The following is a 72,089-nucleotide window of genomic DNA, read 5'->3' on the forward strand; positions in this document are numbered from 1 at the left end:
TGGCTGAAACCTTGTGTTGGGTCTGGCTGAGATAATTTAACTATGTGGAGTTAATTTTCCCCATAGCATTCATCATTCCCCACAACGCTGTGCTTTGAATTGGTTGTTAGAAAGGTGTTGGTAACATATTTTGCCTACTGCTGAACGGTGTTGGCACAGCATGAAGCCACGTCTCCAACTTTCCCCCCTCATCAGTACCCTTGGACTGAGCAGGTTCTTGGAAGGAGGCATAAGCAGGACAGCTGAACCAAAGTGACCAAAGAGATATCCCATATCATATGGTGTCTCACAAAAATAAAAGATGAGTGTTGGTGAGTGTTGCTGTACAGAATAGGTAGCTGTAGTGGTTTAGATTTGCCAATTTCATTTCCCAGCCAATGCACCAAATAAATGATGTGGTTTTAAAGCAGTAACTAAAAAAATCACTAGAAAACTTACTTATTTCTTGCTTTGAGATATGGATTAGAACAAGAGCAAAACAGGCTTAAAACTTAAAAGGAATAAAGAAAGTTTATTAACAAAAACTGTAAGAATAAGAAAAACAGAATAAAACCTCCAGAAAACCCTTTTCTCCCCTACTACCCAACTATTTCCTTTTTCACATGACAACATAAAGACAAAAAAAACTTTGGTATTTAAAACAGTCCCAATTCTTGCTAGAGTCTTTTCATCAGTCTTTGTAGAGTTGCAGAAGTCTTCTTGTGCTAATCTATGGAGTTTTTCACAAGAAAACTAATTTTCTTCATAGCTTTTATTTCTCTGATGCCAACTGCCCGAAAAATCTGCCATCATTTCTCTCCTCCCATTTCACATCTCTCTGAGGTGTGTGTGGGTCATCAGTCTAGGGATGTCATTTTTAAGGATGAGTTATTCAAAGGCAAAAGTTCTCTTCATCTGTCTCTGTGAGCCTCCCTGGAAGCAGAAGTTTTCTCTTTGTTTCTTAAAGGCCACAAACCTTCAACTATTACTTCTCCCGCTCTGTTCCAGTATCTCACTGTATCACAACCACTTCACCATTTTGCTCAAAATCCACACTTTGTAACACTCTACTCCTCCCAATATACTCTGTCATGAATTAAAGGATTTTTTTTTCAGAACACTATTGTCCATCTCCATAGCTTTAACAGAAAAATATATCAGCTTATTAAAGCATCTCCTTATTCTCTATCCCTTCAGAGGCTTAATTCCTTTCTTCACTGTCTTTGATACTTTATAGGGTCTCTTTACATGTTGATTACTCTCTCTTTCTCTCTCTGGAAAAAAGGATTAATCTGCAAGTCTCATCTGGATAATGAAAAGGTTAAAATCTTGTCCAGGCCTTGTAGCTGGTTCTGTTATCTCTGCTGGAGTGGTGGCTGGAGCTGTCTGTGATGACTTCTCTCTTTATTCGGCAGTCTCTGATAAACCCAGCCAGCGGCAGAAACTGCAGCTGAGCTGGGGGAACCGGCCTGACCTGGCCTGGGCCAGCTCGCCTTCCCCCCCCACACCCCACGGCCTTGTCCGGCCTGGTGAGGGGGGGAAGGAGGCTGAACCGGAGCCTGCTACCTCTTCAAGAACCGGAAACTAAAGAGAGCAAGAAATTCCCGGATTTACATCTTAAGTTAGGTGTTCCCAGGTTGATCTCACTTCTCAATGGTTAAAACCGCCGCCAATTCTCAGAAATGGCCAGTCATTGGTCAAGAGAAAAAACTCCCATCAGATTCCAGCAGTTTCAACTTCCCTAGCTCCCAAAGCTATCTTAAAGGTAAAGTCACCCCAGGACAGTAGCATTAGTTAATGTGTTGTTTATCTTCCAGAGCAACTGCTTCTTGTACTGAAGTGCTATTTCCTGGGAAGCAGATGGACATCACCTGCTTATGGGAGGTAGAGAATAAATCTAGAGAATAAATGTATTGCTTTCCTTTGCTTCTGCACTTGGTGTTTGGTTTTGCTTTATTAAAGTGCCTTTACCTTAACTCACAAGTTTTTTTCCACTTTATTTTCTTCCCCTATCCTGCTGAGAAGGATAGTGATAGACCAGACAAGGTCAACCCATCACAAATATTTTGTTAGTATTACAATAAACTCCAATGTGTCACTTTTCTATACTTGAAGAAATAAGAAACAGAACTGTAATTTTATTTTGGTTTCCTTCAAATTATGGGTGTTTCAATTTCAGTAGTGACTTCAGCTGTTCACAGAAAGCACTATAAAATCTTTAGGCCTAGATTTTCAAACACAGATTAAAAGGTCAAGAACATTTTATGCACAAAACAAATGTCAAAAAACATGGATTTCAAAATGGACCAGGCATTCTATTTGTTTAAATCTGATTCCAGATCAATGAAAAATTTCCTGGATGGCCATTTCAGAAGACCTGCTGTTAATTGCTTGATGTCTAGATTGAACTCCAGCATTGAGTGGTGTCTCTCAATGTTCCATACTGAGACCGAGGCTATTAAATATTTTCATCAGTGACATAGGCAGTGGGGCCAAGTATGTGCTCAGGTCTGTAGACAGCAACAAACTGAGTGGTACAGTTAGTATGTTTGAGGGAAGAGATGCCATGTGGAGGAACCTTGACAGGCTAGAGAAGTAGGTTCATGCGAATGTCATGAAATTCAACAAGACCAAGTAGAAGGAATATCCTATGAGGAGCAGCTAAGGACATTGAATTTGTCTAGCATGGATAGAAGGGTTGCTCTTTGCAGCCTTCTGAGAAGGAGATGCCATGAGAGAGGTGCTCTCCCTATACTCCGCCCTTGAGTGACACCACTGGAAGCACTGCATCCAGCTCCATGGCCCCCAGTACAAGAATGACATGGACCTGTTAAAGGAGATCCAGAGGAGAACCATGAAAATGACCAGAGGTCTGTAACATCTGTCTAACAGAGAAAAGCTGAGAGAGTTGTGGTAGTTCGTCTTGAGGAAGAGAAAGACTTCAGACTTTCTTTCATACTTTCAGTACTTAAAGGAAGAAATGTCTAAGAAATTCAGAAAATTTTTATAAAGGTCTGTAATGAAAACACAGCGTAGTGGTTTTTAACTAAAAGAGGGCAAGTTTCGTTTGAACATAAGGAATTTTTTTTTTTTTACAGCAGGAGTGCTAAGACAGTGGAATAGGCTGTCTAGAATAATTGTGGATGACCCATCATTTAAAAGTATTCAAAGTCACACTGGATAGTGCTTTGAGCAACCTGAGCTACTGGAAGGTGTACTCCTGCCCAAGACAGAGTCATCAGATTAGACAATTTTTAAAGGTCCCTTGCAACCCAAACCATTCTGATTCTATAAATGTATGATTAGATGACACCATGACCTTTGCTGGCTGCCAGATGCTCACCAAGTCACTTTCTCACTCCCTTCTCTCAATAGAATGATTGAAGGAGAAAGTTTTAGGTCAAGATATACAATGAGAGACCACTCACTAATTAGTGTTACAGGAAAAAGACACTCAACATGCATAAGTTAATTTAGTTTTTTCCATTGAAATAGATTTGGATAATGAAGACTAAATTAGAAGAACATCTCTAACTACCTGATTCTTCCTGTGCTCAGCTTTACTCCTTCACCCTAGACTCTTTTACCTACCTTCTCCTGAGAGGGGCAGGATAAATGAGAATATGATTTAAGGTTAGTCCCTAAAAGTTCCTCTCTGGTGCTCCTTCCTCCTTATATTTTTCATCTGCTCCAGTGTAGGTTCTTACCACTAGCTGAAACACTTGGGAAAAAAATATGCTCAAACATTGATCCAGTGTGGGCCATAGTTCCTGTCAGAATAATTTGATTCAGTATAGCCTTTCTTTGGGTCACACTTCCTTGAGGAAATACTCTCCACAGGCTGCAGGGAAATACCCACTCCGATGACTGAAATATCCACCCTTCCCTCCTTCCCTGCCAAGGGGCAGAGGAGGTACTTCAGCATTGTGATAAAAATTAGGAGCCTCAGCAAGGTCTTATCTTTATTTTCTTTGGGAGCTCTTTCTGAGTAAAGCCTGTCACCCTCAGCCCTTGCCTGAGCTACAGCTCAAATATGTTGTAATCATGTATGTGTCTGTCCATGCACTCCATTGATCTGCACCCCTGACAGGTGCGATTGGCTTCTCACTACAAAAATGCCACATACTCTTGGAGAGGCTTGGAGCTTCTCCCAGCTGCCTTCTTGTGCCTGCCATGCCCCCTTGGCAGGAGCACCTTCTCTGCTGAACCAAGCATCCATGGCAGGCAGTACCTGGCCCCCAGGGAGCAGCCAGTCTACATGACACACAATTATATGTTTGCATATAATTGTTGAGTACTTATAAAAAAATTCATTTAACCCGCAAACTGAATTTTTTATTCTGACAAAGATACTGATGCAACAGACATCCTAAAAGAAAAGATAAATGCGATGCTAGACTGCTGTGTGTAGTTTTTGGAGGTAGCTGTTTCAGAGCAGCTGCATTTTCCCCTAACATTTTCTGAGCAATCAGAGTTCCATAAGGGCTGAATTACCTATCACCTTTGTGTGTTCCTGTGTACCTTTAGGCAAGTCCATTTAGACTGACTCAAAGACTCATCATTGATTATGCTGGGAAAGTCAAATGACATTCAAATGACAGTGTTAGGATGGGCAAAAAATGATATGAAATCCAACAAGGCAATCACACTGATTGCTTGAGTATAAGAAGCTCACATTTTTTATGATTTTATGTTTTTCTGTAAGTAGAATAAAATTTCATATCTACATGCTTTCCTTGCTCTAAAAAAGGTTCACTTTCAGTGATGGGTATGGGCAGGAAGTCCACAGCCTGAGGTGGATAATTTTAAGGCATTTAAAATGTCAGTTTTACTATTGATAATGCTATTTCTTTGGAATAGAATTATCTGATGGTCTATGAATGTTTTCATATACCATCAGAATGTCTAAGATATTTTTTATTTCTTGGATACCTTCAAGGATCAGACAAAATATGTCTGTGTTTGCCACAGTAAAAAAAAAGGGGGACATGTCCTCTTGCTTTTAGACTTGTGTCTAGCTAGAGTTACGTGAAAATAATCTCAGGATGAAACCCTCAGTACTACATCTTTACTCTGGTGTGGCAGATAAACTTGAATGGTTTTAGCCTTTTGGCGGGTCAGTCCCCAAGAGTTGTCAAAAATTGGCTGGCTTTATAGCATTACCTTTGACAGCAATTTCTACATGTTAAGCTAATGAAATTTCTTTATACTCAACTGCAGAAAAAAAGGTTTTACATTTGAAAGTGTAAGATATAGCTCATTTCAGCCTCCAATGCTCTTGGGAAAAAAGAATTCTATTGCTCCTTCTTATGTCCTTCCTACACCTATTACTACCAAGTGTAATCAATTCCAATCTTTTCATTCAGTCTGTTCATTATCATACTGCAACCTATTACTCTTGCCTTGGGATGAGGAAACTGAGAAGAAACTGCGGCTCTGCTTCACACCTATCCAGAGCTCTTCTAGGCCAAGTGAGAACACATTTTAATTTTCTTTGCATGAAATGATACCAAAAAAAAGGGAAAGCTATACAGTATTTATCTGAGTTCCCTAGCATTGGTTTTGGTATTTGTATTTTCACGAGGTGAAAATTATGTTTACAGCCTTTTGAAGCCTTAAAAATTCTTAAGATAGGTCTGATTTGATTTGCAGCTACTTGTTTTATTAATCTGAGCTTTTTTGGCTTTGGTTTCTGTACATTATCTAAGGTTTGCACAGCCAGCTGGCCTAAGGAATAGAGCAAAACTCATTAGAACATGCAAAGTATATGTCTGGCATCACCATTTCAATTCCTGCATGATCAGCTCACAATCTACAAAGAAATTTCAGAAGGACTTCATTGCCAGGACACCACAGGAGATGGGAACTGTGCCGCAAGAGGTCAAAGACAATCTAGCTAAGGGTCAGTTTCCTGGGTACAAATTTGCTGTTCTTACTAAATATCTACCAAGTGATATGGTAAAGCCTTAACCATCAAACCATTGCCTTTGAAGCACTGCTTTTAGCAGAGTTGCTTTTTAGCAGACTAATTCTGAAATGTGGATGGGGAGAATATAACTATTTTTCTGGGTATTAAGCAGAAAATGATCAGGTTGATTCAGGTTGTCACTTTATTCCTGGCAACTGAATCAAGACAAAACAATATAAAGGATAATTTCTGATTGTCTTGGAAACTTTTCTGGGAAAAAATGCATCTTAAAAATAAACCAAAAAATTATTTTCCTACTCACTCCTACCAAGCCTCAACAATTTTCACGGACACTGAATTAAGTTCTAAGCCTTGGGAATAATTTTGTTTAAATTGGACTTTTAAAGTTTTGGAAATATAGGCTGTCTTTATTCAGCTGCTGTTAAGAGATGCTGTGACTATCTAGTTCAACGCAGCAGCAAGCAGACATTTTTCTGGGCGCCTATGTTAACATTTTTTATTAATTTCAACATCTTTCATTGTGTCTATACTACTAAAAATGGAGTTACTCCTGGATACTAGAATACTCTGGTTTATACTGCTTATTTATGGAACAGGAATATTTTATCTGTTTCTGGCATGGAATTTCACAGGGAAGTTCAGTCTTCTTCCAAGCATTTTCCAGACATGATAGGGAGGGAACTGGCACTGGTCAGGATAATTTCTCAAACTAACTTTAGAAGGAGTCTATTTTGGATGCAAAGGAAGAAGTATAAGCTGTTTGTAAATATAATTTTGCCATGTTTGCTTGTATCCAAGGCAATGGTTTATATTAGGGTTTGAGCCTTTATCGTTCTCTGTATAATTCACTTTGCAGTCATTAAAAAAATGCTGCATCCCTGAATGTTGTTATTCACATCCCCAGAGCTTGGCCACCTGTCCGAGACTCTTAGTGTTAGTAGTTATACAGATACACATCCTTCAATTCCATTAGGAAATGTTACAGATGTTGGGGATTTTTTTTTCCCAATATACCAAGAGAGTAGGCAGATGAATTGTTGGGGTTTTTTTTTATTATTAGTGTACTAGAAATATAATTAGAATTTTAGGTGAAAAAAATAGCAAAACAGAACACAAGAAAAACAAATCCCAAAATCTGAAAACCACAGCTTTCTTTAAGTGGTAGATGGGTGAATTCCAATATGAAATTGGAATTTCAGTTATCAACCCTGTTTTCAACACAATTTTTGCAAAACCCCCTTCCTGTATCTTTCCTTAGGACTGCCTCAGTCCAAGTGTTGACCATAGACAAGGCATTATATTAAGACCACAGTTTTATAAATGAAATTACTCCTAGAAATATATTGCTTTAAAATTTCTTTAAATTTGAATTAATTTTTTTTTACACTTATTGTATTGGAAGATTGCGTTTATTTCTTCTGCACCTCATATTTTGGAGATGGTACTTTACACATTTCCACAGCAATCCCTTTCATTCTCAGAAAATGAGAGGGGGCTTTGATGTGGGATATCGTTTATGCTCATTTTAAAATTTAAACCTATTTATCTAAATTTAAAATAATAATAATAAAGAAGTAATCCAACAAAGATGGATTGTTATCTTTATCTAGCTCATTAGCCATTTGCTTTCTTCTCTTTCTTTCTTTCTATTCAAATGGCATGAAGGCAATGGGGTAGTTACCTCCTGGTAACTCAGCAGCTATGCAGGAACATCAGTCAGGATTTCTTTAGGTTGCATTGAAAACAGGCAATCTATTTCTTCCTTTCTCCTTCACCTCTCAAAATCATGAGATTTCCCCTGTTATTACATTAATTTTAAAAAATTGCAATTGTTTTAAAAGCTGTTCTTAAATATCCAGATGGTTTTATTGGATGGGAAGATACTAAAAGGGCATTGCCATATGTTTCCACTTTCTACTTAAACACTCCTTAAAGTTATGTCTGTGTCTATACATAAAATAAAGCCATGTAATATCAGATCCTTATTTATATAACTGTCACACATATCATAACCTGACCAGGACCATGACCATATGTCACTCTGAAAACAATTATACACTAGTCTTGTGTAAGCAAAATGAAATTAGGAAGGGTGCTGGAAGCATTCATAAATTCTTCATTCTATGTCCTTCATCTCTTCCAAATTTTCAGGCCATTGGGCGGACTAAACACTTATCTTCATGCCATGGCTTAACCCAGCCACGAACTAAGCACCAGGTAGTTGCTTGCTCATTCTCTCCCGGCTGCTCACTCACTCTTCCTGGGATAGGGAAAAGAATCAGAGAAAGAAAAATGAGGAAACTCTTAGGTTAAGATAAAGATAGTTTAACAGGTAAAGCAAAAGTTATGTGCATAAGCAAAGCAAAATAAGGAATTCATTCACCACTTCCCTAGGGCAGACAAGTGTTCAGCCCTCTCCAGGAAAACAGGGCTGCATCACACGTAATGGTGACTTGGGAAGGCAAACACCATCACTCTGAATTCCCTCCCCTGCCACCTTCCTTCTTTCTCCTTCCCCTAAGGTTATATGCTGAGCATGATGCCATATGCTATAGAATATCCCGTTGGTTGGTTTGGGTCAGCTGTCCCAGCTATGTCCCCTCCCAGCTCCATGTGCACCCCTCACCTTCTCACTGGTGAAGTGGTGTGGGAGGCAGAAAAAGGTCTTGTCTGTGTTTAAGCCCTGCTCAGCAATAGCTAAAACATTCCTGTAGTGTCAACTCTGTTAGCAGCATAAATCCAAAATACAGCCCCTTAGCAGTTTCTATGAAGAAAATTAACTCTACCCCAGGCAAAACTAGGACACTTCAGATGATAACTTCAGAAAAGATAAATCCTAGTGTTAAACTCTTGCACCAGGACATATGTATATACAGACTACTTAGGTATATATACAAGAATACTAAAGATGACTATGTCTGCCTTTCTGGAAGAATAAAAAGATAGTCCAGAGTATTCAGTGTTGCCATCCAAACTGTGATGATGGGAGGAAATCAGAACACATGAATTGACCAATATTTTGAGGTCAGAAGGAAAAGAAGCACAGAACTTGACATAGTTCAGAAGTTTTTATTAGAGAATGAAATAAGGCATATTCTTTTTTTCCTTTTCCCCATATTAGTGATTGAACCCCCAATAATATTAACTGTGAGACTTCGGCATCCTCCTTTTCTCTTCTGTCTCTATCAAAATCATAAGGAAATATTCCTCCTCACTGCAGAGACAGTAATTCAAACAATGTATCAGACAGCAGTGAAAAAGACTGAGAAATATAGCACATATAAACTTTATTTACAGACATGGGAATGCATATAAAAATATTAGGTTCAAAAAATAATATTTGCATAATTATATTTCAAGGCTGAAGTTTTTGAAGAATAAATTTTGTGCCACTGACTTATCTTCACAGGAATTTTTATATACCATTTTCTACAAGTGCACCTCAGACTAAAGCTGATAGAGACTCCTTTGAGAGAAAAGTTCTCTGTCAGGATGATATGTGTTTTTCTGAAAGATTTAGCAAAGTTTACTAACTTTACTGACAGGGTTAAGGAGAAGTGGTCAGTTCTTGGATAGCCTGGGACTTCAGCAAGCCAAAAGAGGGATAAGAACAAATGTGTACCCTGTAAGAAAAAAGCCTGAGTGAAATAGAAGGAAAGCTCTTTTATAGTAATCATTCCTCAGGCTGCTAAGCAGAAAATGGTTTTTTTTGAGACCTCAGTCTAAGAGATGCACAAAGAACTTCACAGCATGCATACAGGATTATATACAAGAGTTGTTTAAGTCTATCTGCATTTTTATATTCAGCCTGTGAGGTGATCTGACACCCCATCCCACATAGCAATAAACCCCTACAGATTGCATAGCAAGTACCAAACAGAAAAAAAAGTAAAGTAGTGGTCTTGGTACTACCATCACTTACAGCTGTTGCAGGAAGACAACTGAAAGCCAAAGAAAAAAGTGAGACAGAGGTGACTATTCTTATAAGTAATGCTGTGGCAGACACTGCCAAAAATTTATTGTTTTTTCACCTTTTCCTCCCCTAAAGTTAATATCTAAGAAGTACCATTGTCTTTTCTACTTCTATTATCTCTTCTGTGTAAATAGATATTGCAGTGTCAGATGGATAAAGTAACCTTTTATCTATTAAAATACTCAATATAATAAAATAAACTGCTGGTCAAAACTACCTTTTTGACTTCAAAAATAATGTTGGTATACTGTAAATCAGTGAATCAAAATTCACTTTGCATCCATTTAAGTTTTCAAAATAAGTTTCTTCTGTAGCTGCTTTATAGATTTAAGGGGAGAGAGAATAATAGTATAACCTTGCATGTATTTTTCAGAGACAAATCAATATTGTGGAATGACATTTATTTTGCAATTTAAAAAAAGATACCTGGGAAGTTTTATACCATTCTTTTGTTTTAAGGATTGACTGACTATATGAAATACCTAGCCAAGGTTGTCTGTCTTCTTTCAAGTAAACACACCTTGAAAAAAAAAAGAAAATATTGGTGTCTCTGCCTTGAATATGGATGATTAACCAGAAAATACTTAACATGTTATATTTGAATGAAACTGTCAGAATAGAATGCTAGATGAAACAAAGGCACAGGATTATTTCTATTTAGGTACTTGAATATTTTACAAAACCAAGCCATACAAGATGTTTATTAGCAGAATGGTTTCTGGCACTCAATAAAGTATAAAGATCTGCCCCAAAAACAGTCTTCAGAAGGCATCAGTTTGGTTTTTTTCACAATGAATCTAATTAAATAAAGCTAATGACCACAAAACATGCAACTGAAGATATGATTAAATGTATATAAATTATACTAGGGTACATCAAAGTCTAAAATTCTCATTGGCTACGTTTTGTAAATGTGCTGAGTTATGATGTCCTTGTAGCAATCTCCAGTACTCAGCTTTCAGAGCCTGGCTAATATCTGTTGTCAGAAAAATCAGGTGACCACTCCGCAAAATCCTAGGAAAGACTTGTAGCTGCACTGGTGGGAGTTGTTGCACATGCAGTGTAGAAGACTCTATCCACATCTGTTTAAAGTCAGTAAAAAGAAATAAAAAATTTAAGGATGCAAATTAGCAGAGTTATTTTAGACATCTGCTTTAGGCCAAGGTGATTGATGACCTCAAGAAGTCTATCTATCCCTATTCCTTTTAAGTAGAGGTCAACATAGACCACTTAAAGGTCTGGTTTCATAGTCCTCTTACTTCAAATGTATGAAACAGCATCTTCACAAATTCCATACCTATTCATTATAAAATTCAGACATTCCCCATCCCTGCCCTTTCTGGTAATCTTGGCAATTTGGAGGTAGACTTAGAAACTTGCCAGATCTTCACAATTGGACGCATCATCAGGAGACGTACTTAATTGTCCAAGAAAGTGCATAGAAATTCAGAAATATTGAATTTTATTTTCAGAAGTACTCAGCGTGAGTATGAATTTTCTGACTGAAAATAGGGTGAGTGTGGTAATTCCAGCAAGCTGTGAGAGCTAGCATTCTGAATTTATGAACACAAACTCCTCATTGGGACTGCAAGCAGGCAAGCAGCCAGTTCAACTAGAAGTTTACAGCTAGACACCAGTGGTGAGATAATTCAGAACTGGCATGGAAACCTGGATCCAGTTCATGCTCCTTTGAGAGCCTGTGGCAGTCAGAAGTCTGCCATCTAAAATTATTTTTATAGCTGAATGGTAATTGTCAGGGAAAACGTCAGGTCAGATCCTTCACAAACTCACATGGGATTCTGTAAAAAGGTTGTTAGATGTTAACAGGCTATTTATGGTTAGCACCTTGCTCTACCTTTACAGACACCAGAAGGAAAGTGGCAGATTTTATTCTCTAAACACTCCTTCTCAATTACATCTCTGTGCTTGGCCAGGGCATAGCTTTTGATAAATTCACTCTTTCACTTTTCAGGCAAAATGCCAATATAAGCACAAATGTTCTTACCTTTTCTTGGAACTCAAGGTGTCTTTGTAGCACCTTTAATTTTGTTTTTTTTGTGACTAGTGACAAATTCTGGACTGCATTTTGAAAATTAATATAAATTCCTAATACAAATATGAATCCCTTATACCATAGGGGTTGGACATCACCGTAGGGAAGACTGATTACTTATCAAAAGTTCTTTCTGGAATCTACATCAATCAGAGTTGTTGCAGCACAAATATCTGACACAAAAATGAATAAACCTTGGGAGATGTTAGAGGAAACTTCTGACTACCAAGAAACTAAATGATGCAAAGGAAACACCAGTCAAATTAATTGATTGCAGCTCCTAGTGTTTGTCTGCAGGTTTGATCCACAAACAGTCCTGTTTGGTAGAATTAAAGAATATTTTGCTTTTTCAGTGCCAGTGAAATGTATACAATAGGGCCTTTCAAGTGTATCAAATGTGAGAAGCTTATATACAGCAGGTTTAAATATATATATTTTTTTTTTTTATTAATAACAGTTTTTAATAAGGCAGCTTAAGCTTCAATCGGGAGCTGAGAGAGTTCAAACACAAATGCCCTGTCCCAAGAAACATTCAAGGTTAGGATGGAATGGACTCTAAACAATCTGATCTAGTTCAAGATGCCTCTGATCACAGCAGGTGAGGTTGGAATATATGAACTTTAAAGGTCCCTTTTGATCTTGTTGTGTCCCAAACCATTCTGTGAGTCAAAGATAAAATAATTAGGAAAATAGAAACTATCAAGGAATACTTAAAATAACACATGCTTTCTCGTTCTATTGTACCTATTTTTTTTTCTTTCCTTGTCTTTTTATTCTTCATTTATAAATTTATGATTGATAAGTGCTGCAGGCCTCTCCTTTTGCTCAGCATTGCCAGAACTGCCCACCACATGAGGCTGCTATAGGAAGGGCCATGCTGCGGAAGGAGCATGAGCTGGTTGCTGTTTTCATTTGTGCTGGGTACACGTGCTCAGTGGACCATTAACGTGGACCAGCTCCTCTCAGCTCTCCTCTGGCAGCAGCGTGCCCACAAGGGAACACAATGGAACAACTCCTCTGTGCTGGATCAGCAGCTGAAGTGTCCTGAAGAGAAAATGTTTGTGCTTGGACCTGACACAGCAACCATTTGGCTCACAGTAAGAATTTGAGCAGAAAGCTCAGAAAAATGCTGAGGCAGATAGGAGATGAGCCAAATGGTTCAGCTTCCCCACAGTCTGATTGTTTGAAACAATCCCATTTCAGCATACAAAAACACACACTATGGAGGTTTGAGTTTCCCTATATAAAGTACATTCATTGCTTATGCTGTCAGGTTGTCTATGTGAGCCAAATGCCAAATTCTGTGAAAAATGCAGTGACTTAAAACTGGATTTTAATTAAATAGGAAGTCAGTATTGTATTACGAAAAAAATCAAATCTCTTTGGAAATAGGACAAAAATTTCCATAAGCATCTCTAAAATCTGGCTTTTAGGTCACAGTTAGGTTTCTTTGGTTGGTTAGGTTTTTCTCTTCAGATAGTATTTAATGAAATACAGTTCTTATGGGATTTTTTTTCCACAGAATATATTTTTTTAACCTTCATTAAATATATTTTTTTCAGTAACACTCATTAGAAACATTTTTTAAAAGTCTAGAACTCTGAGAACTTTTCAACCCAAACATTTTCCACAATTCTTTGCTTTTCTCTTCACCTAAGAAAAAAAAGAAGACATCAGAATGAGGGTGAAAATTTAGGTTCTAAAGTTCACAATCAACTTTCTTGCAATCAGCTCACTTGCAATCAACTCAAACTTTATGTCCAATCTTTGTATGATTAATAAATACCTAAATGCTTTCAGGTTCTGTGTTGATCCAACAGATTTAACAATGTAGGTTACACAAGATCTTTGTGTGTCTTTTCTTGGATCAGAAAAATGTCTTGGATTTGAAAAATGTCCAACATAAGGATCCCATGAACTCTGGAGCTTAGTGCTATAGAAATAACCTGTATTAGTAGCTGAATTTCTAGGATCAGGATTTATATCACATTAGTGATAAAATTACAATGCTTGTTGCTTCAATGAAAGCAGCTCCCTCCAGATACAGTTGAAGCCTCACAGCATAGGCAACTGTATAATCAGACAAAACCTTTGAAAATCTTGGACTTAATCCTGTACTTGTTAGCCTTAATTAAATCATTCTAGTTGTGAAAGGTGCTGTCAGCATTCTGAGCCTCAAAATCATACAGTTTTTAATCACAACCATCCAGTTAGGAGCATCTAGTGTGGACTTTAAACTTTACAATCAGGGGGAATAGCTATACTGATATGTAAACAACTAACATGTAATTACAGATATAATATCTTAATAGTTATTAAGATCCTAATAGGAACTATCTTAAAATTTGGTTCTAAAGGCAATGTTTCAATATAAGTATGGCAAGTATTTCACTTCCGAAAATAAAAACCTAGTTTTGAAACTCAGGCATCTAAAAACTAAAATAATTTAACATATAACATATTTTAAAACATTAGCTGTCTGATCTGCCAAGTGAAACTACCTGAAACACAGAGAATATTTGAATCAAAAATTTAGTTAAATGCATTATCAACAGGGGAAAATTGTAATTATCCATGAAAGTTGTTATGTATATTTAAAATTCTGAACCTGAATACTCCTTCAAAATAGCCATCTAAACTAAATACCTCAATTTGATTTTAATATTCCCTACCTAGGAGAAAATAATATGAGTTCAACTGTTCTGTGAAAAGTTTGTCTTTTCTCATTAACTACAGAGGAAGCAGTGTTTTTTTTAATTTCTCAGGATAACAAATTAATTTTAAATTTTCAGGATGAATTAAAGGTCTAGGAGTGTGAAAATGTAGTTATATGCAAAGCCAGAAAGGTTTTGATTTTGACAGAGATGGACAGCTGCATTTTGTCTCACAACCAGCCCTGTTTGTGGTTAAGAAACCATGCATTGTTGCTAGTAAGTATATATTTCTGTACAGTCCCAAAGTATCAACTACATATCTGCACTAAAATTATTCCTCAAAATGTGAGCTCATCCTTTTCCACATAAACTGAGGCGTTGAATGGCCTTTTCTGGATGTGTTCCAATGTATCTGGTAAAGTCAAGAAATATATTTCTGCTGGACAATTCTATCCCTTTGATATGCACAAAAAATATGCTGAAGATACCTAGTAGTTGTGAAGCTGGAGAAGTTGACACATTGGAATCTGCAGAAATATATAAAGAAATAAATTATATCTGCACTATAGTAATTATAGGCATAGAAAATAAATCAGCATCTATTAAGTGTCCTGGAAACAGTGACTGAAAATCAGAACCTGCTCTCTTGATGCTCCTAGGCTTCATTCCTGAATTCCAGAGACAACTGCTTTTCTCTGTCATCTGTCTTTTGCCATGAGGTATTTTGAATTTATTTTTCAATGTTTCATAGGTGCAATAGAAAGGTAGAGTGACATAATGACAGAGAAGTTTGCAGGCTGATGATTCTAGAATGTCGTCATGAAAATTTGGTCTCTTACAGGTCTCTCACTCTCTAAGCGGATATTTGGTCCATCAAGATATTCCATATAAAGGAGCTGTCAGCAGCTTTTTAAACAGCAAGATAACTATAACTATGGTTTGTCATAATTCTTCTTGGTGTGTGTATATACTGGGAGATCAACTCAATGTTGGATTTCTGAAGCTAAGTATAACTGAAGGGGAAAAAGAAATATTCAAAATACCAAAGTTTTGCACAGGCACAGAAGAATAAGTCTTGATCCCAGAGGACTTCAAAGTCAAACAAGTGCTGCTTATTATCACACAGTTTTTCTGGAACCTAAATCTGCATTTACAAACCTAAATTCCACCTAATATATTGTAGCTATGCCAGAAGAAATGTAAAGACGAAAACGAAACTTTCAACAAGATAAGAAATTTTTTTTCAAAACAGATTTTTGCTTCTTTTCTAATAGTATACAGATTCTATTTTATCCTGCTTATAATTTATAGAACTATTCATAATGGTCACAAAGTGGTTCATGTACCTTTAATTTAACTTTATATACATGTAAATAAAACATTTTTGTACCTTTGGGAAATTTTCTTTGTGTAGGTTTTTTTTTTCATTATGTTTAAATATTTGTTTTACATGTGATGCAAGGATCTGTTAAGTTAAATATAAATCATTAATAATACAGTTACAATATTAAATATTGCATCATTTCACTGACATATTTTCAAATTATTAATATAAGCCTGTTGTATTTTTACCTTGAATACAACCTTAAGCTGTAATGGATGATACATGACTGAATAAATAATCTTCTAGGAGAGAAAAAAATCCTATGAGCTTAAAATATTTTAAAATATTTTAAATACTTCTTGGCAAACAGTGGTATGACTTTAGGACTACTTAAATAGGCTTACAAACATAAATTTAAATTGTTTTTATTATTCCCAGCTTAGTATAAATTTATATAACGTGGTACAAGAGAACCTGAAAGAATGAAAAGGAGTGTACTTCTATTCAAGATTCTTGAGGTATGACATGCTTATAGCCCTGAATGTCAACACCCCAATAATCTTACCTTTTTCATCAATACTATAAAGCAGGCATTCTCATGTTGTTTCTCTAAACCTGAATATAGGACTGCAGTAAGGGAATTGCTCTAATGGGTGAAGGATCAACAAAGGTATTTATTTATTAATTTTATTTTTTCGTCTGAATTGATTGAGTAACACTGGCATGCGTTGCAGTCCTCATTGCTGTGAATGATTAGTAATAAAGTAAAAGTGCACTACGTCATCTGTTGCTCACTGGTTTTCAGAACTGTACATTTTTCATTTTCTTAAGTACCTAAGTTTTTTGATAAAAATGAAAACCCTAAAAAGGTATGATCTTGACTTGAAATGTAATTCAAAATAGTGCTTAAAATATTATCTACTTTTGTTGCAAAAGATCACATGATGGGGAAACTACATAGCATATATAAACAACTGACCTTGCAGCTCAAGTAATGTCCTAGTAGGCTGTACTTTGAGAATTATGTGAAGATTTGCCTTAACACCACTATGCTTTTAAAATTTTAACACAAAAAAAAGTATGAAACCTGAAAGCCATTGTTAAAATCTGTTAAATATTAGTTCTAATAATAAACATAAATACATCAACAGAGGAAAAATGCACAGTGGCATGCTTCAGATATGCTAAAATATGATTTATGTGATTAAAGCTGAGAATAAACTATTTTCTTTCCTGAAAATTTTGTTGATAAATATTATGGTTACAACTTGGCATCATGAAGTTTTTTAAACAAATTGTTATTTCTAGGACATATTTTGTGTTCCAGCTAACATAAAGCCAGCAGATGGATTGCTTCAGTTTATACTATCTTTTGGCGTTTTGAGTGAAATGACACTGACAAGCCTTTGCAGCAAAACTCTGACCTCATCCTAAGGAACATGAACCAAAGGTAAGAAAAAGTGATCTTTCAGTGATCTTTTAAATTTTCTGTTGAAATCAAGGTATTTCTCCAAAACTACATGCCAATATTTTTTTAAAAAAACAATGAAGTCTGGGAGCTGCGTGTAAACATGAGTTATATCGAAAAAGGCTAGTAGAGCCAAATGACAAATAGATGCCTTCATCTGAAAACTATTATGCATCTTCAGAAGACTGTGAATTTCTTAATTAAAAATTATTGCCTTTACTGTGAAATATCTCACAAGAATAAAACATACAAATCTGTGTTACTGAAGAGCAATTTTGTAGGTGTCAAGTATTCACTGAGTTACACATTTCTATATCAGTCACACAGTCACACAGTAGATGTCACTTTTCGTAAAGATAGGTATCCCCTTGTCCAAGATGTTCAGTGTTTCTCTCCCCAATGTCCCAGATGCTCTGTTACTTCTATGTGTGAAATCAGATACAGCAATGAAGTAGGACTGAGAGAAGAAAATTTACCAGCAAAAAAATAATGCAAATGCAGATGAATGGTTTATAAATAAAATACCATTCCAAGACAACACTGAAAGGGGGAATAAATTCCAAGATGGAAATCTCTGCAACAGCATTATGAAATGAGACTTGTATTTTCCTCTCTTAGATATACAATGCATTTTATGAACTTCTATTTTTTAATTTTTTTTTCCCTACTTACACTGACAGTCTGACATCTCTGCCCTTGTAAGACTTAAAACTCTATGTACTGAAATAATCTAAATTTTAATGCCATTATTATTTTTAATGCAGTGAATAAAGAAAATGTACTTCTGCATAGAACCTCCAATGTTTTCTGAAAAATTCACTTTAGAAGCTAAGCTACCACCCTGTACACCTTTAAAGTTTACTAGTATGTTCCCATCTGCTCTTCTAGTGAAAAATTAATCTCTTTAATGTTTTGATTTTCAGACCTCAATAGAAATCTTCCCATGTTCTCCACATTTTGGATATATTCCTCCTGTTCCTCTACTCATTAGCAGAACCAGATTTTATTCACCAAGGAGATTCAGCTTGGCATTTCTCATGCATACATATACATAAATACATATGTGTACATAAGTATACATATACTCCCACATATTAAAACAGTGAGAAGGACTCACAACTTTTGTATGTAAAGTGAAGATTGAAAAATTTGGTCTCTTTTCAGCTAAAGAACAGTTAGAGTGCATTTTATTTTTAAGTTTAAAAATTCACCATTTTTCAGGATATCTAATTTTCCATTAAATTAATTTATTTTTCACATTTCCTCCTTTCTTCTCTTCTTAACAAGGAGATTTGAGTGACTCTGAAAGAAGTTACAGTGGTGAGAGTACATGAAAGTGAGAGTGCACACTACTAACAGAGCAATAAGCCTCAAGAGCTAATAGAGACTGACTCTACAAACTAGAGTAGAATTTAGGGTGCAAAGAACAGATTCAGGGTTTTAACCTAACCTGAGATCACTGGAATTTAACCATTTAAATCTTAACAAAGCTGAACTTTTAGATATTATTAAATTCATTAAAATAGATTCAGTCTATCTAGATGCTACCAAAACTAAGGACTAGAAAATAAGAATGCACCGTCAGCTTGATTGCAAAAACTCTTTTATGTCTTTATTCCTGAATAGCCATAACAGATTCCTTAACCTATTAGGAACATCACCTCCAGATCTCAAATTCAGTGGGCATACAAACTGAAGTTCTCAAGTCTTCAGAAACCCTTGTTCTGAGATTATGATGACCATCTACCTGCTGCCAACAGCTCCACTGTGATAAGCATTAGGATGAATTTAGGTTGTCCTAAAATCTTCTGAGATACCAATACCGTTCCCAGTGTTAATAAAGAGTGAAATAATTTGAAGAGTCCATGCACAATAAATTGCACAGGAAATTAGCAATTACATTTCCCTGAGGAGCAAGTGACACAGGTAGCAGACTCCTTGAATTAAACTGTGCATTAACCCCTGCATAATGCCATTCTCCACCCTTTTATTTGAACTGTGTGTGGTGCAGGGAGGCAGAAAGAGGACACAGAAATTAGAAGTGCATTATTCAATTAGGGTGAGCTCTGGAAATTTAGAATCACCTTTCTCTCTGCAGTGATGGTCTGGGGATATTTCCGAGTCATCTCTGAACAATGAATTATATCCCCATTAGAATCTAAGGTAGATATTTAAGTCATTATATCAAACAGTGTCTTTCTTTAAAATAAATTTTCTCCTTTAAACCTTGGCTTCTGTTTGACCAATATTGCAAGTATTAGTGTTCACATTGTATTTTGAAAAATACCTAATGCCTGGTGTATCCTAATAAACTTTCTTTTCTGTCTAAACAAGGACTCTGTGATTCATCAAAATATATATAGATCTAAGGACAAAGTATTAAATAGATATTTATCTTCTTATGGTCACACTTGTATTCAATCTCAAACACGATTTCCCTTAGAGATTTTGGAGTTAGCTTCCTTGGAGATATTTCAATCTGACTGGACATGGACCTGATCATCCACATTGAGTTGGCCCTACAGAGCAAGAGATCAGACAACATGACGTCTGGATATCCCCTGCAATATCCATGGTTCTGTGGTTTCATTTGTTTGACTTTCTGGCCAAATAATAAAAGTACACTTTGCAAAATTCAGAAAATCACAGGTAGGTCTTTAAAAAGCATCATGTGATAATGTAGCTCATCCCTCTGGTTCAAATCTAGAGCTATTTCTTATACCTCACTTTGGTTAGACAGCTATCAGATTTTAAATTTACCTTGTACTGAAGATTCCTGCTTTGTAAAGTTTCTTATTTTTATAAATTCTTGTGATAACATCTGTCTAGTTAAAAAATTATGAACCAAGAGCAGATATGTCTAAATCAGACATTGGATTTCATCTTATTTGCTTCTGACATGGCAAAGAAATGCAGCTAATTTGAATACATCAGGTTTGATTGTTTTGAATTCAACTATCTAAACTTCAGGTATTTTATCTACTCTTGTTCTCCAATAGTCAGTACAAGGAAATGGGACATTAGCCTATCATCAAGGCACATTTATCTCGCATGCATCAAGGGGATCCTCCAAATGACTTCAGAAATCAAAAACTAAGGAACATATTTGGAACATAATTGATGACGACAAGAGGCTGTGTCACTTATTTCTATACCTTAATAATTTCTCTTTCATTCTGTCTTACATCTCTCCTTCCTCTATCCATCCACAGAATCACAGAAATGTTGATGGTAGAAGGGTTGCAAACTGTGTATGTGGATTTGCAACTATTATACATACACCCTAGATCCTCTCAGTAGTGTCAAACAAATACCCTCAAAAAACTTATGTCAAGATCTTATTATCACCTTTACTTTGGATTTTCCCACTCACCACAGGGGACCTGATGTGGTCCACATAACAGAAGATGAGGCCAAGGTGTTAAAGCTCAGTAATGTGGACCTACATAATATAAGCAAAGTGAAGAAGAAAAAAATTATAACGCCCTTAGGCATTAATTTTTCACTTTCACAGAATAAAGTTTATTGAATTATTTTTAATATCACTGTATTTATTTGCTCAGTGTTATTTAATTCCTATGTAGTCAGTGCTGTACAAAAGCAAGTAACTCTCAAGTGCAGTAGTACTGCTTTTACATTTATGGTACCATAAAGTGTAAGAGCTACTTAGTGTTGATATATATTCTCAGATACCCTTGCAGACTTTTATATGCTAGAAAGATTGCATGTCTAGTAAAACCAGACTTAGTGAATATAAAAATGCCACCCTGTCTTATAAGTTTGCCATTTGCAGTGTATTTTACACATACTTCTCATAATGTTACTTATAAAAACCTTCTTTGTGTATTATGGGCTTGTCAGGTTCTAAAGAAGAAAGAAGAAAACAGGTAAATTTTCTTTCAGCATTTCAAAATCTGATTGCTAAATACTAAGAAAATAACAACAATCCAAATTTTATGAATTATGTAAAATTTTATCCTTTCTGCTGAAACGATTGAATAAGATACATTACTACAAGTATCTGTCATTATTCTTGCAAATTTTTCAAAAGAGCAATATGCTGAGCATTATCAAAGGTAGTTCTTTTTTCTCATGTAGTCCAATCTGTCAATTAAAAACCTCTTAGAGTAAACTTCACACAGATCAGACTAATAAAAAATCAACATCTTTGTTCTGTAAGCAGTGCTAAAACAATCCTTTTGAATACACCCGGGTAGTGGAGGACAAGGGGAAGTAGTGGTAGATAACTGGGAGAGCTTACTAAGGAATTAGAGGTGTTCCATGTGTTGTGTATATTTTCTGCCCTTCCCAGTATGCCAGCCTGCATTCAGTCAAGTGCACAGCTGTTAACATCATAACTGGCTGATGCTACATTAACTTTTTACTTCCAGGGAAAATGAGGATCAGGAAGACCTCTCCTGGTAAGCACTTCTGACTGTGCTAGCCAGCTTCCCCATAGCTCTTCTAAATCACTAGTGATCAAATTATCTGCCTTGGGTACTAATTGCTTAGGAGGTACTTTAGATGTTCCAATGTGGCCAATAGAAACAAAGAGGTAAATAGAAGAGAAAGACAAAACTCAGTGGGAAAATCAGCAACCTGAGTTCTATGAACAGAGTGTAATGATTGAAAATGCGCTATGGACCTACTATAGCACGACTATAGCACTACTGAGAGACTATATAATTATTTGACTCATATGTACATTGAAAACTATGAAGTTTTACTGATTATTAATTCTGACATATTATTCGATATCTACAACACCACAGCAAGAAGACAGATTTTAAACAAGAGACAAAAACACTGAATTTAAAAAAAATTAAAACCCACAAACAAGACAAAAAAAAAGTTTTCTTTGCAAAGGCAGCTGTTTAAAACTGTGTAGGAAGTAAAAAAATACGGAAAATTGTTCATAGTGGGTAGGAAAATGAGAAGTATATTAAGGCTATTTTTAACAAATTGTGGTTGCTTATATTTAAGGGTCAAAGGTGAAGTGTAGGAGATCTAGAATGATGGAGATGTTGGCATGGGGGAAAAGGAAACCTGTATTTGCTGCCAAAAAGGGAAAAGAATTAGGAATGAAAATCAGTTGATTGAGATAAAAGGGAGGGAGAGGAGGAGGAAATTTGGCTATGAAGTTTAGACAGATTGGAGAAGTGGGAAGTAAAGTATTAAAAGAGAGCTGGTGTTTACATTTGCACCTATAATTGCAGATGTTGGGTGATAACCTCCTATTAAATAGTCTTAGTTGTAAGAGCAAAAGCTAAGTAAGCAAAGGATAGGAACTTTCAGTGAGATTGTGGAAAAGAAAGGGACATGATTCTATTGGTTCAACCACTTTTTTTTGTTTGTTTGTTTGTTGGTTTGTTGGGATTTTTTTTGTCTGTGTTTTTTTTTGTTGTTGCTGCAAAGAAATTGTGACTATGACTATACAGTCACTTCTTATGAACATAGCCCTTAATATACTGATTCAGAAATTCTTTTGTTACTTGATGGTATCCATGCGACTGACTCCAAGACAACAACCTTTACAATTGTGACATAAATGCAGATAAATCTGGAAATCATTACCCACAGTAGGTCAAGACTAAAATGGGTTTGGATCTTGAAAGAACCTTCATAGTCACAAGAGGTAAGATTTATAAGTAAATGTGATCTAGAATTAGACACCAACATTTTTCGAACTAAGAACCGCATACAAAATCTGGCCAGAAGTAATACAATGGCATTCTGAGTTTGTATCTTCCTGAAGAATGTGATGCTAGACAATACTAAGTCATTACTAATGTAAACATTTTAATACAAGCAGTAAAATTCTAGAAGATATCTGCTACCTGAGTAGCAATTCTGAAAATGTTCTAAATAACGGTCAGAAGCTTGGCTTGCCTGTAACATAAGGGAAGTTCCCTCACGTGAAACTACAACTTAATGCTTTTCATTACCCTAATTTTGGCCATGCTGTGTTAATGTTATTACAATTCCTTTATCTTAAGACTAGCTTGAGTGTTGTTCATATATCCAAAAGGTGTGAAATAAACTGTGAAATTTTATTAATCAGAATGGATTTGAGGAGGTAGAAGGACTATAAACAATACAATCTAGTTGGCAGATTAATGATGCAAAAGAGAGCTGGAGAGTGTTCTTGCCCTTTATGCAAGCAGGAAAAAAATGCACTGCCAATATTGGAAATCAAAGTGAAAAAGGACACAATGTTGGCAGAAGTTTGGTTTTGATTTTGGTTGCATTGCCTGCTTTGTTTGTTCTGTAAGCCTCATAGTGACCTCCAAGACTCTCCCACATGTCTTACAAGTGTCTTAGAGGTGGCCTGTAGGGCTGAATTTCCTCCTTTTCCAAGCAGATGCTTGGATTTTTTTTTATTCATTTGTTTTCATGTTTTTAATTTAGTTGTGAGAAAATTATTAAACAGATGGGCTTTGCATTTTGGCCACATAAGACTTAATTCAAATGGATTATAGTCTAAAGTGGTTAGTACATTGCACCTACCATGTGGTCATATTATCACTTTGGTCTAGATTATAGTGCACAATATTAAATAGAACCACGTTTTGGACAGAGACATGGATTTGGAATAAAAATTCTTTCTGAAATCTGGAGTGTTATTTACAACTACTTTAAGAGTGATCCTTTCAATCCCTTTATGCTCTTTTCCTGGGTTCCGTCTAGTTAAATAGCAGTAGCACAGATGGGGCTGGAGAAGAGAGTCATCACTGAATCCAAGTGCACATGTCAATTCTGGGTAAACTTATACTTTGCATTAAAAGGTACTGGTCAACAGTGTCAGACTGTCAATAGAGCCCATGTCATAAAGTGTTGTGGTTAGACATAAACAAACAAGTTACTGTGATGATTACCCAATCCTGACCTTCCAAATTTTGTTCCAATAACTGACTTTTTTGTGGAGCATTTATCAGATCACAGCTGGTTCCGGGTATATTTGTTATCGCTCCGGGAAAATCTGTCTGGTCCAGTGGTGAAGATTTCTTCACTGCATACAGATGCAATCCAGAATATCACTGAAGTTACTCTGCAGTTTATTTTTCTACATAAACAGCTGCTGTAGTTGCCATAACAGTGGTTGTATGAATGCCTGAGGAGGCAACATAAAACAATGTTTTGTAAGTGGCATATTCTGTTAGTAAAAGAGGTCATGCGAGTGATGAACACAAATCTAATTCTTTCCAAAGAAAGTGAGAGATAAAGTGCTTTCTTTGGAGTAAGAGTCCACAATTTATATAGTAAATAGCATGCAAGTGGCCCAGATTGGATAAATTCACCACTTCCCCAGAACAAATTACCTGTATTAAAGCACCTAAAACAACTTCATCGCTCAACAACAGCAGCAGCAGTAATAATGGTAGTAGTTGTAGTATTAGCAGTTTTTGTATTTCCACCAACAGTCTAGCTCCACCTGCTGAAATGTTTTACTTGACTAAGATCATGACATTAAATTTTGAAGAATTTTCCTTAATGCTTTGAGGCAGTTTATATTCTTGATTCAGGGTGACTCTATTATGGTGTCATACATTTGATGTACAAGGCCACTGACTGGATTAAAATGCTTTTTGTTCTTCATGCTTTTCAAGGAGTCTGACTATCAAGCAAGAACTGTAATGAAAGTTCTTAGTATACTGCTTTAAGTCATTTATATTAATTCTGTTATTTTCATACATTTCTCCTAAGTCCTAAAATATTTTAATTCAAAAGATACAAATAAAAAATGTTAATACAATAGAAATAGAAAATATTTTTATGTAATGATATTTCTTTTATTTTGAAGGGGAAGAGAGTTTAGAAACATCTTTTATCCTTTTGCCATAAAACAGATATGCAGCAAGAAAATCAAGGACAAACCAGTCTCTTTATACTATATTAATGATACTGTATTTCAATATCAAGTATGATAGCTCATACACAAAAATGAATTTATAAAATACCCTAGTCATTTAATCAGACTGAAAAGAAAATAGTTCAGCACTATAGAAAGCAAAAATAGTTTAGCATAAGTTAAAAAAGGACATCATCAATACAGTTTGACAGCACACAAGGGCATAATTTATACCAAAATGCCATGAAGCCATTATTTAAAAATTTCGTCAGGTGAAGGTAGTGTCTGTGGAAGTGTTTGCTTCTCTTCACATTTAAGCTTGCAAGCAACACTTTGAGATATTTCTGTATACTTTGTTGAAATTGTCTAATAAATCTTGACTTACTGAGCTGCTTCTGAAACGGGTCATTCAAACAATGTGGTTAAGTAAGCACAATGTCCTAAGAGCTATGTTAACTTTGTAAGCCTTGGACTCAATGTCAGATTAGCTAAAGCAGCCAATGCAGTCATGTCATTTTAGCTACTGCAATCCCTTCATTAAAGTTAATTTAGCAGTGGTTTGTTTTTTTTTTATGGAAAATAATTACATATGTTTAGCTAGGAGATTTATGGAAGCATATTCGATTTAAATATGTTTTTAGATGCTGATTATTTTTTAGATTGTGCATTGATTAGTTATTCTAACAGCTCTGTCTGTTTGCAAAGACCTGTGCAGACTTTGCCACCAGTATTTGGAAAACCTTTGGTTTGCATCACATATGGATTTCATGCTGATTCTTAAATGAATATCTAGACAGAAGTAATTTTACATGATACACAACTCCAATGACAAGAAAGTACAACAGGTTTAAAGATATTATCTTCCTTTTAATTCTTTGGGTGAAGACTTAATTCTTTCCTATGCAAACAAATCTGAAACTCTGAGTGTACTCCAATTCTTTATCAAGTAAAACTTAATCTAATGCATCCAAAATACTTTCAACAAGGATTTTAAAATAGCTTTTAATGAAATTATAATACTTACACAATTATTTTTTAATTTTTGTAATGCCAAGGTACCTAATCAGAATCAGATCTCCATTGCATCAATTCTAAAATTAAATAGCTCCATCACTGATAAAGTGCAGCAACTGCTACAGTCCTCACTAGAGTGAGACATGCAAGTGCCTTCCTGGAAGAAAAGAGGTCTTGGAATAAAGCTGTTTTTCTCAAAATTTTCTACAGCTTTTCTGATTTTTAGGAGTCAATTCTTAAGCACCTGAAGAAATCAGGTACTTAACTTGAGGTTGCCTTTTTCAGAAGGAGAAGAATGGTAGCAATTACATTACAACTGTATGACCTTTTGAACACAGCCTTTGACGACTGAGTAATATTTGATATGAAATCTATGCCAAAACTAGAAGTAATAACCCAGTTTTCTAAGGCTCAATCCGGAATGCTAGTCACAGATATTTCCCTTGCATTATTTTATTGTTCTGTGTGTGTCTAACTCCACATTTTTTAAAAATAATGCTGCTTATTTGAAGATGTCACTGTGAAAAGTGAAAAGGCATTGGTGTTCCTGTATCATTCCTACCCATGAGACATATAAAAGGGTGAAATCCTAATCTTGTAGGGGTCATATTAACATTTTTACGTTGAGTTCATAAAGAAGCCTACAAGAAAGATAGAGACTATTTACAAGAGTATGTAGAAACAGGACAGAGTGGAATGGCTTTTAAGTGAAAAAGTAGTTTTAGATTAGATATTAGGAAACTCTTCTTTATTGTGATGATGGTGAGACATTGGAACTGGTCACCCAAAGAAAGTTGTGGATGCCCCATTTCTCAAAGTGTGTAAAACCAGGCTGGATGAATTTCTGAGCAATCTAGTCTTGTGGAAAGTATCCTGCTCCTGTCAGGGAGGTTGGATTTAGGTGATCTTTAAGGTCTTTTCCAACCCAAGTCATTCTATGATTCTATGATTTTTATGTCAGCCATTGTAGTTTTTATATATATTTTTTTAAATACAGCCTTGCTTGAATATATATTTTTTTAATATAAATTGAAGGTCAAAACAACTTAAATTTTTTCCATGAATGAAAAAGGAAAAAAAAAAAATAGTCACAAAATCTGTCTTATTCATTCTTTTTCCATCAGGAAGGAACAAAATCATATTTAATTTTTATATTAATTTAGGTAGCTATAGAAAATATATTTTTATTTTTGATAGGAGAGGAGAGAATAGAGAAAAATGTTATTAAATTTTCTAAGCTTCATTTTAGAGCATAATCTCTTGCAATCTATGTTTTTCACATAGGTATTACTCCCTAGTCCGTCCCAGTCAAGTCCCAAGGTTTCTTTGATAAATTTTTTTTCATTTATAAAGATTAAATGCTTCCATCAGAGAATAAAGACAATATTATATGAAAGGTGACCATTTAAATAGTCCCAACAGCAAACCATTGACATTAAACACATCCAGTGACTAGTCACAGACTAGACATTATTTTCCCAAATTAGTTCTTGAATAACTGCAAGTAGATTTCAAATTCTGAGAACTATTTCATGCCCTTGAGCATTAACCTTTCTAATCACAATCCAGTCTCTCACATTTCAAGACATAATTTACATTTGTAGACAATATGCAAAAAAGAAAAAGCTAAATTAATTTAATAAGGTTTTTTTCACTGTTTTTTTCAGCTGAAGTCTCTGGCAACTTAAATGAAGATGATTTCTAGATCTAAATAGTTAGTGCCACAGTAGCTAGGAATAAAGAAAAAGGTACTTTTATTTTCACCCAATTTTTTATTTTTACTAAAGCAAGTTAAACATCATCTGCCTGCTATTGCCTGCTATTTACAGAGAAAATTGCCTGATGATTATTGAACTGAAGTTGGTAACAGGCAATTTTTCTTAAGGTCTGAAATGAAATCAGGAATATACTTCAAGCAATTTCTTTTCAGTTCTTGTTTTTGGAATAAAAAAGCTGAAGTGTTGGGAGGGGCTGGTTCTGTATAGAACTGTTTCAATTTTTTGTGGTTTTAGCTGAAATGCCCCTTTAGAACTGGACAAAAAAATCTGTTAAAACTTGTATGATCAGGAAAAGTTCTACTTTCATAGAGAAAGCCAGGACACTCCAATTTCAGCCCAGCAATGCAGCTCCCACATGGGGCACCAGGAGCAGCCTGCACCTGACAGGCATCCAGCAGCGTAGGGGCAGCCCGCAGGGACCCCAAACAGGGTGTGGAGACACCTTTTGGGGCACATCCTCAGTGTGGGTGTGTTAGCACAGGATCAGAAGCACCTGGAGGTACACAAAGGTGGAGTGGCCATGTCTTCTGTAGGAGGAATCTCCCAAGGCTGGGGAAGAGGGTGTGTGTTTGTGTGGGTGGGGTATGTGCACATCAGAACTTTTTGGGTTTATTATTTTACTCTCAGTATAATCTTTATGGATGAACAGCAAACACTCCTTACATATAAAGAAAGCTCTCACTCTTAACATTGCCAGCGAGGGAGGTGATTGTCCCACTCTTCACTCACTGGTGTAGCCTCGCCTTGAGTCCAGTGTGCAGTTTTGGGTGCGACAATATAAGAAAGACATAAAGCTTTTAGAGACCATCCAAAAGAGGTCTGTGAAGATGGTATGGGGTCTAGAAAGGGCCCATATGAGGAACAGCTGAGGTCACTTGTCTTGTTCAGCCTGGAGAAGAGGAGACTGGGAAGGTAACTTAACAGGCAGTAGTGGTGAGATGTCAAAATGGGTGCCTATGAAGAGGGACTCTGGATGTTGGTTGTTACTGGGTTTTATATTCTCTATAGGTCACCTGATTTCCTGAAGGCACTACTGCTCATCCAATCATCTTTGCATACTCTGGGGCCTTCTCTTCTGATTTGCTTTCACAGCCTCCAGGCATCACTTTCGTTTTGTACAGAATATCCCATAGCTGAAGTTTAACTTATGCATCTTTACCTACAGTTCACATTTTCTTAAATAAAAACCAAGCCCAAAAGAAAATCCAAATGGCCCAAGTCTCACTTATTTTAGTCATTAGTGTGAAATGCTGGCCCATTTTCTCCTTTCTGTACAAAAACATGGTTTTAGCCCTCAGTTATATGGAAAACAAATTAGTCACAAACACATGATCAGAAAAAAAAAAAAAGGGTTGTAGTTAAACTTAGTTAAACTTTTACTTAGTTAAGCTAAGTAAAACAAAGCAGCAGTCAGGTAAAAAAAAGTGAACACAGATTCCACATAGCCATTTTCAGCCCTGAGAGGTTCAAAACGAGTGCCAAGTCTATGATCAGTTACTAGCCACAGTGGTACTGTATACTGGAACTCATTTGTTTTGTGCAGTTTAAAAGAAATCAGAACTCAAACGATGATTTTAGATATCCTTTATAGATATCACAGAAGTCCTGCAACACCTTCACAAAGAAGTATATTCCCCCACATGACACATACCTGAAGCAATATCTGGGCTCTTGCATTTTAAGTGACCCACTGATGCTTTCACTTCTGGGTATTTTCATCTCTAGGTACCCATCTCAGTTTATCTTTCAGATCAGACTATTTTACCACTGAACATTTTGCAACTAATAAATGATTTCTCTCAGGAAAAAAAGGCAATATTATAATTTTCCCCTAAAATTTCAGCACTCCATAGAACTCTCCAATGTATAACAAAAGTTTATAACAGATATTGCATACTAAATGTATGCCTGTAACAAAGAGATTATTTGGAAGTAATCTTTTATGTAATATAAAACAGTATGATTGCAATGCAACAGGGACATTTATTGCCACATATTTCAATTAATAAGCCGTGCTTTAAGAGATTTCTCAATTGTTCCCAAATTGCTTTGTTAATAAGGGAGGCAGTGTGTTGTGGATAAAGTCATCAGATTCTCAACATCTAAGAAGTGATATTTCATGTCAGCCTCTATTTTTATATTTTTGAAAAAGGGTATATTCATATGCATTTGGCAATACTTACCATTATTTTAGGGATAGAAATAATCCATTAGAGTGCATTTGTACAGCAAATATCATGAGAAGATGACAACTTTGGGTATTTAAATAGCTCAGGCTGAACAATTATGATATCAATCAGAATTTGATTTTTATTTAAGGTATTCCTTAGCTTTAAATTATATTGACGTTTTCAATATGGTATGCAAATAATTTTGGGATTTTTTTTTAAAAGAAGCTAAATGCCTCATAATGCTGCAGTCTTATGAACCACAGTTTTGCACATTACTAAGAAATACCTCCTTAATAAAGCATAATAGAATTTTAGACATAGTAGAAATTATTTCTGTAATTGAGAGTATGATTCATAACATTTAAACATTTAAATCTGCTCTTGATTTAGTCCCTTTAGATTTATGAAAAGAAAAAAAAAATCTAGAAAAAGGAACAGAATTATCTGAAAACAAAATCCCAACATTAGAAAGATTACAAAGCCTTCTAAACATCCTAACCAAAATTTCTAAAGTTGCGTCTTTTTTTCTGCTACAAATAATACTCTTTTGTCAGCATTAATATAAATATGCTAATAGTAAGTATATTATATAATATTTTTTTAAAAAAATAATTATCTTCCCAAGTTTTTATTGATGTCTTTTAAATATGAAATTAAAACTTCTTGGACAGCTATCATACTAGATTATTTTAATTTTAAAAAAATAATATTGGCCATGTTTTATTCCTTTATATCTGTTACTATGAGATAAAATTATGGATTCAAACTTGTGTGCATGGCACTTCCTGATCTTCAGTTTTATCTATTATCCACAAAAATGCTTCATTGCTTAGAATGTTATACCACTTTCTTTTTTTGTTGTTGTTTCTCTGAGGAAATGAAGCAATTTGGAATTTTATAAGCCCTAACAGAAACATTTTACTGCTGAATGATTTTGGCAATCCTACTTGATGTTCACAAGCTGTTTTAAAGAAATAGTGGTTAGGACTTGGTCGATGTCATCACTCTTCATAAGCATCTGGAATGCATTCTATTTATTGTTTGCAGTATTTGACATTCAGCTATAAATGTTTGCTTTGCTATAGATCTTTAGAAAAGCTCATCTTCAGTGAGTAGACATTAGTTTAAACTTTGTCAAAATCAGAGCTATCCTGTAATGCCCTGCAAGTTTCAGAGGATGAGAAAAAAGAACACAAACTAAGCATTGCTTTGAACCAGATCTGCATTTGCTATGTTCACTGACAAATTTTATTTTGCTCTAGTTTTCAGCACATCCAATGCTGAAACTAGTAGGTGGAGATTTACATGTGTCCATTTTCGCATTGACAACAAGAATATTTTTTTAATTTTCCTATTAACTTAAGGAAATTAGTGAGATACACACACCCTAGACTGTGGTAACGTATAACTGGTGGTATAACTGCAAATACAACTACTAACATCTGAGTGTCTAGAGTTCAATGACATTGATGAGAGTCTTGAGTGCTTATGGACTACAGTCAGGGGAAGGCCAACATGACAAATATCATGGTAGGAGACTGTTATAGACCACTCAATCAAGAAGAGTCAAATTAAATATTCTATTAGCAGCTGGGAGAAGTCTCACAATGGCTAGACTTTGTCCTTGTGCAGGACTTCAACTTACTGAAAATACAATACAAATAGGTAAGAGTAGAAGGTTTTTCAACTGATATGCTTGGAGGCTGTCTTGGACATAGAAACCATGTAATTACCAATAGTTTTGTATTCTCAGAGAAGTAAATTTTAATTTCTGCACTAGCATATTAAATTCTACGCAAATATTTACAGAAATTTACTTTTTACATAAGTTACTACTTCTGAGATTAGTACAAACATTTTAATGAAAAAGAATGGGGGAAAAAAGTGATAAAATTATCTCAATGTTAAATTTGAAGTGGGTTTTGTCTGAGTGGAAAGGCAAAATATTAATGTATACATCAAAGGAAAAAAAACCCTCTTCCTCTACAAAAAAGTCAATTATAAAGATGCATTTGGCCTTAATATTAAATTAAAAAGCTAAGCAGGTTTGTTTGTATGTACTATTCCTATTTTATAATGATGTATTTAAACAGATATATTCACACATGCACATATATAATGTGTGAGTATGCATGTGCATAGTTTATAGGTGAAGTCTTCTGAGTGGATAAATTATACATCTTTGAAAGAAGCAAAACACACCCTACATCAGCCTGGAGAATATAATTCCCTCTTCAAACACAACAAGAAGCAAAGAATAAATTGAAGAACACAGCTCAGTCCAGGATAAGAAAGCAGTAATTGATTGCACTGTTGCCTGAAGCAGCTTCATTTTTTTCTGATAATGAACCAATGCATATAATATTGCAGTGTCAAAGGTCATTTTCACAGAGCAAAATTCCTTCTTCATCTGATATCAATGTCTTCACCAAAAGCCCTGATGTGAAATTAATTTCCATCGTGCAATCAGCATTTAATAATTCTTTAAATATGTGAGGTAAATTTTGCCCCTATACAAAGGGTGAGCACAGAGGTTTCACAGTACTTCATTACAAAGTCACACAGATATTTTCAGCACACTGAAATGATTCTACATGACAGCACATGAGCAAACATGTCTCAAGCATACAGAAGGAAGAAAAATATTTAAGTAACTGGTTTTAAAGAGACTAAAATTATTCTAAGAACAGCAACTCTTAGGAACATTTTAGCACTAATGTATTACTGAAGACATCCTTGTACATGTAGATCAATATGGTTCAGGTTGGTCTTTGTCAAATTCAAAAAACCTCAGTCCTTTATAAACAAACCAAATATAAACCTATAAATCCAAGTTGGGTGCAGTTTGCAAATAGTCATTTCTGTCTCCCTTTTTCTGCATCATATTCATTTGACTTTATAAATAGCATAATGGGCATACAGTAGAATGAATGGCAAATCTCCAATTTCACTTATGTTGAAACCTCCTACTGTGTTTTGATCAAAAGATAAAAGACTAAAATCCTAAAACTGATATCTCATGGCATTTTCTTTGAACATTGACATGTTATAGTAGCGTTGATATGACACATTAATTTTCAGTTTAGCACCATACTTTCCTTACACATATTATTGTTTGAGAAACATAAGATAATTAGGGAGGGAGGTAAAGTTAATTTAAAAAAATAGCTGTCTGTATAATAAAAACAAGCTTTAATGAAATCTGTACCATTATTCTTTTTCATATGGAGCATAAGTGGATATTGATTTATAGAAAATCCTCTGTGATTTGTTTTGGCTTCCAGATTCCTTTTTCTATTATTCTTTGTCTGTGCTATTGATTTGATTGAGATCATCAAGGATAATGAATGACTAAATCCTATCATAAACAGGCAGGGCTCCTTATAAACTTATTGTTTAACTCTGGAACATCACTATTAAGCATCAACACCAAAGCTAATACTACTAGATAAATGTTATTAAGCTAGGTACTGAAAAACTTGTGGCAAGTGGTAATTTTAATTACAATTTAGACTTTACAGAAATAAATATCTCCAAGATCAGTCTCTTCTATCTGTCTCTGCTATTAAAATTGTTTTTTATAAACTCATTTCTTAGCAGACAAAAATTGTTATGTCCTAATACTAATCAGCTCTTGAAATTACTGATGGTAGCTACAAGAAGCGTGAGAAAATTAATGGAAAGAGAGGTCAAAAATGTCCTTTATTTATTATAACCTATTTAGGTTAAAAAATGGCATATTTCATTATAAATGAGAGATTAGCTATTTCAATGGCTGTGCTCATGCCTCAGAAACAAATGCCATCATATGGTAAGCTAATAAAGTTTTACAGTATTCACAATTCATAAATAATTTTGAACTCTAAATCTGTAGCCGTGAGTATATAAAAATGTTTTTTGAGAAATGTAGTTTGGGATATTGTGGCTTTTGCAAGATGAATCACATTCAAAAACTTCAGTTTTACAATTTTTTTGTTAAAAGGGAAATAAGGTATTTCTCAAGTTTAGACTCAGTGATTTTGTCCACATTTTATATTATAAAGAAAAACATGATATTTTATTTTTTTTTTCTGAAAGGTGTTGTTTATTTTTTTGTTTGTTTGTTTGTTTGTGGGTTTCATTTGGTTCTTTAAAATACTTGTTACATTAGCATACTGGAGAAGCTGTTAGTGCCTGTACAAAATGTCAACACCAACTCTAAAATCTCTGAAGCATATGGCCTCCTTGCATGCAATACACATATCTTCACAGTGCAACACAGAAAAAAAATTTGACATGCTAACATGTAGTTCTTTTCAATTATACCAAGATAAATAGTTATGCAACAAATTAAAAAAAGAAGTGTAGGTGTAACATATTGCCATGGATGTTGGGGAAAGTGAAAAGATCATTTGGAAACATTTTTATTTTAACCGCATAATGCTAAATTACCACACAAAATACAGAAGAGTAGAGAATTCATGCCTGTGTTAAAATACAATCATTAAAAAATTAATGAGAGTCTATATTTGCTTTTATATGTAACCAATGAATATTGAATGAATGTACTACATTTGTAAGTTGAATTTAAACTTATTTTTAACTATAGCTAGGATGGAAAGTACTTTTAAATCCATTGCAAAAGTCTTCTTTGTGAGAAGTTTTAACAATAATTGCATTTTCCTTTGACAATTCAAAATAAATTTACTCTATTGAGTGGCATCTTATATGCATGTATGATTTTTACTGTTATTCATTCTGATGTCTTTGGTCACAGTCTATTTTTTGTTTTTAAAAGGGAGGATTGCTACATATTTGCACAAAAATACATAAACAGTGTTGTGCTTACTTAGGCAATACTTTCTTGGGATCCTCATTTACACGTTTTTCCCCATGTGACAAGAACCAAAATGTATGAATTAAGGGCAGTGTAGAAATAAATAAATTGTCTATGAAAGAAAAATTTCTGAACAGTAAACTGTGAAAAAGTTTCAATGATTACATGGAAAACCACATTCTCAGTCTGTGTATAGCTTGTGCTATAAATTGGTTTGTGTTTTTCTTTTGCCTGAAGGGTAAATTTGGTCACCTACTTTAATAGAAAAAGCAAGGCAGATTAGGTAGGAGTGATTCTCTCATCCTTAAGAATGCAAACAAGTTATACTCCTAGTGCAAAGAAGTTGTATAAGTACATATATACTCAAAAGACATAAATGTTCAGCTATCTTGGATAGAATCAATCCAAGTATCTCTCTCTCCCTTAATTACTGAGGGAGAGAGATAAAACCCTAACCTTTAATAGGATTCATTTTACATAGCTTCAGATAATATATTTCAGAAATCAGCCATGTATTATAAACAGTCATCAGAACTCTCTCCACATTTAATGAAAATACATTGCCTCTTTCAGTTAATTCATCCTTTCTGTCTCAAACAGGATTTTTTAGATTGAACTGAGTATTCCATTCAACTACATGTTTCTTTCTTTTGATCATAGGTAGAATTTAGAAGAACTACAATAGACAAAAGACAAAATTAAGCAAGATTGATTACTCCCACACTCACTTGTTTTTCTGGAAATTTCCATTTTCCTCCATCATCTACAGAAAAGTTGCAAAGCCCTACCACAAATCCACAGTATCAATAAAAATCTAGACATTTCTTTGGGTCTATGAGGAAGAAAAGAGAAATCCATAAGATTTATCCTGTATTACAATATTTTCTTTCTTTTCTTTCATTCTTATCTACCCCCTCCTTATTTTTTCTTTTTTTTTTTATGAGATATGAGATGTAATATAAATTGTGGTCATGAAGCTACTACTTCAGTATCTCCCCTGGACAGTTTTATGCACACATAAAATACAGTAATCTTAGTCCAGAAACTCTAGGAGATATTTAGATGCAAAAGGTACTTGGCCTTTAGAAAGACTTGGAGATGATGTGCATTGCTGTGTGAGGTTGTTCGACACAGAAATAGAAGCATATACAAGAAAAAGAAGTTCAAAACAGCTAGCACTTTGTCATCCAGGTCGAATCTACAGTGCTGCTTGCTTGTTCACAAGCAAACACACATCTCACGATGCCATTGCTCAAGGATAATCTATTCAGAAGCTGATGCTGTCTGAAAAAGAGCTACAGGCATTTTGCAATACAACATAATTTCATAGGATGAGGTCAAGAATGTGTGTTATAAGACAGGCAAGGCATGAGGGTATCTAAGTTGTTCAGAAGTGTAAGGTATCCTGAAATCATCCTAAATGAGCAAAGTTTCATGGAATAGTAAATTACACAGAGTTGGAAGGGAACCTCTAGAATCATCAGAGTCCAACTTCTGGCATAGAACAGCCTCAGGAGACACCATGTGAGCCAAGATTAGATTTATCTCTTTTATCTTACCAGAAAGAAATGTAATATCAAGTGGCCCCGGTTTTGTTTTGGAGAGAACTAGCTATTCATCACCATTTTAATTTGAAAATTATGGGGATTACTTGATGTTATAAGTACTTTTGAGTCAGTAACATCTAGACTTAATTGTTCTAAGGGATACAGTCTGCTGGATATAATGCTGATATCAGTCAAGTGGGACCTGGGTTTAACTCAGTAGAGATGCCAATAGACACGCTTATTCAAAGCCCTAAAGAAAACCTCATTTCTCACAGTGTTCTATTGCAACCACAGAGAAGGGAGAGACAGGAGGTAGTGGGGAAAAGAGGGCCTGAAGAATGAAGTGCACTGCTTGAGTGCATCCATGAGCCACATCCGTTCTCTTAAAGCTGGGACACTATATAGTCAGAAAAAGTCAATTTAGAAATGTTGTGAGAGATTCCTCCCATTAAAAAAGTAGTGTCTTTTAAATGTGTAGCTTCTACCTTTTTTTTTTTTTTAATTATCTTATTATGTACACAATTTTTTTTCCTTAATTGTCCCAACAAATTTTAGGAAAGCATCATTGTAATTTTTCATATGTTACTGAGTAACCTGTTAAAATAGTCATTGAGTAGATTGATATTTAAAGACAATTAAGAATGACAAAAAAAATGCCAAAAAAAGTTTATTTTAAAATCCTGGATATTTTAATCCATACAATTTACAACTAAAATTAAATAAGATTAAAAAACTCCACAACAAACAAAACCAAACAAACTCAAAACCCAAATCCCACTTCTTTTTTCCTGATATGTACATCAATCATCTTTGTTTAATTAAGGCCTGAGTCCAATCAAAAAGAAGTTTTTAATGTAAATGAAAACAAAAAAAAGCGAGACATGTAAACTTGTTGAATAAGTCTTGATATGTGTAGAAAATATCCAGTGAGTTAGGGATATGCAAAAATAACAAGAGTAAGCAAGTGAATATAAGATTCCTACATTTCCTTGGGAACTAAAACGCCCTCAGGGATTTGTATAAACTTTTATAAGTTTAACTGGAGTTTCATTCACTGCTGATTCTTGTTTTCACCCTAATTTGTCGTTTTGCTGAACAAGATTTTGCCTTTCAGCTATAACTTATGGTTGTGCTATCCTTGCAGGATAAATGGAATGAACAGTTTTTTGAACACTTTCCAGTCACTGCTCTTGGATCTTAAGGCCAAGAAGATAATGAGGGAAGACTGTCTCAAACAATTAAGTAGGCAGAATGACATATTTCAGAACAACCTTGACTATTACTAGACTATAAACATGCAGAAGAAAATAGGACAGTTTAGACCAGCCTTAATTAGATGCTTGCATATAAACTGCGTGTAAAAAGAAGAGGGAAAAAAATGGGTCATCTAGAGGTCTGTTGTGCTAATGAGGGAAAAACATGAAAAGAGCTACCTACCTGTTAAATCCATAAACTGCATTCACAAGAAAGTGTGTCAGAGCTGCACAAACCTTCATAATCATATAAAGCTTGTCTTAAGATCAGTATTCTTAATGAATAATTTTTTATGGAATTTCTTTTAATATTTAACTTTTCAGCTTTTCCAGGAAAGACCAAAAAAACAAAAAGGTGCAAAATACCCGCATACCCAAAACCCAAACAAACAACCCAGTTCATTCCGTCTATATTATGCTGAGTTATAAAAAATCTGCTTCATTTTCTACTATGTGGCAGGTTTTATATTTTGTTGATTGGCCAGTGGAGTCTTCTTATTCTTTGGTATGAAGTTAGCATCTTCTAACCCTGGGATAAAATATTCCAGATGAAGCATCTGCAGTATTTTGTAGATATGAGAGAGTATATGTCTAATTGATCATTTTCTAAATGTCTTTTTTTTCCAGCTTTGCATTTTGATAGTTTCTGTTATGTAGTGATAATTTAACATGTTTTTCTTTACAATTATTTACAGCTCAAGAATCCTTGATTTGGATTCTTTTCACTCATCTTTACAAGTGCAAGGTTGTCTAAGAACCCTTAGGTTTCAAACACCTTTTTCTTGATGCTTTAGGTTATCCAGTTCTTTGTGGATTTGATTATTCCTTCATGTCAAGATTGTGTCTTAGAAAATTACCTTCATACCTTCCTACTTCCTATACTAAAATCACAAACTAGAATGCACATCAAGTCAGTACTAACAGAGCACCCTGAAAACCTCCAGGTGGCTGCCTCCTCTCGAATCAAAGTTATTTTCCTCTTACATAATGCTGTCTATACTTTACAATTCATGTACTATCAGAGCTTTTTCTGATTTAAATGAATATCTCTTATTTGGCTTTGTAATATAATCATTATTTAAATTCTGATAAATTAATTTACCACTTTTCCTTTTTTCATTCTATTTCCTTAGACATATTAAAGAATCAACAGAAGCCGTCATAGGACATTTTGTTTAATATTTAGATATATGTGTAGTGACACTTTAAATGATAAATGTCTTAAAATCACTTAAATTTAGCTTAAAGGAATGGATTGTGCTAGCAAGGCAGTGGGCCTAGCTTAAAATGGAAAACTTTCAAAAACATATTTGGAAAGTTTTGCATATATTTCATGAGCTTTTATAAAGTCATGGTTTTTGTAATTATGAAGAATTAAGTTGAGCTCTGGGAAAAGAGTTCATAATAGCAGTATGTAAATACCTTTGCAACAAAAGATCTATGTGTGTTAAACGGTGATTTATAAGAACCAACACAATAAAACCTACCTTTGTTAGGGTTCTGAGACTAAAATGTGCAACAATAAATATCATGGAAAGAGTTTCATGAAACTCTGTTGTCTGAATGAGTTTCACTTTTGTTTCAAAACGATAAGAGCTCTTTAAAATTAGGATTCTGACCCTGAAAAACAATTTTCATGTTAGATTCTTACACCAGCATTTTGTTTGCAAAAGTATCACTTTTTCCAGCAAAACAGTCAATGAGGCATCCACTGAAATTGTCCAAGCAGCTGAATTTCTTTTTGCTGCTCTGCCCACAGTTTCAACAATGCTGGAGATAATAGAGGTCTTTTTTTTTTCTTCTTTTCCATTAATATGGAGAAAAATGTGTTTTAAATACTCTAACATGAATGCAGTCCCTTAAATATGAGGATTTTTCTAAAACTGAAACCAATATTCCCAGCTCTTACACTGTAATTGTCAAGATAACTTCAGTATTCAAGTGGATTTTAAACAGTTGAACAACCAAAATTAAAGTAATCCAAGAATTTATATCACATAATATACCTAAACCACCTAATCCAAGATGTTTAGCTTTCTACCGAAGATTCCAGTAAACTATAAAATTATAAATGATTTAACCATTCAGATTACTCATCTTATTACTTGTAGAAAAGAAATGCAATATGTAATTCCATAATTTCTACCATAGTCACTTTTCTTATTATGCCTATGCAGGTACAAGCAATTTGTATAACTTACTTCCTAATTATTATCTCTAGCATCCAATGTTTTACACTGGTAACACTTTCTGGCTGATTTCCCTCTTTTGTAGAAACCTGAGGTAAATGTAAAAATAATTTTTATTTTTTTTTAATTGATTTTTAATTTTTTTGTTATATTTACAGAAATATTTGGCTTATACAGACCACATACATTAGATGCCAATCTAACCTGAAGAAAGGAAAGTAATTTTGTAATAGTACCAGTTTCTCATGGATATTGAAGGGATAGTATTCCACAATTATTCAAATGTTCAGGAAGCCATTTTATCTACTTCTGCAGGAACCTGATCTGTTACACATTCAGTAGCCAAATTGTATAAGGCCTCTGGGAAAGACTGTAAGAAGATTAGTTTAGAAATACTATCATTTCTGTTGGGCTTATTGTTTTGCGGGTGGGGGGAGGTGGGAACAGTGGTGGCATCTGTAAGAAGCTGCCAGAAGCTTCCTCCATGTCTGGCAGAGCCAATGCCAGCCAGGATGGACCCACTACTGGCCAAGGCTGGGCTAATCAGGAATGGTGGCAGCACCTCTTTGATAACATAGTTAAGAAGGTAAAAAAGCTATTGTGCATTTGCAATTGCCACCAGAGAAGAGTAGAGTGAAAACATGAGAGGAATTGTCCTGCAGACACTCAGGTCAGTGCAGAAGGAGGGCAGGAGGTACTCCAGGTGCCAGAGCTGAGATTCCCCTGCAGCCCATGGTGAGGCAGCTGTGCCCCTGCAGCCCATGGACATCCATGGAGATACAGAAATTCATCTGCAGCCGCTGGAGGAGACCACACTGGAGCAGGTGAGTGCCCAAGAGGAGGCTGTGAAGCTGTGAGAAACCTGTGCTGGAGCAGGGTCCTGGCAGGGACCTGCAGACCCATGGAGAGAGGAGCCCCCACTGGAGCAGTTTCCCTGGTAGGACTTGTGACCCTGTGGGGACCCGCACTGGAGCAGGCTGTGCCTGAAGTACTGCAGCCTGTGGAAGAGTGATCCACATTGGAGCAGTTCAAGGATAACTGTTGCCTATGGGATGGACTCATGTTGGAGTAGTTAATGAGGAATGTCTCCCACGGGAAGGACCCTACAGTGGAGCAGGGGAAGGACTCTTCCCCCTGAGCAGAAGCAAGAACAATGTGTGATGAACTCACCACAACCCCTACCCTGTGTCCCTGAGCTGCAGCAGGGAATAAGATGGTGTCTAAGAAGGAGGGAGAGGTGGTGGGAAAGTGCTCTTAAGATATATTTAATTTCTCATTACCCTACTCTGATTTGGTTAAGAAATAAATTCAATTAATATCCCCAAACCAAGTCTGTCGCCTGTGATGGTAATCAGTGAGTGATTACTCCCTGTTCTTACCTCAACTTATGAGCCTTTCATTATATTTTCTCCCACCTGTCCACTTGTGGAAGGGAGTGATAGAGCAGCTTTGTTGGATGCGTGGCATCCAGCCAGGATCAACACACTACATCATCACAATCTACAACACTCACACAGATAATATGAAATTAAAATTTTATATAGAAATTGTCTGGAATTACATAATAGAATATTTAGAAGTGCAAGTATTTTTTTTTTTTTTTTGCCAAAATGTTGAATATAAACATAACAATATATAATATTGCATTAGGTTTTTGTGGTAGTAAGGTTTTTGTAGTGGACAATGGCTTCAGAAGTGGCTTCTGTGAGAAGACACCAGGAGCTGCCCCCATGTCTGATAGAACCAATTTAAGCAGTTTCCAAAAATAAACCAGCTGCTGTCTAAAGCTGAGCCCATCAGGAGTGCTGGTGGTACTTTTTTGAGACCACATTTTAAAAAGAGTAAAATAAAAATTTGAGTGGTGTGTGTGAGAGAGAGAACTAAGAAAGATGTGAGATAAACACCCCAGAAGACATCAAGGTGAGAAAAGGAGGGAAAGCAGGTGTGCTCCAGGCATCAGAGCAGAGGTTCCCCTCTATCTCTTGGAGAAGAGCATGGTGAAGCTCTTAGTCCCCCTGTAGCCTGTGCACAGCCATGGTGGAGAAGATATCCACCTTATATCCCATGCTGGAGCAGGTGGGTCTGTCCTGAAGGAAACTGCAGCCCACAGAGAGACCACACTGATGAGGGTACCCAGCAAGATTAAAAAAGGAAAAAAGTTGCAGAATTTTGATTTATATCATAACCACTTCTAAATTATTAGGAGGGGGTGATTTTCTTCAGGTCTGGTATAATTTGACTATGTATGTATATTTATTAAATACTGAAAAAATAAGAATTCTGTTTTGTTGTGTGGCATATTCAAAGTACTTGCCTTGAGCTATAAGTTTTGACTGATGTGAGTTTTGGTCGCCTGAGAATATATTACTTTCAATTCCTGCAGCAATAGAGGATGTGTTAGAGTCAGGAGTTCCTCTGAATTTAAATATTCACAAGTGAGTTAGGGTGAGTTGAATTCAGAGCCCTTCTCAGAATGGTTTTACAGTCCAGATATACACATTATAGGAAAAACAGTTGATAACACTTATTTCCTTAGGTAGATGGTGTGAAGAATGATTCTTCATGCTGAAACAACAGTTTATAATCATTCAGTGTTAATATTAATAAGCATAATATTAAAAAAAAAAAAATTAAAAAGTGTTAGTTAACTTAAATGTTGTTCAATACTCAAAGATAATTTGATGGGTGCTCTTCACAGACACCTACAGACATCTGCGGTAGTCAAATATAACAGGTTTTTCAGTAACACGCAGTAGCGTGCTACATTGTCAATGAGATGTCTGATAGAAAATAAAGACAGACCTAGTTTTAAAATTTGCATCTATTTGAATCTCAGTTTTCTTTCAAGTTCTTCAGTAAAAACAATGTGTAAGACTGCTCAGTTTTTCTCTTTTGGGTATTTTGCGTTGTTTTTCAAAGACGAGAAAAATTTTTCTAATTAAAACACATAGCATTTATGGTGTCAGTAGTGATAATGTTTCTATATTCTGAATAATGCAATACAAAATATCACTTAAGAATAAGATAGAATAGACCATTTCAGCAGGGAGGGATCTGCCATGATCATTCAACTGCCTGACCACCTCAGGGCTGATGAAAAGGTAAAGCAAGGTTTTAAGGGCATTGTCCAAATACCTCTTAAACACTGGAAGGTTTGGGGCATCAGCTGCCTTTCTAGGAATGCTTTTTCAGCATTTGGTTTAACTCCTTAACCAAATTGCCTTTATATTTAGCCGAAGAATACAAAGAAGTCTAAGCACATACACCTTCAGTCCACCATAATGGATAAATCTGAGAACAGAAAATTTCTTGAGGGTGATTTCTTCCTCTCAATTATTTTAGGTGGGTCTTTTTAGTTTAAATCATATTTTTGGTAAAAATGGTTTTGGTTTCTGCCAATGTTGCTGCAGATTTTAATTCCGATCATTTAAAGATATTTTGTTACTATTATGAAGTCTGAAAACTTGATGTCATGTAATTATATTCCAATAGAAAACATATATAAAATTCATTTGAGTAACTAAGTGAATATGAACATTGAAGCTAATTGAGGTATGCTTACATATTGAATTATAATTTTCCAGAAGTAAATTCATATAATGTGGAACAACACTAAGTAATTTCAAACAGTAGAATTGAAAACATCTAGAAAATACAAAATACTTGTTCAGAACAATATGGGAGTCACTATATTTAAATTAAAGACAGTATATATGGGTTGGGGTTTTTCATGTGCATGTGCACCTCTGTGCATGTGTATATGCAGCTGTATTTATGAAAAGGTGGAAAGCAACTCAAAGAACTCATTAACTGAAGAAAACCCACATGGATAAAGGGCCTTTATGTAGATACAGAAGAACCATAATTTACATCAAATGAGATAAGGAGATAAACAGGTATTATAGAAGAGAGGAAAAAGAGGTGTAATATATATCCATTTTATACAAGAATAATAATGTTTTTAATATTTTTAATGACTTATCACCTCAGTTTCATTTACAGCCATTAACCATCTCTAAATATTATCTCAGCAACCACATTATAGTATGTGCAAATAATTTCATAAGCAGAGTGGATCAAATCTTACCACTTTAGCATTGACTCCCTTCTTTGAATTTACAACTCAACTATATTCTTTTTTAAATATCATTCCTTTTTTCAATCCAGGCTCTTTTCTATTTCTTGCCCTGTGTTAAAGCCTTGGATGCAGACCTGTCTTGTGGAATGGAGTGCAACATGCAGTCATTCCCCGATAGAAAACAAAAAACTCTTTTTCCTCACCATAAAAGAGTAGTAAATTCCTACCTTACAGCAGTACGGAGCCAAATTCTTCCTGATAAAGTACTTCATTCTGTCTGATTTCAGAAGCCTAAAAAAACAGGTGTCACCATTCAGTTCACTGTATGAACTCCCTGTGTGGTTGAAGGGCAGAAATGGGAACTTCTAGAATGACTTTGGTTTCATATTTGCATAAACAACTAAAATAAGTTTGGTGAATCATTCCTGACAAGAACCATTTTTTTGCATTGGCTGTAAGTGCCATCTAAATTACAAGCTCAGATATAGATAGCTACACTGCAATCTGTGAAGGACACAGGAAGTTAAAAGCAGTCATTATGAACATGATGCAAATGATGTGTAGAACAGCAAAGTGGAAAAAAATAGAGGTAAGCATTGTTGAATACATTCTCAAATTCCAGAACAAAATTTGCATTATTATTTCCCAAATATTAGCTGGTTTTTGGTTTTTTTTCTCTTGTATGATAAATTTTTCTCTTTAAATGATTTCTTTTATTTCTAGAATACTGACTCAGAGGCAGATCATGAAGTACTGACCTCAGATACAGTAGCAAATAGTAGCTAGAAAGAAGTTCAGAAAACATGCCACTTAAAACAATACAGTGTTTTGTCATCCATTTCAAGTTTTGTACTTGACTGTATAAAAAGTTCAATTTATTTTAGACAAATTCTTGAGGGACAATTTATTTAATTAAAGTTTACTCTTTACTCTTTCACCACTATCCATCTTTGCATGTAAGAAGATACTTTTAAAATAAAAACCAATAATAAATAAATAAATAATATTTTTAAATAAAAAATATTCTTTTCCAATATCAATTTTCTAAATTTTTCTCTCCCACATACACAAAAATGTGACTATATAAACACAAAATTATCACTTTTGGGAAATATATGCTAACTTTCAATTGTTTATTTCAATAGACAGCTAATTTCACATTCTTCTTTTTTATTACTTGTTTCTGCTTTAGATTGTATTACTTTTAAAAAACATAATTGTTTCAGGGCTTCTACCCCAGCCTGTATTTAAATAATTCACCCTGAATTTTAACAATTATTTCTGTGATGTCAGTGCTTTGGGCAACACAAATGAAATTCTAAATGGTATTATCTTGTATTTCATTCTCTATTAATCATGAGCAATAATTCCACACTACAGTATGTGATTCAGGCTGCTTAATTTAGTCCCTGAGAAAGTTAATGCAGTTGCCACAATTAGGCACCCAGTGGTCTCTGAAGTGACACAGAATACCCAAGCTTGCTGTTCAGGGATATTTGACAAGCCTTAGGACATAACAGAGATTCTTTCCTCTCTGTCTCTATTCCTGGAAATCAGGAGGGATGCCTTAGAGACTTCTTGAATGCCTCTACTTTGGCAAGTGAGGATAATACCATAGGAACACTGTCAATGGTGTCTACAAGGCCTTTTATTGAATAAACTGCAGGTGTCTAAGGGGAGCTCAAGGATTCCACAGATTCCACATAGTAAATGGACAGATCATATTTAATTCTAATTACATTTGTGGATGTGCACCTTTAGATAACCTAGATATAGGCACCTAGATGTTCAAAGTGAATCTTACCCTTCAAGTTCTTTATAAAGCAATTATTAAGGAAAATCCTGGCTATGTCCTACAAATGAGTAGCTCTGTGTTTTTGAAGCGCTACAGAGAAAACTACTTTCTGTTTATATTTGGGTATCACTGTGAGAATTCCTCTGTTTGTGTGAAATTCCAATAAATATGAATAAAGGCTAACATTGAAGAGGGACTCCAAGCTTATAAAACAGCTTAAGTGGACAATTTGGCTGCTAACTTGGAAAATCAATTCCCCTGTATTCAGAAATAAGTAGGTAATAAATCACCTGACTGAGTTTTTAAAATAAATCCCTGAAAAGCAAAACCCAGTGAGAAATTTTTTTCAATATACATAAATTTTCAAATCAGAGCTCTCAGCTTACTAACTGAAGAACCATTGAGGCAACCTCTCAACTGTAGCCTTATTGATGTTGAGCCAGAATTTTGTAGCTGGTAAGAAAGACAGGGAAAAAAATGATCACAGGTCTCATTGGATTATTAAGGAAGTCTGTGAGTACTCATGTAATTACATAAAATTCCATATAGGAAATTTATCTATTAGTGTAAACGTACACAACATGGGATGTTCAGATAAAAAGTCAAAAGGAGGGATCAAGGTGGATGTTGGTGGGGGTGGGGGATGAGTGTGCTAAAATTGTGAGAGGCTAAAAGGTGCCATACATATGTAAATATGCTGCTGATGGATATGATGGATATTCTTGTATGGCTACGCTCTGTTCAACGCAGTCGGTCATGTTTTATTATTAAGTTATATTCCTATTTGGGGTATGATATTGCTCTCCATTCTGTGTGTTTGATTTTCTAGTTATTATCCTCAACCTACACCAGCTAGGTAAAGCAGGAGGAAGACATAGTCTGAAAAGACTTGAGGTTGAATATAGAGCCTGCATGAACAGGGTCTAATCTTGGATTACTATAGTCTGGTACAAGATTTTGAGTGTGTCATGGGTCAGCTTTACCTTTAAGACAGCTTAGAAAGAGGGGAAGTTGGAGCTGCTGGTGGCTGATGGGAGTTTTTCCTCCTGACCAATTATCAGTCATTTCTAAGAATTGACAGCAGATCTGACCATTAAAAAGTGAATTCAACTTGTGAACACCCCCTTAAGAAGTACAGACAGAGTTCTCTTGCCCTCTTTGGTTTCTGGCTTTTGACAAGGTAACGAGGCTCTGTCCTGGCCTCCTTCCCCCCCTCCAGGCCGACAAGGCCGCAGGGAGGGGGGAGGGAAGAGAAGCAGAGTCGATCAGCTGAGCTTGGTTTTCGGTTTCTGCTGCTGGACTGAAACCTGACACTATGAACTCTTGCAGCTTTCTAAAGCTTTTAATTCTTTTACTACTTGGATAAATGAACAAATTACTCCTTTTTCTCAGAAAAGACAGAGAATGAGAGAGACGGTCAACATGCAAAAAACATCATAGAACCACTAAAAACAGTGAGAGAAAGAGTTAAGTTTAAATAAGAAGGAGCGAATAAGGAGATGCGTACAGCTGAAATACCTTTCTGTTAAAGCTATGGAGATGGATAATAGTAGTTTAAAAGACTCCTTTAATTCATGACTAGAGTATGGGAGGAATAGAGTGTTCAAAGTGTGGACTTTTAAAAAAAGAGTAATTGTGATACTATGAGTTGCTGGAGATGGGTAGAGTGAAGATTTTTTGAAGCCTTGAAGGGCAAAGCAAAAGCTGTTTTCCAGGAAGGCTCACAGAGACAGATGAAGAGGACTTCTGCCTTTGAATAACTCATCCTTAAAATAGTATCCCTAGACTCATTTGACCCATGCACACCTCGGAGTGATGTAGAATGGGAGGAGTGAACTCTAAAAACTCCATAGATCGGCAAAAAGAGACTTCTGTTTCTCTACAAAGACTGAAAGAAAGACTAGCAAAAATTGAGACTGTTTTTGACCACCAAAGTTCTAAATACTTTTTGTCTCTATGTTATCATGTGTACAAAAGAATGATTAAGTGGTGAGAGATAAAAGGGTTTTCTGGAAGTTTATTCTAGTGTTCTTATTCTTGTAGTTTGTTAATAAACTGTTTCTATTCCTTTTAAGTTTTAAGCCTGTTTTGCTCTTATTCAAATCCATATCTCACAGAAAAAAAAATAGTAATTTTTTAGTTACTGGTTTTAAACCACGACAGTGTTACAAAAATTTGGGAATAACTGCAAATCAAAGGAGAAAATGTTTAAATCCACTCATGAGCCTGCATCCTGCTCAGCTGGAAGGAAGGGACGGGAGGTATTGTACACACATATACAAGTGCTGTGTGTATACTGTGAGTGTATATAACCAGATCTCTGGCATACCTGTTCTACCTTGCTCCTGAATGGACCTGCAAACAGGACCAGCAGCAAGGAAGTGGAAGAGAATTAATCCCTTGAGCATTAAGTTTACAGAAGTTAGCTTCCCTTAACAGTGGGAATAACCATAACCACTCTTATTACTGTTTCATAATTTTGTTAATATTGAAGATACAGCCCTCTGTACTCAGGTACATTTATGCTGATAGATCAGTATGGCTTCATCTCCCAATCATTATTTTGCAAATATTATATGAACTTTTCAACAAGCACCAGAGTAAGAATTACAGGTTCTTCACATAGTTTACTTCATGTACTGACATTTTAAATAGGTGTTGACCCAGGAAAGGATACATTTCATCTTTAACAACACCAGGAACTTTGTCTAAAATAAGCATTGGATCAAGCAAATAGAGAAAACAGTTTTAGTAAGAAGATTAGTTTAGTTAATCAAAATTATTATGGTGACTAAGAGCTTGGATTTTTGTGCATTTTTTTTCTAACTCACATCAAGTAACACCTGTTGAATTCTTGAGAGTGATAATAAATTCTTTCATTTACTTCAGTTTACTATTTCACATTACAACATGTTATTTCTGAATTAAGTATCTCACTGAAGTATCACGCATTGTAGATGACAAAGAGAAAATCTAATAAAGGCAAGATCCTTTAGAGTTCAGAAATTTTTCATGCTAGTATTATTATTATTATTATGCAAAACATACAGCAATATTTGACGTGTAAACATGCTGTAAGCATGCCATAAAAGAGATATGGTAGGAAACAAACTATAAAAAGCAGCTGTGTGTCAGCTGTAACTGACTGTATGAGTACTGATAATGTGCTTCCGTGCAGTGTTAGATGAATTGGAAGCTTCAGTGTCATTGCTTAAAGTAACCTTACCTGACTTATAAATCAGAGTAAGCAGGTTTAATTTTCTATTTCTTCACTGACACCTGACACCTGCTTAAAGGATGTAGCTATAACAGAGGATAAGGATAAAGCTGTAACAGAACTCTGGGAAAGGTGGAAGCATGATAATTTAAACCACTTTTTATAGTTATGCCAGCATTTATTATTTTTACCGGTGAGATCTTCTACCCTGTTTTCCCATAATTTAATAGCTGAGCATTGGTTCAAACTTCTAAACCTTTTAAGGAGTTTTCTAACTCAAGACTACAGATCTGGCTTATTCCTTCCACTTCAGTTTAGAGGTGAGTGCAAGACATTTTAAAATATATGGGAAGAGTTCAGAATTATTACAGGGTTTACAGATATTATATGGATTGTCTTCACAATATTGTCCCTAAAATAAAATGTTTGGCTCTAACCTCATCTTATTCATATAGTCCAAATTTTCATACTCCAGAATAATTCCTGAAAAAATACTATTGAACACGTCATCTTTCATTATAGGGTCTCTTTCAGTTCTTGAAATCATAGTCTTACTTTATTGAGATGCAAACAGATTTCTATTTTCCACATGCTAATGACTTGTAATATGACTCTTACTATTGAGATACAACTTTTAATTTTCAGATAATGATTGAAAAATAGTTTAAAAATCTATGATTTGTGTTGCCATATCATTTATATTTTATCTGCATAGAAGTAACAATCAGATAGATGAAAAACTATCATTTACTAGAGAGGGAAAAAAAAAAGTCAAAATGCTGCTCCTGAGATTTTTATAACAACCTTTTCCCAACATAAAGCCCACTTCACGTGGTTAAAGTCAGTGACCCTGTTGTGTCCCTAGTGTGTTGTCTTGGTTTCCTCATAGACCATGATACTTATGCAGGATATTTCAAACAACTTTCTAGCAGACCAAGGTTTCCACCATTACTGGTGTTAATTTACACTTTTGTTAATTCTCAGAAACAGGCTAGGGTTTAAACGCTCAGGGAACATGAACAACCCAATTTTACTTAAAGTCAATGTTGTGTCACATAGGCAGTACACAGGCTTTACACCACAACCTTGAATCCTATTAGACCTTTCTAACTGGAGGCAGAATTTGACCTCAGTACCTAAAGCCTACTGTTCCTCACCTTTAACAAGTAAAAATCTATATATTTTTTGGAGCCAGCAAACCAGTCTGCTGAAATAACATTGTTGGTATTTATAATAAAATAGTGAACTGACTGATGATTTATATGCATTGATTTCCATAAAAATAACTCTGAAAATAAATATAATGCAGACAGTGTCCTGAGAACCACCCAGGCTATAATAATACAAACACATTGAAAGGAAGAAAGAACAAATATTGGTAGGAGGACAAGTGTTGGGGCAGAAGGAATTAGCACTTGAGAACCAGAAGCAGCTCATACTGGATATAGAGAGTTCACTTATATAGCTATTTTGTCTTATTGTTTTGACTTTTTTAAACTGAGATAATTTCTTTGCTACCTCATCTCCTGACAACACAATGTCTTGAATAAAAGCACAGCTAAAGACTTTCTTCTTTGACTATTGCAGGGTTTCATGGCAGAACAGAGGACATTCAATATCCAATATTCAAAACATAATTGGTTAAAATGTTTGAATGAAGAAACAGAAGCATATACAGAAGTGCAGAAGTCGCATTTTATTTTATACTTAATGTTTTAAATTTAATTAAGTATTTTAAAACAATTGTGCCTTCTGGTTTAGATAAAAAGTAAAATTGCTTTATGTAGCAGAATATCATTGTCTTAGAAATCTTTTTAATAAGCCATTTCCATATAATGTAGAGCTGCTACTTCTTGTCACAACTTTGAAGTATGAAGGTAGAGTGTCAAAAAAACAGTTTAAGACTTTCTTTTATTGAATTACCTGTATGTCCTTCACAAAGTTCTTGGATTTTTTGGTAAGACTCCTCATATTTCATGCCATGAAATTAAGAAATAATTGAGAAGTCTCTCAGGAAGTTCTTCTGTTTCCTTTTTACTTTTCATTTTCCTCAATCAATATTTTATTACTGGTATAGTTTTTTCCTTCCAATGTGTAGTGGTTTTGGTTCACCAATCTGAGATTTCCCAGCCAATGCACCAATTGATGCAGTGGGTTTCGTGCTGACCAAATGCCAGTGCACATAGAATTATTACTAATACTAGAATTATTTACTCATTTTTCTGTTATGAGGTAGGATTAGAAGAGCAAACCAAGCTCCAGCTTTAATGGGTATAAAGTAAACTTTATTAACAGAACTAAAAGCATAATAAGAATTAGAATAAAACCTTCAGAACACCTTTCCTCCTCCCCCCACACCTTCTTTTCTTTCCCACTGAAAACGTGCAGACAAAACCTGGGACTTTCAGTCAGTTTATCACCTCCAGAATAGTCTTTCTTCAGTTCACTTAGGGAGGGGACTCCTTCTTGCCATGCCATGGTTTGCGTCTTTCCTCCTCACCAATAATGAATTAATACATAAACCAGCACGCGGTGCAAACATTTAGAGAGATAAGTCTTATTTCCTACCTTTGCAAATATATTAGTAATTACAGACCTCAAAGTAATACTACTATATTGCTGCAAAGTCCAGATGATATCTGAGACTGTAAAGTTTATTTATTTTGTTGGTCCGATCATTCTCTCATGACACAAATTAGTTTATTACTTTAAAAAAAAAAAAAAGAAAAGACAAAATGCAAAACCTCCACAATCCCACAATTACAGCTGGCATCCCTGTGAAATTAAAATTCTTCCATAAATTGTATTTCTAGACATTACCAAATTAAGGTATTGGCTCCCATGTATTTATTTATTATGACCTTGCCTTTTGGGATAGCAGGTCTTTATACTGGTTTTGTAATTCTCATAGTAGGTGATTTATGCAATTCATTAGGCAAGGTTTTTATTCCTGGTCTATATGAATAAAAGAGGGAGATGAAACACAGAATTTTTCAGAGTCGATAAGATTCAGACACACAGAGATATGTGACTGAAAAATCTTAAATGTATAAATACGTGATGCAAATCCTTTTAGCCACCTGTTATCACTAAGTGTGCAGTTTTATGGTTTTATGTGGCACTTTCCTGCTTGTTCTCTGAACAACCAGGAAGCGGTATATTTCGGGTATATCTCATAGGCCTCAAAACTGATTCTTTTTTCATCAGTAAGAGGGTTTGACATGAATGAAGCAATTTCAATCTCTTATTTTTTCAACTTCCTTCAGAACTGTACCAATTTATGAATGTTTTACAAGGTATCATTTGTTTTCTGTACCTTTCTTTACTGTTCAAAATGCCTTTCTGTCAGTCAGCCTCCAATTTGTATAGACTTTATTGGTGACATGCCTCTTCCTTCCATAGGCACTTATTTGCTTTTCCAGGTCAGAATATTCTAGAAAATAACCCATGTTAGTAAGTGAATAATTTTATACATAATTTACACACAAATAGTTTTCCATGTACTTTACTCAAGAATCTTCCTGAATAACTGCACAAAGTTTGATGCATTCTAATTATAGAATATTTTGCCTTTCTCTTCTTCCTGGTTGGATGGTCTATAACATCATGACATCTGTGGAGATTAGAAGTAGAAATTAGTTTGAGTAAATTGTAGTGGGATGAATAATCCTAAACACTAATCTCAGTAGTACAGACCGAAATATATCCTGAAATATACCTTTACAATTCAGACCTTTGGGTGGAATTCAGCAGCTGATGCAGATTCCTTAGTATGGCAAATAGGAGCATGCAAACTGTATAGGAACTGTAATAGTGTAAGGAAATATAATTGATATATTCAATGGAGTCCAGACAATTTTTCATGTTGCCTCAATTGGAAGAACTCGTGTGTCTCAGCTAAAGAGATCTCTAGACTCCTTCGACAGGCTGATTCTCCTAGGAATCTAGTTTCAAATTAATTGCTAAGCATTACACAGAGCCACTAGTAGTTCATGTAGTAGAAATTGCATTATCTTGAATATAACTGTGATATAAATGAATCCCAGTCAGGCTCTTTCTCGGTCCCTAAAGACAGGAAGTAGGCCATGGTTTACAGCTTTGTGATTGAACTTATTCCCTTGAGAGCAGGATGGCTCTATGCATGCTGTCTGTTTGGTAGAGTGAGTGTCGGTGCTACTTCTTAAACTGTTCCCAAGCCCTGTCTAGAAAAGGGCTAGCTTGAGCCAAACACTATGGAAGAGTATCCTCCTGTGCCTGAATAGATGTGGGAACTGACAATGGTCAAATAAGAGATTTTAGGCTTCAGACATTAGCTTGAACCTATGTGAAACTAAGTCACATAACTTTCTCAGACTGGCCTGAGAAGTGTGGCCTGGGAAATCATAAGGAAGAATACAAACAGTCCTTAAAGGAGGAAAACAACTTTTGCAGGTGTTGTTTGTTGCCTTGTTGTTTTCTTGCAAGAAAAGGTCAAGGGGTGTTGTTTCCAACTGTCCAATGAAGGTGATGCGTTAGTTTAATGACCAATGAGAGTTTTACGAGTTTTACCATTCCAGACCTTCTTGAACAGGTCTATAAAAGAAGATCTGGAAGAATAAAACTTGCTATCTTGTGCACCCAGACAGAGAGTCTGTCTGTGTTGTGCTTTCACCGTTCCTAATTTAGTGCAACAAATGGTGTCCTTGTTTGGTTTGCCTTTTAGATTAACATACTAACAGTGGCTTTGAGTTCTTCGATACAAATCATCTGATCAGAGAAATTCCATTTATTCTTCTGAGGTTTAAGATTAAACACTTCATATACCATCATTTAATTCTTCAGACCATCAACAGAAGACAAGCGATAAGTTATTTCTGAAGGCTCTGACTCTGTTCTATTGCACAGACATTAACTACATATGTCATGTTGAATACTAAGTCAATATAATTGAATTTTGCTATAAATATTTAGAATTAATGACCTTAATTAAAGTAATAAATATTGAACAAAAATACATTGATTAAAAGAAAAAAATTCTTCCAAAAGTCTGATAAGATGGCAGAAGAATTATTTTATTTTCAAATGTAAATAAAATGTACATAGCTAGAGGGGGTATTAAATTTTTACTGTGCCATGAAATTTTTATTGTTGTAACAATAAAACGATTCTTGAGTAAAATCCCTTAAAACCTCCATGATTCAGTAGTAGCCTATCACATTTCTCTTGAACACTGAAAGAATATATTTGGAATTCCCTTACAATTGTTTCTCATTTAAAACACAGATTAAAGATTATAACAGTACAAAAGGCTTCTTTATGTTATTAATATATTTAATTCTGTTAATTATATTAGAATTTTCCTGGAAAGCATGCATGTCCGTATCCATTTTGTGTTACACAAAAGGGAAATACACAATGGTGGTTGACCTTGGCTGACTGTCAGGTGTCCAACAAGTAGCTCTCTCACTCCCCTTCCTTAACTGGACAGGGAAGAGAAATTACAGTGAAAAGTTAATGAGTTGGGATAAGGATAGAGAGATCACTCACTAACTGCCATCACAGACAAAACCAAACTCAGCTTAGAGAACTTAGTTTATTGCCAGCTAAATGAGAATAGGATAATGAGAAATAAGAACAAATTTTACAAAATCCTTCCCCTGACTCTTTCCTTGTTCCTGGGCTCAACCTCACTACCAATTTTTCTGCTCCACTGTGGACCTCCATGGTGTGCAGGGGGAAAACCTGCATGAGCATGGTCTTCTCCATGGACTGCTGGGGAATCTCTGATCTGGCACCTTCTTCATGGCTCTGGTATCTGTAGGGTTTTTTCTCTCAAATTTTCTCATTCTTCTCTCCCATCTGCTATTTTAGGGAAGTTTTTAGCGTTTCTTAAATATGTTATCATAGAGGTGCCACTAAAATAGCTCGTTATTTCATTTTTCTGGGGTCCAGCTTGGAGGTGGCTGGAACTGGATGTTTTGGACATGAGAACAGCTTCTATCCTGTACTCTACAGGCACCATGCCTGAGGTCTATAGCTTTCCTGCTATAAAACCTTGCCATGTAAACCCACTAACAACTACTGTTGAATAGCTTGAAGGACATCTGAGTTTTGGAAAAAAAAAATCATCTCATCCTCTCTAACCAAACCATGTTAAGATGTTTGGAATTAATATATATATATTTTTAATTAAAAATATGAAATAATCAAATATAATACATTCTCAGTTTACTCAAGACACGTAGTGGCATTACAGTTTTGAGAAGCAAGTTGGGGAAGAAGGAAGACAAGTGCAATGAGATGGATTCCAGTCCTCCAGTTAGCAATTTATACATTTTTATGTTATTTATTTGATCATTTGTCTCATCAGCAGGTTTTTAAGATGTTTACCTGACTGGCATATTAAGTAAATTTTTAAGGTCTCTGGCTGATCTTCATTTTATGCTTGGACTTTTCAATTGTAATTGTAATTCTTCATAAAGAAAGAAAATAGGAAAATACAGGCTATTGTATACCTTGCTTGTCAATTCTCATGTGAGTACATATACATGTATATATATGTATATATATGAGAAAGAGAGAGACTGTATATAAACTTCATATATGGTTTATATAATGAACTGTATCTATGTTACCATGTGGAATATACATATGGAAATAAGTTATGGAACACACAAGATCCAAATAACTTGTTTCTTTGTCAATGGTCATGAAGTAGCAATACATAAAGCACATACCATAAAATACATGAGGAGCCTTACAAAACCTTAAAAATACTCAGTGTGTATAGATATGTTGTATATACTGCACAAAACAGGTGATGTCTAGGTGATGGGAAATTCATTGACTGACTATATTTCTGTCATAGAGAATAGAAACCTGTAGAATGTAATCAAAAAAAATTATGATGAGTGGTGATTTCTCCAGAAACAACTGGATCTGTGGAGAAATTAAGTATGAGTCTGCTCTTGTCCAGATATTTTGGATATCACATAGTCACAGTCTTGTCAGAATAAGTTGTCAGAATAATATCACCACTGTCATACAATAAAACACAGTCATAAAATAAAAATCTGAAGAAAAAATCCTTAATCCTGAAATATTTGCTTTCTCACAGTATATTCATAAATATTAATGTCTTTATTGTTGATATTGAAAGCCTTAGAAGTCAGGAAAATTATGCTAACTCTTGATCACACTTTTATTCTGCTATGCAGACAGAGGTGTCCTAAAAAGTCATGTTCATCTTCATCCTAATAAAAATCATTACATTTTATTCAAGGTCACCCAGGATGATAATGCAGTCCCCTTTTACTCAAAGATGACTGGTTTCCTTTGCTTCCAGCATGGGAGCTATTGTCAGTGTTGTCTGATTAATTTATAACATTATCCCATTAAATTTGTTTGTCAAGTTTTATCTCTCTGCAAATGCCATTTCAAACTTTGCTAACAGTAATTCTGTGTGTTTTTGTCTTTTTTCAGTAATGTAATACATGTATTATTCCATATGTACACTTGTACAACTTTATTTTAAACACAGATAAGACCATGTTGTTTGATACGGACACTTCTACAGTATGGACCCTAAGAAATATAAAAAACCCCATTATTTATTTATTTGTTTGTTGTGTTTGGGGGGGTTTTGACTGATACAGAATGGTAGCAAGTCTCTGTTAAAGTATACTCTGAAATGTAAGCAAATTAAAGGAACGTGTAATAATCAAAAGACAGTATTACATTAATCACAAAAAATACTTTTAATTATACTATTGTATTATAGATGTAAAAACAATACTTTTATAGATTTGCAATCTTCAGTTAAATTCAACTCTCAAATGCAGACATTTTTAGATTAAATTAAAATAATCTGATTTATAATTCAATCTATTGAGCTGTTTGTGTATTAGATCTCTGTTACTCACTACACTGATATTCATCTGCACTATGATATGCAAAACCAGAGCCTGTCTATTACAGTTTCATACAAATATAAAATGAAATAAGTTATATGTTGTTTAATATTCCTAGTTTTGTGCCCTCTGTATCTTGTACTTCCTTCCTCATTTTGCTCCCATTTCAGCAAAACAATATTGAATAAAAAAAATCCTCTGAAGCAATTTTGATGCCATAAATTAATCTTCTCTGCCATGGATAAACAGAATGAAACCATCATGATTGAACAGATACCTTCAAATAAATTTCTTAAGTTCCAGTCACTATAATCAATTACAAGCCTTAGAGAAAGGGACATTCCTATCTGGATGCTATTATACAGGCATGGTGTTTACCAGAAAAAAAAGCTTATAATACAAGCTTGAAAATTTTATCAAAATTGTTTGACAGCCATGTCCAATGAGGAAATCTCTCTCTGAGTGAGAAAAACAAACTGGCAGCAGCCTATGGAACCAGTAGAAATGTACATTTCTTGGTTATAATTCTTATTAATTCAAATAACTAATACTAGGCATTGTGATAAGATATAATGACGATTTGTGGCTTTTCCTATATATGTGGATTTATGGTTGGTATTTGTTTCTCTATGAGTATATCTAACACATCCTGTTTAGGGCACTCTCTAGTACAGGCCTTCAAAAAGGATGTAAAAGTAACTGTGCAAATTACTGATTCATCAAAACTGTAGTCTAAGCTTCACCAATTTTATGTCTGCTAGCAGGATATACCCAAAAAAATGTTTGTTTTAATAGTAGGAATCTTTAATGAGATAACTAACACTTTCTTGTTATGACTGAGCCTAATCTTGAATGTGTATGACTACTCAGCATACTTTTATTACAAGCTTTTTAAATCTTTGATTTTTATTTTAATCATCAAGACATTTCCTATCTAATATTTATTTCTACATCTGGAGGAGCAAATATTTTCCATGAAAGTATTCAGTGGAGGTGATATAGGAGATATATACTGACAGTGAGAAAAATACTGTCACTCTTTCAAACCACGACTGCTTCTGCTTTTACTCCTTATCTTCAGAAGTTCACCTTCTGCTACAGTGCATAATGCATTATGCTTCTCCTCAGCCATCCGTCTTGTCTCTGACTTTGGTAAAGGCTTCTTGGTTCTCAAAAGCAGTGTTAAATTTAAGTAGGCTGATACTGTGATTCAGGCCTTACTGAAAGCTATGATTTATCCATTAAAATTGAAACTTCTGTTGTAGGTATTTGGATTGGGAGGCAGGGATGAAGGGTGGGAAGAGTTTGCTAAATGGTTATTTTTCAGTGTATAGAATAACTGAATAGGCTAATTTTAAGCCTTTTTATTTCTCTGAGCTTCAAGAACTCATTTTCTGAATGGGAACATCTGTTCCAGCACAATTTTTTCTAGCTCAAATAATTCAATGACTATGGCTAATAGAAGTATTTGCCTCTACTGCTTATCATCACACACTTTTTAAATCTTAACATTTTTATATTGATTCTCCCACCCCAAAACAAGATCTAATTTTGTGTGAAGCTAAGTCATAGTAACAAATATACACCCCCTCATTCATCTAAAATGTGTGTGTGTGTCAATATTCAGTTAATTAGAAGATTTTTTTAAATTATAATTATCACTAATAGATTAGATCCAAAGTAGGGTTCTGCTAGCTGTTCAGGATGTCAAATCCATTACGTACTACCTACAACTTTCATTACCTTAACTGGCTAAAGAAATGTCCAATGGTATGCTTGTGCTTAAGACTGTTTACTAAAAGCTTATCTTTATGTTGTAAAAGACATAAAAGTATATCATAGAGGGACTGGCTGCAAGACGCTATTATTTGAGAATACTTTTCCCCTCATAAAATTAAACCCTAACAGGCCCTATGTTTATTCAAAACAAGTATTTTAACAAGCGTTGATTGTGACCATGTTAAAGATAGTGGATTTTGTTTGTGTTCCCAAGGAAAGCAAATTTTAATTATTAGTTCAATAATTATTTTATCTGTCTTTGTTCCTTCACCAGTAAACTCTTACTCATTGCAGAACAGAACAAACAGTGAGCCAAGACTGTCTGAAAGGATTAGCTTTTCAGGAGTGATAGTCAGTAGCTCTTAGAGAAGGTACAAGCTACTGTGCATAAATAAAATTGTTGAACGCTTTATGATCCTGAACTCAGATTACTCCTGCTGAACACCACAGTGTACATGAATCTTCACTAAGGAAAATATGAGTATATGTAAATATTACTATAGTTATTTTTAAAATAAAAAGGGAAAACCAAAACAAAACAAATAACAACAATAACCACAAGAATGGGTGGGGTTGGGAGGGACTTAAAAGACCATCTAGTTCCAACCACTCTGCCAGAAGCAGGATCACTTTCCACTAAAGCAGGTTGCTCAGAGTCCCATCCAACCCAGTCTCGAACACTTCCAGGGCTGGGGCATCCACAGCTTCTCTGGGCGACCTGTTCCTGTGCCTCATCAACTTCTCGCTAAAGAACTTTTTTCTAACATCTAACCTAAGTCTATCCTCTTGCAGTTTAAAACCACTACCCCTTGTCCAGTCACTGCATGCACTCTCCATCTTTCCTTCAAACCTCATCACAAGCAAACCTCATCTCTATACTCTTCCCACATTACCTGTCCTTGTTTCCACTGCTTGGGCATTTACTTCTTTCCCTTTAATTTAACCAGCAGTTCACTACCTATAGCCTATAAATGTGTATAAACTACTATGGATATCCACCTTCTCTTTACTGGTAGAATGATTGCAGTTTATATATTATAGAGTGGTAATATTTATTTTGATGTGTAATGTTGAAATGGTAGTATTTTAATTCTCTCAAGCCACATACACATTGCGTTTCCATCAACTCGGTAAATTTGTAACACCATAGAGAATACAGCTAGGAAAATGTTTGTAGATCCCAAAAATGTGGAATTTTCCATTAGCCTGTTTCATAAGAACGGATACATTTTGTGTGTTAAGTTTCAAATCTCAGGTACCAAAAATTATTTATATTGAATCCATATAAAGGCCAAACTGAAGTAAACATCTTCATGTCATTGTTTATTTTCACAGCTGTCTTGGTTTGGGGGTTTTGTGCGTGTGTGTCTATTTCACAGGAGAAAATTATGAAGACTGTGTTTCTATTATGATGAAGTATCTTTAAATATTGAACAACTTAGCACTTGGGTTTGAAATTACTAGTATTTAGCTTTCAACCTGTTGTATGCCTATTCTCTGAGTGATCATTTTTATTTCCTTGTGAGATAAGTGTTTAAGTGTGTGTGTTTTTAAACTACTTCTTTAAGGTTTGGGGTTTGTTTCCCAACAATATTTAAAGGCTTTTTACAAGGCCTTGAAGTGATAGGACAAGGGGGAATGGTTTCGAACTTTTAGAGGATAGACTTAAATTAGATGTTTGCAAGATGTTTTTTACCATGAGAGTGGTGAGGCACTAGAACATGTTGCCCAGAGAAGTTGTGGATGCCCCATCTCTGTAAGCATTCAAAGCCAGGTTGGATGGGACTCTGAGAAACCTGGTCTAGGGGAAAGTGTCTCTGTCAAGGCTAATATGTACCTGCCTTAATTACAATAATTATTTGCTCAGATTGATCCTTAAGAATGGTTTCATGAGAAACACCATTTTCTACATGTTGCAGTGATGATGTCAAACTTTCCTAAAACAAACAAAACCAAAGAAAAATGTTTAAATTATGAATTTAATTATGAATTATGAAATGCAAAATACTTTGCTAAGCTGTGTCTAAAATGTCAAATAATAGATGGTCTAGAAGCAAAACTCTGACCCTGAGGCTAAATGGCTGTCTGGCTTGCATCCATTCCATTAAGATGTGCCTCTAAAGCAGATTCATTCTAGAGAGTTAGTTGGAGATTTCCTGAAGCCAGGCACTGGGATAATTGCGGATAAGCAGGTGTCTGAGCTCCTGAACTCATCCCTTGAACCTCTGCTTATGAGCAGAACTGAAGCATCATTTTAGGCAGTAAAAATATGAATAAAAAGAGTATTAATCTGGAAAAAGTTATTCTAATGTAGTGAATTATTTTCTTCCATAGAAGGATTTTATGTATAAGAAAACCAAAAAAAAAAAAAAAAACTTATTCATGAAAGCTTGAGATTTTTGGGCGTTTTTTTGAAGAAAGGATCTCTGAAGACCATTTCTGTTACTTTTTCTAGAACACTCTTAATTGCTCTGTCTAGTGCCCTTGGTATCCCTTCTGGCAAACACACCATGAGGAAGTATTTCAGGATCAGGACTATAGGTATGACACTTTGTGTAGTTAGCTCCATATATAGGTTTAAACGTCAGGGACAGATGGTATTTCACAACACTGTAATCTAGGATTATGTGGAAGGTTATACCTTTTTATTTCATTTCAAATAGAGGGATCCTTGATTTCTGCATTTCCTTTCCATATTTCAGGCTTAAATACACCAAAGTCCTATGTACTGCTCAAAGCAGCTCAGGACTTTACTCAGTTGGACCTTTAAATTGTCCAAGATTTATTTATATTTTTTAGGCAAGTGGGTAATTTATGGGCAATTTTTGAAGATTCTTGTCATGCACTGATGTGCCATGATTGCTGTGACTATATTTAATTTTCTCCCCCTATATACGATTCTGGTCTCCTTTTCAGGAGACCGTTTTCACCAGGTTACAAGCCGTGTGAGGAAATTGAACAGTATTTATAGTATTTATAGTGATATGGACAAAAGATTCCTAAATCTTATTAAAACCTATCAAACAAGCACAGGAAATACCATCCCTCCTCTGGACTTTAAAGCTTATCAAATCAACCTCTATACATTTCTAATCCTAGAGAGGATAAATTCAATGAACCTGTAACTGTATTGTAGCTGTAGGGAATCTCATACAATAACTGTTGTGATGGCCTGACACATCTAGAACGTATCCATCTTACTCAGGTAAGCAGTACCAGAAGCATCTAATATTCATTTAAATGTTTTGGAATCTACAGTATTAAAGAAGGTAGGGTGATTTTTTTTTTTTTTCATTTAACTTAGCTGAGATTTAATGGACGTGCTAGGCTGTAGTGCCATCTAGATTCCTATACATGATTATTGCCATTTTTAAGTATGAAAATATTTAAATATCTTTGTTAGGAACTTTTGTGATTGCTAGGGTTGCAGTATCTGAAAATGTCCCAGTCTAAAGCAGCCTGATCTTTCCTGTAAAATGTTCCATATGAAAACATTATTTTCTGCCTAGTCTGCTTCAGGTCAGTTCATGTTCTTAAGCTGTGCAGGGGATCATTAAAATAGTATGATTAAGGCTTTTTTCAACTTGGAAAGTAGCGCGATGTGATATATATATAAATACTCCCTGTTAGAGGAAGGAAATGAGTTGCATTAAGGTTCTCACTCCTTCAGCAAGGATGTGGCCAATAAAATGCAATAGATAAACCCACCCAGAATCCAGCCTTCTTCTTAGTTTAGATGTTGTGGTGATGATGTTAGAGTCCATCCTTACACTAAAATTTCAGCAGACTTATTTAGGTGCATAATAATTATTTATTTTCAGACTAGGAAGTGGGAGTTTCAAATCAATAGTGGTTTTCAGAGTAGAACCTGTTTCACAAAAGTACTAGGTTTACTCTGCATAATTCACCTTTAAATTTTAATACTGTTTGTGTAAGACTATGTTCCACAGGAGCTGTAGTAAAACAATGGAAATCGTAATGATAGCCTGAATGTTGTGCTTATGCAGGAAAAGAGCCTGAAGTTCACTCCCTGCTTATTTTATTTAATGGTTGAAGATCCTGATTACCACTGGTAGTCAAATTTGCTGAAGCCTTAGATGGTGAACTTTCACCTAGATATGTTATCATTTGCTTAGTTAAGTAGAAGACGGCCCCACAGCTAGCTGAAGTCAGAAGTTAAGGAAGCTAAAATCATCAGCAGAAGCTACAACCGTTTAAGAGAAAATGAAAAGATGATGTAGAGATGATGAAAAGATCAAATGAAGAGAGGAAATACCCCTGACTTCAATATTACTATTGATCCGAATTCCCATGTGGTGGGTGGGAAACTTGGATTTAAGTGTATAATTGCTGATGTCTTTCTTTGTCTGAGGTCCCTATGGAGGCATACAGTTAAAGCTGTAATGCCACGGAAGAATTTTTAAAAAGTATTTTTTTTCAGAGGAATCTATCTTTCAGCTAGAACAGTTTAGAGATTCACTCCAGCTGTGGCTGCTCTCATGCGTAACTTCCATAGCATAATGTTGGTCTAATATAAGACAAAAATACTTCAGTCTCTGAACTGGATATCTCACCCATTCCCTTCTTCTTCCCTATTTCAGCTGAGTTTTTTATTCTCCTAGTTTATTTCTTCCATTTTGTCTTTTTGTTTGTCTCTTCATCCTGCCCCACCTCCCAATTTTTTTCCCTAGCTCTCTTGCACTCTTCAAAACTGGGCAAGAAGCAAATGTACATTATTCTGAAACTCTGGGTTTCTGACCCTGTATGTAACTGAAATCTAACCATGTAAACAGACAGATAAATCTTGAAAATACTTTGTAAGACTCAGTCATATTCTTTGGAGATCATGGCCTACAGTGAGTTTCGTAGAACAGTATATGTAATGAAAGTCTTACCATAACTCAATCTAAATTGATGTATTTTTCTAGAAGTAAATATGAGAATTAAAAAAAAAAAATCAAGAATATGACCATCTTAGGTAGTTCAGGAAGTCTCAGGACTCAAAACTTTATCAAACAAAGGAACTCCACATTTCTGAATGTGTACTGTACTAAAATATGTATACTGAGACACAGAAAAATCAGTGATACTGAGCATTTTATGCAAAAAAAATCATTCTTATCAGTAATGACTACATGACTAAATTTAAAAAACAAAGAAACCTACTAACAAAAAATAATTTTCTAGTACTGAACATATAATATCATCTTGTGAAGTTTGTACAAGTGTTTTTCAAACATTTACATAGTCCATTTGTTATGAGGCTGCTGATTTGAATTAATGTGGTTGCAAGCTATATTTTATAGACTTTATAGATTCCCAGAGTTTACTGGGAAAAGGGCAATCAGAACATACAGGTAAGCCTCCTATATATCACTGAGTTTCACAGGTTTAAGTTATGAAAGTGAATTTGCACAAAATTTGTAAAGTAGAACATTACTATTTCTTTCAGATGCATTATAGGGACTGCTGATGAAATTCAAGTATTCTCTAAATATTTCAGAAGGTAAAGAGACCGTTGAATAATTAACACAGACTAGTAAATGGTATAATTAAGAGAGAAATCCTCAGCAGTCTTACTGACAGCCAGGTAGATTTTCTTTGCCTCTGTCATACAACATCCATTTTTATATTTCTTTGATATCACTAATCTAGTTTGGTGATAGATTGATATTTATACTCATTATCACTTTAATAGAGCTGTGTAAATTTAGATGAAAACTTGATTTGGTTTAGAAAATCTTGCAATGCATGCTGATTGCAGTTACTTTTTAATAATTTTTCTAATAAATTTCCAAACACTTGTGAAGTTTGAATTACAATAATTCACAGAAACCTATTGACCTTTTGTCTCTTAATATAAAATATATTCTACTGACAGAAAAATAGGAACATATATTGCAAACTGCATCCTGCAGTGTATGAAATGCAGTATAAGTCCATCAAAAGAGGAGGGTAACAAACCATGAGAGGGCTGGAAAAAATGTCCCACAAGGAATGGTTGAGGGCTCTGTTTTTTCTGATTTGGAGAAAAGGAAACTGACACATGACCTTTTTGCTCTGAACAGCTTCCTGAGGAGGAGAAGTGGGGATGGAGGTACTTATCTCTTCTCCCTATGACCCAGTTGTAAGGACAGTTTAAAGCTGCATCCAGGAAGAGTCAGGCAAGATGTTAGGAAACATTTCTTTACTGAGGGGTAGTCAAATCCTGGAAGAGGCTTTCTAGAGAGGTGGTCGATACCTCAAGCCTGTCAGTGTTAAAGAGGTATTTGGACAATACCCATAGCAACATGATTTAACTTTTTGTCAGTCCTGAAGTCTTTAGAATGTTGGGCTAGATGATCACTGCAGGTCTCTTCCAACTAAAAATATTCTCTCCTCCCCTCCCTTCCCCTCTTGTCGTCCTTTTTAGATTTCACCCATTGATTTCAGACTATTTGTTCATATTTCCAAGATAATTTTGAATTCAAAAAACTACACTTCGGAGAGCTTGCACTCCCTACTGTTTCATGTCATTTGGAAATTTTAAGTGCGCTCTCCAGTTCTACCAAAACTACAGCTGAAAATACTGAACAAAACAAATTCCTGCATAGGTCCTTATGAATCCCCACTAGAAAGACAGTCTGATAACCTAAATGTAAAGTTATTTTCTTGATTATACATGCACTTTCTTGGTTATTTTACCTTCTTCATGAGTACTTTTTTATTAAAATGTCATTTAAACTAAAGTTCCACTAGTCAAAGTGAATCACTTTTATTACTTCTTTTATGAACTCTGCCAAGTTTTCTATGAAAAGACTAAATTAAATTAGTTTGACACAGTCAATTCTTGACAAATCCCTACTTGATGATTCCTGACAACTCTATCTTTATCCTCTCTGAATATTTTTATCAAATCTAGATGTTTAACTGAATATTCATAGGCTTTTTCTCATTTTCTGCAGTGTTGAAACAAAAGAAAATTGTTATTAATTAATTATTGAGCCCTTTTTTTCTTACTTTTATTTATAGATCTAATACTACTCCTAAACCTGTTACAAGAGAAAAGCTGAGCAAACATCACTGGTGGTTAAAAAAATATTTTAACTTAGGTCTTCACATGCCATAGCTTCACCCAAGGCATCTTACAATCTAATTGACTTAGTAATTTCTTCTAGCCTTGCTTTGGTCTATGCCACTAGTTACTGGCCAGTCACACCTCAACCCTTATATTCTAGAGATCAGAACATCATAACTGAATCTTCCATCTTTTCTGTATCACCTGTTTTATAGATGTACCTCACAGTTAATTAAGATACTTGTAGTTTATCTTCTTTTCCACTTACATTATATTTATTTTATTCTACATAAGTTGTAGTTCATCTTTCAAACTCGAAGCTTCTTTTGTGCTTGATTGATACATTGATTTTATTTATTAATTTATTTAGTAAAGCCCTATTTTATTTTTCTATGACTACATTTTATATTAAGACTATTAGCGGAGTTTGTGGCATAAAAGTTTCTTATCACAGTTTCTAACTTTTTTTACCACTAAGAAAAATCTACTGTATTCTCTTTTGAGTCATCTTCAGCTCTTCTTCTTTTTGGGTGTAAGCCAAGGATCAAGTTATTGCTATGATGCAAGAAGAACTAAAATTACTGAATAACCACTCTGCATTTCCATGACCTTGGTTGCCCTTGATAATAATTAGGCAAAGCAACAAAGTGTTCAGAGAATGAAAGAGTAAGAGACTTATCATATGATGATAACAATTCAGAAGAGGTTGTCATGTAACAAAATTAAATTTGTATTTATTCACCGGAATGTTTGTAATAATTCTTTCTATTCAAATGATTTCTCCAGTAACCTTTTAAAAGTATTGCATTGGGAATTTCACATCATTCAACTATTTTCTATTTCAGCCTTAAAACCTCATGTGAAACAAATGTAGTTCGTGTAAATAATTTTTTTATGCTCTCTGGCATACACTTACATGCCTATCCATTTACTGATGTTTCTGCAAGGCAAAGTGTGTTCTACCACAAATTGTAAGGGCATACCATGTTGTGAAGCGATAGCTTTATTGGTTTTGGCTTGTGCATCCAAGTCAAATGTTGTTCCATGTTCCAGTGGTTGCTGAGATATACAGTCATGTTTTCTATTGTTCTGAAGAGCATAGATATGTTATTATTTAGGTTATTCATCACATCTATGCTTTTTAGTTATTTTTGGGCTTTGAATTCAGGAGATTTTTATCATCTCTTTGCAACATGGCATTCAACTTTCAAAGGCAGGGAACCATCTTTAAAATGCCCCATTTTAGTCTAAAATTCACCCTGTCAACTGAGAATGTCTCCAGACTGCTGACAGTGCTGATCAGAGCACCATTGATTTTGAAAGGGAACTTCAGTGCCTTGCTCATGTCTGAACTCCAGAAAAGCGGCATTTGGATGTATAGATCTGAAGCTGAATAAGTTTTGTCTCTGTTGCTACCTTAGAAAGCAGCACAATTTTTATTACATGATTACAATACCATTTTCTGGGACTCTAATCCCATGAATTAATAAGATAATAGGTTGGCACAGAAGTATTTCTATCTCCTACATAATTAAATGAACCATAACAGTCTAGCAATGTTCTAATTTTGTTTGGCTTTGAAATCCATGGTACAGAATAGATTCTTCTGTTCAACCTATTACATGTGTGAGCAATTTCTAGGGGAAGTTATTTTCATTTATTTCTTTATTACCTTCTCTCATCTCAGAAATATGTTTAAACTTTACAGGTAATAAAATATTGTTTATACAAACTTGGATAGAATTCCCAGATTTTATGAAGGTCTCATCCCATATGTTTTCTTGTGTATGACAGAGAAATAATTTTTTTTTAAAAGTCTTACATTCACTTAGATGGACCTTTATACATTACAAATATGTAAATTCTTCTATACATAGTTTTTCCCTCCTGATTTGAGTGCAAAAAGATTATAAAAACCTAACAAACCAAACCCAACCCCCTAATTTTTTATTTTTTTTTTTACTTCAGGTTAGAAATTACTTCTAAGTAATTTTGAATTACACAAAAATTGTAAACAGCTGGAAAGAAAGATCACTGTGTTAGATGTTTCAACAAGAAAAATACACAACTTAGTGTAATAAGCCGTTTCAGACAGAGAAAGCAATTAAAGCAAATGGAAAATATCTTAGACTTGCTAGCAACCAAAAGCTTACTTTAAGTAAGTGCTCTTCAACTATAATAGTTCAAATTGGCCTGAAAAACAGGAAAAATCACAATTGGTTTTATTTTTGAAGATTAAGCAAAATAATAAATCCAGAACCAAAACCACTTTCCAGACAAGTAAAGTAATTGTAAAATAGAAAAAAGTAGTGTTCAAATTTGACTTGAGTTTGAAAGAGTTTGGAAATAAAGCAGTTTCCTCTGATTTAAGCATTAGGATAAGGTATTTGTACATTTCTTTTAATTCCAGATTTATTCACAAATGAGTAGCTTAAGTATGCTAATGCAAACCAATTCTGGAACATATCTCTAAGTTCAACTCCGTGAAAAAAGAACAATGCAATTATCACATACAATCAAAAATAAAAACCCCACTTTCTTAAAAAAATATTCATAAATATATATTATATTTTATATAACATTGAAATAAAGTTTCTTATTAATTTAATTAACTATAAATATTGTATAAATTTGATTTGGTTTTAAATTGATCACTATAAAAATATGTAGCATATATATTTTTTCCTGGAGCATGTAAAAATTGCCATTTGTAAGGGAATTGAGGCATTCCTATTCCTTATAAAACTAAATTTTTATAAAAATGTATAAACATTTACATGGTTAGTCTAAGTTCCTTCTTCCTGTCTCATCCAAATCAATTAGTATAGTCCCTCCAGAAAAAAATTGCTCCAAAGTAAACCAATTAAGATTTAACCAAAAAAAGTCACAGTATTAAATATTTTCAATTCATTAACAAGGTTATATATTTTAAGTCTCACTTTTTTTTTCATCACTTTTGACTGTGGTTTTTTATTTGTCCCATTCAATGAGAACAACTGTCTATATTACTATTTTTATTACAATTATTATTATTGTGTATTATTCTCTTAGGCTGTGAACTAATGTGGGCAATATCAAAGCTACTAGGACTCCTCCAGTATGTGAAACATTTTAAGTTTAGTACTAAACTCTTTAGTTTCTATGGAAACAGTTGCTGGTTTATAAGACATAACAGACTATGTATTTACAGAAACACCAGAAATGAATATAAAATAGCATGAACTTGACAGATTGAGAAAGGATACTCTTGTCAAAAAGATGCTGGAACATCCTTTAATATCAGAAAGAATGTACTTCACAGTCATGGTTAGATGAGTTGGTAGACTGAAAAGGCTGAAAGAATAATGGAAGATATGGAACTATTCAAGCTTAGAGAGTTGTAGTGATCACTGTAAAGTCAATATTTCACAAAATGGAAGTACATGTTCAGTTTCTTTTTAAACTATGGAAAGTGAATTATCTTACTAATTCATCAGATGTCACACAGAAAATGGCAGTCCAGTGTCTAATAATTATAATTCTGGCAATCAGAATAGTATGCACAAAAGTGAGATTTCTTACCTAAATACGTTATTTTGTTCTTTCATTTCCTCATTTACACCTGTCTTTCCCTTTAGAACCATTCCAAGTTTTCATATGGTTTCATGATTACTTTAAAAATGGAGAGCAAGGCTCCAGGTTCTTCCCCTGAGGTGAAACCCCAAAAACAGTTCTCAGGAATATCCCCTCAGAATGTAGAAGCTGTTGTTCTGAACCATCAAACTGAGATAGATTTAGTAATCAGGAATCATTCTCCTTGAGTAAATAGATTAAACATTAAGCTACTGAGAAAGTGTATACTACCATTCATTCCACTTTGTGTTAAGGAAACTTTCCAGATCTGCAGGGAAGTTCCTGCTTGACTGTTTATTTAAAATTCAATGATGTCAGCACGATTGGATGTGTATACTGCATTGAGTCTCTCAGGGAGAGTAGATGAAATGGGTATCTTTCTGTTTAAAGGAGTCTGTGATTTGCAGTCAAGGTATTTCCAAGTTTCCTGAGATGGTAGTGTTTTTAAACTTAAGTTGCAGCAAAACCATGTGCAAAGTACATTTCTGCCCCCTCCCAAAAAAATGTTTACAGACAAAAAACCTCAGACAGTTTCAATCTTTTTTAATTCCTCATAAGTACTCATCCTAAACATCATTGTCCCCATAGATGAAAAAAGATTATGCACATGAAATTGAATTAGTTCCTATGGTCACAGGTATTTTGACAAAACAATTCATACACCACACAGAGTAATCAGTTTATCTAACCTAAAATCTATTAAAAATTATTAGAATAAAATGTTTTTAGTACTTTATTATTTTCTGGTTTAGTTACCTTATTGTTGCCATACACCTATGCTTCTTAATTATACTACATAGTAATTTTATTAGCTAAATGCAAATACTTGACATATGGTATTTTGAAATTTCTGCCCTAACTCTTCTTGTGTTATAAATAATTTTCTTAAAACCCTTTGCTGCTTCTTTTTCTCTTCTTTAAATCTCAAACTGAACTGAATTATGTATGCATTGCTTAAAATACAGTATTTCTTTTCTGTTTGTTTGTACCTGTATCCTTCCCGTATCTCAGTTTAGTTATCTTGATGCAATGCGTATAAATAAATAATGCTGGGGCCAACCCCCAGAAATACACATTGAGAACAACAGCTCTTCTTGACCACATCTCACTATTTTCCAACTTTCCCTGGGAATTGCTGTAGTATTCACTGTAGTTTTTCCTACTGGTTTTATGCTAACAAGTTTTATTATCAGGTCAGGGGATGAAATCATAAGGCACTTATTTCTCATGCAGATCTCTTATACAATTCAAATATGGTATAATTTCACATTTCATAGAAATATCAGAAGATATGATTAATTTAAAATAAACTTTAAAAAACAAGAGCCTAAAATTTAATAGAAAACATTTTAAAATTTTAATACATAGACCATCGTTAAAGCACATAAACCCTTTACTGATTATTATTCATATGAATCTGGTTCCAATATTGGTGATTCCATTCCCACATTAACATTACAAAAGTGCAAGTAAAGGGAACTTTCTCTTTAACCTGCTAGTTTCCTTCTGCTGCTCTTAGCATTTGCGCAGCTGCTTCATAAATTAGATCTGTAAGTACATGGTTTCTGATAATTTACTATTTAATTTTATTTTATTGTTTAGATAAGTTTTGTTAATTTGTTATTGTATTAATTTTTGAAACAAATTCTCTAGCTCCCAGAAAAAGTAAGGTAAAACAAGGGCAGATTGAAGAGCAGTTGTCAGTTACACCCTATTAAGGAAAACAGGCAACTTCAGCATAATTCAGGTACATTTATTCTTAGGGAAGAATCTTGGTCTCATTAGCCTTAGAAGCTAAGGAGTAATTTTTGTAATTGCTTCACGGGTCAATCCCACCTTCATGTTCCAGCAAGTAGAACATTGAGAGACTAAATGAAGCATAAGCCTTCATGCTTTAGCTGTGTGATTTTTTTCCTACAAGAGCAGGATACAACACTTCAATCTACATGAAAAAGGAATTCTCTAGAAACAAATATGTACAATAGTCAGAGACAAGAGATTAAATGGGGAAAAAAAATTTCAGTGGTGGGAGCAATGATAGCTTTAAATTTTTAGGTTTTTTTAATGACAGTGATTCAGGACATCTCCCTTCCCCTTACCATTTTTCTTTTATTTAGATAAGGACATGCTACTCAGGCATTCAGAATTTGTCTCTGTTTATTTTTCTCCAATTCACTTTTCAAATTGAAGAAAGGGTAGAGAAACCTGACATGTTCATAAGAAAAGCAATTTGTTTTTGTAATATTGCAGAAATCAAAACTGAAGTACCATGAATTCAAAATTCCTCAAATGAATAGGGCTACAGCAGCCTCAAGTTCATTAGTCATTAGAAACTTTAATTCTGTGTGTACTCTCCTATAAACATTAATTCTCCCTGGCAAATAATTAGGTTGACTCATCCTCAATGTTCGCGGCAATTCAATACAAATAGACTATTTGTCTAGTATATCAAATTCTATCAGCCTTCAGGACCTATCATCTTTTAAAGATGGCCTTCCTCATTTCTCTAAATCACTATGATGCATTCCTTCTTTTTGTCTTTAGCTCATAACTTACATACCACAATCATTCCCAAATATTTCATATTCCCCTCTCTCTCTCTTTACCTCATAGCTTACATATCACTGTCATTTCCAAATATTTCATATTCCCTCTCTCTCCCTAT

At 34.7% G+C, this 72,089-nt stretch overlaps 1 long non-coding RNA gene across 1 annotated transcript; it reads right to left on the bottom strand.

Moving 5' to 3' along the window:
* Positions 1–6,940: 6,940 nt before the first annotated feature.
* On the bottom strand, positions 6,941–44,383 carry LOC106628005 (uncharacterized). The gene is made up of 3 exons (XR_001331189.2): positions 44,303–44,383; positions 24,267–24,491; positions 6,941–8,168 (listed from the first exon to the last, which is right to left on the bottom strand). It is a non-coding gene; the product is annotated as an uncharacterized LOC106628005 (long non-coding RNA).
* Positions 44,384–72,089: the final 27,706 nt, after the last annotated feature.

This window comes from Pseudopodoces humilis, chromosome 2 (genome assembly GCF_049639895.1).
Source record: "Pseudopodoces humilis isolate 2021_Gansu_Grassland_sample_001 chromosome 2, ASM4963989v1, whole genome shotgun sequence".
NCBI lineage: Eukaryota > Metazoa > Chordata > Aves > Passeriformes > Paridae > Pseudopodoces > Pseudopodoces humilis.